This window comes from Canis lupus, chromosome 9, assembly GCF_011100685.1.
Source record: "Canis lupus familiaris isolate Mischka breed German Shepherd chromosome 9, alternate assembly UU_Cfam_GSD_1.0, whole genome shotgun sequence".
Lineage (NCBI taxonomy): Eukaryota > Metazoa > Chordata > Mammalia > Carnivora > Canidae > Canis > Canis lupus.
Window position 1 is genome coordinate 6,727,910 of NC_049230.1, and position 68,616 is coordinate 6,796,525.

Below are 68,616 nucleotides of genomic sequence, written 5' to 3' on the forward strand. Positions count from 1 at the left end.
GAAGTGCACAGCTCAATACATTTGCATAAAGAAAACACACCTATGAACCAGCACCTAGATCAAGAAAGAAACATTCCCATCCTCAGGGAGATTCTCTAACTTCATAAAATATGTGGGGAATCCAAGGCAGCTAGAGAGGATGCTGGGGGCCACCTTCAGTCCTCTTCATTCTGGAACATAGAAGACCTTTCTTTCCTCTACCAAGAAGGCACAGGCTGTAGGCCTAGAAGGCATGGGAGGCTCAAAGAACTTGGCACACTGCGACACCCCTGTTTCACACTCTGCGTTGTCCCCACATACTCAGAGCCCCAGTCAGCTATGTTCTGGCTCATTCTCCATCACGTTCAGGCGACCAACAATGATCAGTCATTTGAGGCACGGGGGGAGAAGGACCAGACCAGAGCAGACCAAACCAACACATGACCACAGAGTGAGGAGAGTTTCGAAGACTTCAGCAAGCAGAGAACAAAAAGGAGCTTTTGAACCAAAAATATCATTCCTATACTAAATATTTCCTCCAAATATTGAGAGAGAAAGTAGAATCAGAAAATGAAACTGTCCCAAAAGTTAGAACAAACTCACAAACATGAGAAACAAAAAAAAATTTTTTTCCCCATTCTCACTGGTGTGAGGTGGTATCTCATTGTGGTTTTGATTTGTATTTCCCTGATGGCAAGTGATGCAGAGGTGGGAATGTGAACTGGTGCAGCCACTCTGGAAAACTGTGTGGAGGTTCCTCAAACAGTTAAAAATATACCTGCCCTACGACCCAGCAATTGCACTGTTGGGGATTTACCCCAAAGATACAAATGCAATGAAACGCCGGGACACCTGCACCCCGATGTTTCTAGCAGCAATGGCCACGATAGCCAAACTGTGGAAGGAGCCTCGGTGTCCAACAAAAGATGAATGGATAAAGAAGATGTGGTTTATGTATACAATGGAATATTACTCAGCTATTAGAAATGACAAATACCCACCATTTGCTTCAACGTGGATGGAACTGGAGGGTATTATGCTGAGTGAAGTAAGTCAGTCGGAGAAGGACAAACATTATATGTTCTCATTCATTTGGAGAATATAAATAATAGTGAAAGGGAAAATAAGGGAAGGGAGAAGAAATGTGTGGGAAATATCAGAAAGGGAGACAGAACGTAAAGACTGCTAACTCTGGGAAATGAACTAGGGGTGGTAGAAGGGGAGGAGGGCGGGGGGTGGGAGTGAATGGGTGACGGGCACTGGGTGTTATTCTGTATGTTAGTAAATTGAACACCAATAAAAAAATAAATTAAAAAAATTTTTTTCCCATTCTCACTGGTGTGAGGTGGTATCTCATTGTGGTTTTGATTTGTATTTCCCTGATGGCAAGTGATGCAGAGCATTTTCTCATGTGCATGTTGGCCATGTCTATGTCTTCCTCTGTGAGATTTCTCTTCATGTCTTTTGTCCATTTCATGATTGGATTGTTTGTTTCTTTGGTGTTGAGTTTAATAAGTTCTTTATAGATCTTGGAAACTAGCCCTTTATCTGATATGTCATTTGCAAATATCTTCTCCCATTCTGTAGGTTGTCTTTGAGTTTTGTTGACTGTATCCTTTGCTGTGCAAAAGCTTCTTATCTTGATGAAGTCCCAATAGTTCATTTTTGCTTTTGTTTCTTTTGCCTTCGTGGATGTATCTTGCAAGAAGTTACTGTGGCCGAGTTCAAAAAGAGTGTTGCCTGTGTTCACCTCTAGGATTTTGATGGAATCTTGTCTCACATTTAGATCTTTCATCCATTTTGAGTTTATCTTTGTGTATGGTGAAAGAGAGTGGTCTAGTTTCATTCTTCTGCATGTGGATGTCCAATTTTCCCAGCACCATTTATTGAAGAGACTGTCTTTCTTCCAATGGATAGTCTTTCATCCTTTATTGAATATTAATTGACATAAAGTTGAGGGTCCACTTCTGGATTATCTATTCTGTTTCATTGATCTATGTGTCTGTTTTTGTGGGAAACCACAAGTGTTGGAGAGGATGCGGAGAAAAGGGAACCCTCTTACACTGTTGGTGGGAATGTGAAATGGTGCAGCCACTCTGGAAAACTGTGTGGAGGTTCCTCAAACAGTTAAAAATAGACCTGCCCTACGACCCAGCAATTGCACTGATGGGGATTTACCCCAAAGATACAGATGCAATGAAATGCCGGGACACTTGCACCCCGATGTTTATAGCAGCAATGTCCACAATAGCCAAACTGTGGAAGGAGCCTCGATGTCCATCGAAAGATGAATGGAATAAGAAGATGTGGTTTATGTATACAATGGAATATTACTCAGCCATTAGAAATGACAAATACCCACCATTTGCTTCAACGTGGATGGAACTGGAGGATATTATGCTGAGTGAAATAAGTCAATCAGAGAAGGACAAACATTATATGTTCTCATTCATTTGGAGAATATAAATAATAGTGAAAAGGAATAGAAGGGAAGGGAGAAGAAATGGGTAGGAAATATCAGAAAGGGAGACAGAACATAAAGACTCCTAACTCTGGGAAAGGATCTAGGGTTGGTGGAAGGGGAGGAAGGCGGGGGGTGGGGGTGAATGGGTGACGGGCACTGAAGGGGGCACTTGACGGGATGAGCACTGGGTGTTATTCTGTATGTTGGCAAATTGAACACCAATAAAAAATAAATTTATTATTTAAAAAATGGGGGACAGAAGAATTAACTCAGAGTAGAGAGGGAAAGGGAACAGAGGACAGAGGGGAGATGACATGTGAAGGAAGAGGAGAGCCCTGTGGGAAAGTCACTTAGGAAGGCATTTGCATAAACATTTTGAGCTGGGAAGCAGCATAGTCCACAGCCAGGGGAAACACTGCTAGAGGTGGCAGAGGAAGTGTCTAGGCCACAATGAAGCTGATGGGAAAAGGCTACTTCTCCTTCCTTTTAAAATCTCTCCTCTGTCTCAGAAGGGCAGAGAATCTCAGGGGGGAGCCTGAGATGAAGGGGCCTGCAGGTCAGGCTCAGGGCTGGTCCAGGGTCTAGGGCGGGAGGGGTGGTCTGGGATGCATCAAGGTGAGTTGCCCAGAAGGAGGGTTAGGATGGGGCTGTTTGCAGCAATGCTGGGGTATGAGCCCTAAGCACTGCATTCCTCCCCACGTGCAGACCCAACATGCCTCCATCACTTCCTTGGACCAACACTCTGAGGGTCTAGTGTCTCTGCCTTGCTGCACTGTGTGCCCTGGTTTGCTGGCAGCAGGCTTCCCAGCTCCCCAGGCACACTGGCAAGTGGCACCCTGGCCAGTGTGACACTTTGCTTCCCCAAAGCATCAAAGACACATCATCACATCAACCACAGGCTCCCAAAGGATGGCACTGCCTTTCTCCTAATTTTTGAAATTAGGAAGTAACTGAAGAAAAAAATTAAGGGAAGTAGAAGAGAGAAACTATAAAAGAATAATTTAGAGAAATAGAATGCATTTTGCCTCTGAGCTCAGTTCCAGTCCCTGGAGAGCAGTGGGCATTAGCTGAGCACCAGGGAGACAACCCAGGCAGGCAGGATATGTGGCTGCTCTTGATTCTCTTCCTTCCTGTCGTCAGAGGTGAGTAGGGTGGGGGCTTCAGAGCGGAGCACCTGCAGTTCAGATATGGGATGCGGATAGGGTATGTTGTGGGGGAAATGGTAGGGCCTTTCATTCATATAAAGATTACTTATTTTTAAAAAAAATCTTTAAAGTTTTTGCTACCAAACAGATACTAAGTTAGGTTTTGGAGAAAAAAATAAAAATAAATAACACAAACAGTGTCTGGTTTCTAGAGCTCTGTTTGTCATCCCTGGCACATAGGTGGATAGACAGATGATGAATGTATTGATGGGTCATGGATGGATAGATAGATAGATAGATAGATAGATAGATAGATAGATAGAAGGATTCATGCACAAGTATACACACATACATAAATGCATGAATTCTTAGGAACTCTGAAGCAGCCTAGAAACTCAGCTCCAACTCAGAACCATTCAGTGAACATGAGGTTCAGGCATCTGTATGATTTAAAACCCTGCACACCTGGTCTTGACTTGTAGCTAGAGCCAAGATTCTCTCTTCTGAAGAGCTCAGGGAGAGGGAGGAAGACAAGCAGCAAAAGCAGGGTGTGATGGGCTCTTTGGACAGTTGCTCAGCCCCACACATCAGGCTGCCTGAGTCCCTGCTCCAGATGAGCCAAAGACCAGACACTCATCCAGTGTCATTAACATAACCAGCGAGACTCATTGAGTGGCATCCCTGGGAAGGGAAGACCAGAGATTAGAAGGGCTGGATGGCAAATCTTTAGATGCAGCTGGTGTCTGATGCTCAGAGAAGACAAAAGCTAGTATGGCAGGACCATTTGGCTGCCCTAGCTCTGTTGCTTCTCAACCTCCAGAACCACAGGGCCTGGGGCAGGATCCAGACAGTGTCTCCTCTGGGAAGGAGGTCATCCTGGGACATAAAATGACCCCATTTACTCATCCATTGACTTCTCATCATAGAAGTGGAAGTAAACAACTCTGAATGAGAGATTTGCATGCAGAACATTTAATGGTAAAATGTCCATGTCAATATATTCTTTTTCTTTTTTCTATAAATTATTTTAAATTTTAGACACAGAGAGAAAGACAGAAAGACACACACACACACACACAGGGCGAGTGGGAGGAGGGGCAGAGGGAGAGGATCTCAAGCAGACTCCATGCTGAGTATGGAGCCCAGCATGGAGCTCAGTCTCAGGACCCTGATATCATGACCTGAGTGAAAATCAAGAATCAGCCACAGAATGCACTGAGCCACTCAGGTGCTCCACATACTACTATTTTCTTAATTTGGAGGTTCATGTGGATAAAAGATTACATATGCATATGAGTCATAAGAGCAAAAACCACAGGCTTAAAGCTTACCTAGAGAAATTTCTTTTCTCACAGTTCTCAATGCTGGGCCACCCAGATCAAAGTGCAAGCAGATTCAGTTTGTGATGAAAGCTCTCATTCTGGGTTTCAGGCAGCCACCTTCTCACAGTGACCTTCACCTTGTGCCCAGGCAAGGAGAGACAGGGAGATCAGGAGACAGAGACAGAGAGAAAGAAGGAGAGAGAAGCTCTCAGGTGACTTTTCTTACAAGAGCACCGATCCCATCTTGACGTCCCCGTCACAATCTCCTCTAGCCCGAATGACCTCCCAAAGGCCCCATCTTCCAATACCATCCCATTGGAGCTTACAACTTCAACATAGGAATTTAGGGATAACACAAACATTGTCCTCGACAATCTAGAGGCAGAATTGATCAAGGGGTGAACAGCGCTAGCTCATCTGTTGTCACTTTGACATCACTACCACCCCTTCTAAGTCCTCTTCTGCATCACTGCCCCAAACCTGGGAATCACCTTTCCTCCAGTCCCCTTCCTTCAATGGGCTGGAGTTTGTCCATGGAAGCAGGTGTCAGAGATTTAGAGGGCGGGAGAACAGCCTCACTCTCTGGAGGCAGCTAAAGTGGCTTGGGTAGATGACAGATTCAGAGTGGCTTCCTGTCACATACCCAGGAACACTTACTCTGCTGGTGGAGACTGAAGATAATTAGTGGCATTTTCTCAGAGAATTTTCAGAATCACAGCAGATTCTTATGGACTCTTGAGAAAACCCATCCTGGGACTTCGGCTGCAAACACAGCATCACTTTCCCTCACCATGAGTCAATACAGATGCTAGTATATGACTGCTCATAGCAAGATTTTCGCTGGCCAAAGAGTCAAACGACCCATGATTCATCAGCTGGTGAACAGATAAGCTAAATGTGGCCAGTCCCTGCCATGGACTGCAGTGCCCACATGTGCTACCACATGGATGAGCCTTAACACACATTACACTGAGTGAATGAAGCCAGACAAAAAGATCATAGATTGAAGGATTCCATGTATAAGAAGTGTCCAGAATAGAGAAATCTATAGACAAAACGTAGATCCGTGGTTGTGGAAGGCTTCAGGTAAGAGGGAAGTGGGGAACGACAAGGGGTACAGGGTTTCCTTCTGCAGTGACAAAATGTTCTGGAATTAGATGTGGTGGTGGCACAACTTTGTGAAAGTCCTAAAAACCACCAAAGGCTACACTTAAAATTCGTGATATGTGAATTATATCTCAACCTATAAAGTCAACAAAAGTAAATTCTGAGCCTTAAAATGCTTTAATTCGTTTTAGAAAGGGAGAAAGTCCTCATTGTCCTTAACACTTGGAAAAAGAGCACTAGTGGTATTCTTGAGAAAAGAAGATGAATAAAATTATACATATGAGAAAATAATGACAGGAAACAAAAACAGTAACACAAACTAATCTCAAAGCTGGTTTAATGGGGAAAAATCATGGGGGAGAGGAGGAGAAACAGGAGGCAGACATCCCGCAGCAGGTATAATCCACCCAAATCAGACGGTGCGTGGGGTTTGAATGTGTAATTAAAACAGAAACAAACATTTGAATTATTAAAGGATACTTTCTAACTGCAGGACTTTGTGCAAATACAAACTCCATGAACTAGGACTTCCTAGAAAAAACAAACCAGAACAACAGAATGGATTCAAGAACCATCAAAGAACTTGAATCATCAATATTCAGGGGAAAACAATTTCCAGGAACCAAAAAATTTGTCCCAGCAATTAATTTGTCATATAGTTTTGTAGATAGTTTCTTAGGATTCTAAAAGCACAGAATTTTTTTTGCTCTATTGATGTGATGATCTCAGGAAATGAAAAAGATGGAAGTCTGCCAGGATAATTTTGTGAAAGGAGAATCTCTGATATCAAACCTCAGAAGACAGCACAAAGAAAATTATAGAGAAGAGCCTTCCTTAGGACTCTTGAGCTGGAGCTGAGCACTAATGGCCAGGGTCAGCTGGCAGGCAGGGGTTCTGGGGTCATCCTCTACTGAGAAATTAATAACATAGGAAATAAAAAGTTTTCTAATGAAACCAGTGCTTTAAAATTCAGAGGTTCCATACAAAATCTGGATTTCTGTCTACTCTAGAAAAATGAAAATATCTGAAACCACAGAGCCTACATCTTGCATGAGGACAATGGGCTGAAGTGAACTGGAGCCATGCTTTCCCAATGGTCATTTGCTGTCCAGGTGACATTGGCCACGGGGAAAGGGGTGGATTATGGGAAGTTGCCACTGCTCAGTGTGGACATTTGTGTTTCTGTGAGATGGATAGTTGTGCTCTTAGGGGATTTTTGTGATGGCTTTGACCCAGTGGAGTTTTGAAGGACAAAGGTCTGCTTGTGGAAGGTGTATCGCCTCTTTGACTGTTACTCAACTCATCAGGCACTTGGGCTTATTGGAGTTATTTGTGATGCAGGAGGCTGTGGGTCTGCCTCCAGGGGGTGGGGTGGGGTGGTGACAGGCGCCTGGGTTTGTGTTTTTCAGGCTCACCTGCCCTCATGGCAGTGTCCGATGCAGTGAGTGGCCCAGTGCGGGGCTCACTGACCGTGCAGTGTCTCTATGAACCCGGATGGGAGACTTACAATAAGTGGTGGTGTCAAGGAGCTGAGTGGAAAAGCTGCCGTATCCTCGTTCAAACTGATGGATCAGAGAGGGAAGCAAGGGGTGACCGAGTGTCTATCAAGGACAATCAGAAACTGCGTGTGTTCACTGTGACCATGGAGGAGCTCAGGTGGAACAATGCAGACACCTACTGGTGTGGGATTGAGAGATCTGGACCTGACCTTGGGGTTAAAGTTAAAGTGACCATTGACCCAGGTAAGAGTATGTGTGTGGGTGGATGAGTCTCTTCAGAACCTGAAGGATCCTCTCCAGTGCCTTAAGTGTCACTCAGAGAGAACTGTCACACAGGATGGTTGAGTCCTGAGTTCTCCCAGAATCCCAGGTGACCTCATGGGTTGGGAGGGACAGAGCTTCTCTCAAATGCTCTCATGGCTGCTGTCCTGTCCTCGAGGAAAAGATCAAGCCGTTCTGGGCATGTGTTTCTCTGCACAGCGCAGTGCCTGAGTCTATTGCCCATAGAGATCAAGGTGATGGTCCCAGTTTCAGCCCATGGACCAAAGGGACCTTCTAGAAGATCCAGCGATCCCCAATTCCTGCTAATGTCTTCTTGGACCTCTGGTGTCCATGTGTCCCTGCTCTTTCTGGAGCATGGGGCCAGGACTTCATAGTGGCTCTTCCTGCCCCCTGTTCCATACCCAGTCTGAGAGGGAAGAATCCCAGGACAGTGTGGGAGCTGTGGTTGATTCCTGAGGTCCAGGAAGGCCTCCACAGTCAAAGGGCTGTTTAAATCCATCCAATAATTTTGTCTGCATCAATGAGATAATCATACGATCTTTCTCCTTGATTCTGTAAGTATGGCATATAATGCTTACTGATTTTCTTACATTCAAACAATTTTGCATCCTTGGGATAAACCCAACATGGTGAATATGTATTCTCTTGCCTTTATATCCTGGATTCAGCTTGCTGATTGTTTGTTACAGACTTTGGCATTTATGTTCATGGGTGATTTTGCCTATAAAATTTCTTTTTTGCACTGCCCTTCTGTCAGGTTTCGGCATTAAGAGTATGCTAGTCCCATTAAATGGACTTGAGATTGCATCCTCTTTTCCTATGTCCCGGAATTTTTTGTATAAGACAGACATTCTTCTTTAAATGATTAGTGGATATCTCATTCAAAGCTCTGCGGGTCTGGGATTTCTTTGGATAGGCTTAATTATACCTATTTATTCATTCATTCATATTAAGTAAACTCTACCCAAGATAAGGCTTGAACTCTTGACCTCCAGATCAAGAGTTGCAAGCTCTGCTGAGTCAATCAGGAGCTCCTTGAAGAGGTTTTTAATAATGGCTTGGGTTCTTTTTAATAGTTGTAAGATGATTCAGGTTTTCTTTTATAAAAAAGATTTTATTAATTTATTCATGAGAGATGCAGAGAGAGAGGTAGAGACATAGGCAGAGGGAGAAGCAGGCTCCCGGTGGAGAGCCTGATACGGGACTCGATCCCAGGACCCTGGGATCATGACTTGAGCCAACAGCAGATGCTCAACCACTGAGCCCCACAGGTGCCCATTTCTATTTCTTTTTGTTTCTCTTTTAGCATGTCACATTATTTTGCTAGAAATTTGTTTATTCCACCTAAAATTTCAGATTTATTGGCATAAATTTGTTTGGATACACTTGGATAGTCTTCATTATTCTATCCCCTTATTACCTCTCCTTTCCAATATGCTCAGGATATTGTGTGATGTGCCTGTTTTCATTCTTAGTATCGATTATGCAGACCTCTCCTTTTATCATGAATATCTTGCTAGGATTTTGTTTTGTTTAAAAACAAATTGTTGGGTTTATTGGTCTTCTCTATTTTATATATCCTTTCTACTTCACTAATTTTTTTCCTTATTAATTATTTTCTTCTTTCTACTTTCATGTGCAAGTGACCGAGCAGTGTCATTATAGCCCAGGGTGGGAGACCTTCATGAAGTCATGGTGTCCAGATGCTGATTTGGATACCTGTACCATCTTTGTTGAAACTACTGGATCAGAATTTAAGGTGAACATTTTGTCCATCAACAAGAAAAAGCACACATTCTCCATGATCACATTGGGAGAGTAAAAGAACTTATAAGAAAAATCAGCTGTTATTTTTCTGAGGTGTTCCCCAGGTGTTTTTACAGTATGGCAGTCCTGCTCACACCAGAACTCTAGAAATTTAGATAAGGCCTCACCTTAGATTTCCTCCGTAAGATCCTGCTTTGCTTTTCCTGGGGCACCTTTTAAAATAAGCACTTGGAGTTAAGCCCATGAAGAATCAGTGGCCTCTTCCCTGACCACCTTATAAGAAATAGGTACTGCCACTCTTCTCTTGGTCTCCTGTTTGCTCCTGGTCTGGGATGGAGGACTGCCCTTCCTCAGGCTTATTGGGTGCCTCTCCCCTAGATCTGTAAACAACAAACTTTGTGATTCTCTTTCCTTTGTGCGGGTGTATTGGAACTGTGCCTTCCATTAAAATGACCCTGGATGTTTAATGGTTCAGAGTGGGACCTTAGCTATTTAGGGAGCTACTTGCCTCCTCATTCAGCAGGCCGTGATGTGCATATTTTTAATTCAGCACACCAGCTCCAGCTTCTCAATACACCATGGAGGAACTCAGGCAAGTGGATCCAGACACATCCTTGTGTGGGATTAGGAGACCAGAGCTGACCCCGGGTCTCAGTTAACCTGACCATTGACTCAGGGAAGCACTCTTCTCTCATGTACCAATGTGGCATCTCCTCGGCAAGAGGGAGCCTGTGAAAAACTGAGCAGATTCTTCAACTTTTATATTTATTTGTGGATTTTTAGAAAAAGATATTTTAAAAGTACACAGAATATAAAGTAAAATATACTATAGTGTCTTCTACTCTAGTTGCTACCCAAAGGTGAGGAATGTAACCAGTGTGTGTGTGTGTGTGTGTGTGTAAGAGAGAGGCGGAGAAATTCTATGTCCCTGAAGCATATATATGTGTTTATATTCTTTCCCTCCCTCAAAGTAAAATATCATCTACTGTGCTACAGCTTGCCTAATTTCAAGAATGTATTTTGAAAATCATTCCCTATCAATATGTATAATATTTTTAATGGCTTCATACTATTCCGTGATAGCGGCATATCATGATTTGTTTAATTTTTTTCACTCCTGATGGGCATTTCAGTTGTTTTAAGTTTTTTGCAACTACATACAATTGTGTAACTAAACTCCTGCGTATGTGGCTTGATATCCATTTATGGCTACACCTGTTAAGGTACGTTCCTATAATAAAATAGCTGTGTTACTGATCAGTGCATCATTCCAGTTTTGATGAATATTATCAAAGAGGTTGTAAACATTTCTACCCTTGTCTGAATGTGTTAATAAACAGTCAGCCCTCAAACCCAGCATTGGATGTTGTCAATTTTTTGTCTTTACACTCTGATTGGCACACTTGACATGTTGACTGCACATGGCCTGGGCCCCCAGAATGCTGTAAGGGGATGAGGGTGAAGGACAGTTGGCAGAAGGAGTAGTGATAGGCACCAAGCAGAAAGTCACCAGGTAGGTGATGCTGAGTAGGCTGACAACCAGCGGACACCTGCCCTTGGGGTTGGGGGTGGGGTTCCAGGCCAAAGCCTGCTCCAGCTTGCAGAGCCTCCTAGTTATCTCCCTCACCACACTAGTCTTTGGCAAATACCAACTTTTATTCAAAGGGGGAGTAGCACCTTCAAAGGCTAATAGGTGAAAAGAAAAACAAAAGAATACTAGCACAAAGCAAATAAAGAGCATACACCATGAGAGGAAATGCCCAAAGAAACAGAGAAATCAGCTCATATGAATAGCTTTATTCAGTCTCAAGGAAACAATAGACAACGAGATGAATCTAGAAGTGTAAAGACAGTGCAGTACAAAATGGAGAAATGAAAATCAATCAGGCTGACCTGGGAAAGACAAGGAGCAGTGGAGAAAGACACATCATTGCCAGGAAGAAACAGGGGAATGAACCCAAAACCCAATGATAAATGTGCCTGCAATGCACCGATGTAGTTTCTTTTGGCAATTTCATAAAGGGACGTTTAAATAAACAGAATATACAAAGTGTGGAGAGGCAGATGTAGGTACAGGACACAAAGAGGTGATGGCACAAATGTTTGCTGGCTATTTCCTTAGAGGAGAAAAAGGAAGCCAAAAGTAAAACACAACTGATTTGGATTAGAAACTAGAGCTCTTTCAGGCTGTAACTGAGAGTTTACATGGTGAAAGGACTGTACAGATGATCCACACCCAGGATACTAAGAAGTTACAGAACCTCTAGGATAAAGACAGAATCGAATGGCTGGTATCAGGAATAATGACCCAATCAGAAGATCATACCAGAAGGAGCACGTTGTGTGAGACGGAAGTAGGCTAGCCTCAGACGTGATAACCACACCCCATCCCAGAAGACGGTGAAGGAAAATCTACATGCTCTGAGCAAATGAGAATATTCTGGGAATATTCTGACTAACAGTCTTAGGCATGCAAGGTCTTATGAAATACAGCACCCATGAGCAATTTAAAAATAGAAGATCCACATCATGATAAAATTTTGTCAACAGAGGGAAGTTAAATAGTGAAAAAAGAGAAGCTATGGTCAGCAGTGAATATGTTTTAAATTAGAAAAACCCCTAAGCAATGATGGGAAGTATTACAGAAAAGACTATAAATATCAATAGGTGCAAAGAACACTATGCTCACAAAATCAGGAATGGGATGAGGAGAGTAGACATAGGTGAGATGCAAAATCTTTATCTGTAGGGCACTGAGTCAATAGAGAATTTAAGTGTGTTGTTAAAAGGAAGATGGTAATGTAGGGGCTTGGTGTCCAGGCAAAGTGTGGATTAAGTCCCAGTGAGGGGTTGCTGGGGTTGGGGGTCAGGATCAGAGCAAGGTGTGGAAGTCCTTCCCACCAAGGCTCAGTCCAGGCTGGTGTGGAAAGACCCAAGAAGAGTGGCAAGGGCATCCACATGGGAGGTGGCTCAGTGTAGACATCAAAGCCCATGGAGGGTGACGCTGGGGGCAAGGCGGTGCTAGGGGCTTGGCATAGATGCCACTCACAGACCTCAGAATATATGAGGGCTCCCAGTACAGCAAAAATGAACAAGCAGACAATTTACTTACTGAAACATCCAGCTAAGAGATTCTTGACCACAAGACCCCAGAATTGTAGACTTTTCTGTTTACCTGAATCTGGGGTCTTGGATAAGACATTCCACATTTGCATCTGCCTTTTAAGTCCTCCCTGGCTGTTTCATGTCATTGGGCACATTTCTGGCCAAGTGCAACTGAGTTCTCATATGATATACTGAAAATTTGTAGCCTTGAGAATCTTGGGGCTCATTTAACCACACAGGTTAAAGGTAAGGATTGAGGCCTGGTCAGGAGCAGATTCAGGGCTGGGGGCTGAGAAGAGCAGAGCGTACCCCGAGGGGTACTCATCTTCACATTCTGCTCCAGCAACAGCCACAGACAGGGCTGGCTTCATGGGGGTGCACCTCTGCAGTCCCACTGGGGGCCTCTCAGAAGGGCTTGATTTAGTGCTCCTTTGTCAACATCTGGAAATCATTGGTAATTCTGGGACAAAGGTATTTTCATTTTGCACTGGACCCTGCAAATAGCAGCTGGTCTTGTCCAGAGAAGGTTTTGTCATGCCTGTTCTGCTCAGGACCACTCATGCCAGCCACGCCAGCCACAGGACATTTGCTATTCAGAGATGGGAGGCAGGGTGGAGGCTTGCTGGGAAAATCTAGCTGGAAGTCAGCTATGACCACCCAGCTGCATGGCAGGTGGGTGTCAGCTACAGGTGAAGTCACGATGAGGGCATCCTCTTCATGGGAAACAGAAAAAAGATCTGTGCATTGAGATGTGTTTCTGAGGATGAACTTTAGTGAATCCTCAGCTGACTACACGATGCCCTCAGCCCCTCACTTCCCCCATTTTCTGAGCAACTCTGAGAACAGAACCAAGAGGCTGAAGAAGGAAGCAGAGAAATGCCAAGAAAAGCAGAGGAGGGAGACAGACTGAGCGGCCCCTGGGTGAGGAGTGTTCCAGCTGCAGCTGGAGAGACAGCAGAGGGATGGGGCCATGTGGCTGCCATCGGCTCTGCTGCTCCTCTGCGTCCCAGGTGAGCGGGGCTGGGCAGGTCAGGGTGACAATGGTGTGGGGCAAGGCTGGTGATGGGAAGGGAAGAGATGAGGATACAAGCGAAGAGGGGAGGAGGTGAGCATGGAGAATCCTTGCCCAGACGAACAGGAGGAGGAGTTAATGGTAAGATGCTTCCCATAGGGGAGTGCGTTCTGAGCCCTACAGAACTCGACCACTTGGAATCATCATTGCCACCGTTGTTGAAACTCAGGAATACTGTCTTATGCACCAGCCCAAGGGGAGGGGGGCAGACAGCTGATCCTAATTGGGCTAACCACTGTACTACCCGGCTTTCCCTGTAATCTAATCCAATTCTTACCACAATCTTATAAAAACAAGAGACCAAGATGCAGAGAGATGCAAATTCTTTACTGTAGATCAGTTCATAAAAGGCAGCCAAGGTTCAAAGAGAAATACGTTTATTTCCAAGGTCATTGCTCTTCTTCTAATACCTCTTTCCAAGGTCATCATCTTTTTTTAATATAATACAACAGCCACTTATTACATAACCCCCCTTTGTGAATAGGTGTTTATGTATCCCAGGTGTTGACACATGTCCCCAGAAAAGATTTGGTTGGTTTTGAATGCTTGTCAATGGGTCGGTTCTGGAAGTGTGCCAGGCCCAAGCTTTTCCTGAGCTAGTGACGCCAGTTTCCAGAAAATACTCCGAGGTCCTGAGCGCTGCTTTCTCAGGCAGGCCTGCCATGTATGGGACCTGAGCCCTGGCGCAGCTTCTGCAAGGGCAGGGCCACTGATAGCACCTCGAAAAGAGCTGGGACTGACCCAGGACTCCCTTGAAGGAGAAATTCAACCAAAGACACACATACCGACCATGTAATAAAACACACACAGGCTAATGTCGGAAACACAATGGTGGGCAAGAGAGAAGCTTGTGATGCACTTTATTCTTTTCAAAATTATTTTTTTAAGTGTTCTAGTTTCTTCACCTTTCCCTACAAATTTTAAAGTAAGCTTGTCTTTATCTACCAAAATGATCTTGCTGGGATTTTAATAGGAATCATGTTAAACATATAGATCATTATTGGGGAAAATGACATCTTTGTGATGTCGATTCTTCCATTTTGTAGTCGTGGTACCTCCTGCAATTTATTTTAATATTCCTTAGCTTTGGTCACCGGTGTTTTGCAAATTGTAGTATATGGATGCTGCACAGGTTCTGTTAGATTTATACCTGGGTGTATCTTCTTGTTGAGCTAATGTGAATAGCACTGTGTGTTTCAATTCACTTTTTGCATGCTTGTTACTAGGATAGAAAAAGGATTGTGTGTGTGTGTTTATGTGTGTATATGTGTGTTTGTGTGTGTTGTCTTTTATCCTGTGACTTGTTAAACTCATTTATTAGTTCTAGCATTAGATTCCTTGGGATTTTCCATAGATTCCTTGGGATTTTCTAGACAAGTGTGTCATCTGCACAAAGAGATAATTTTATTTCTTCCTTTCTAATCTGTGTGCTTTAATGGTGTCCTGGAAGCTCTTAAGGTCTTAACTGGAGCTGCTGGAAGGTCTTAACTACTCTGGTGGCCATGTAAGACCTGCTGTTTTCTGGCATTTCTGCTTTGAAAAAGAGAAACCAGAAGTGAGATTGCTCATATTTACATGTAGGCAACAAACTCCATTTAAAAAATATTATGAACAAGGGGTAGTGGAAAGGGGAGGGGGGAGGGGGGATGGAGTGATTGGGTGATGGGCACTGAGGGGGGCATTTGACGAGATGAGCACTGGGTGTTATACTATATGTTGGCAAATCAAATTCTGATAAAAAATATGCAAAAAAAGAAAAAATATTGTGACTGAAACAAAGCATATTTGTAACTTCATGCAATTCATGCCTATAGTCTGTGATCTGTGAGTAAAGCAGAGAAATTGCAGAACTTCGTGTGTCCGTCTGGTATTTACACTTGGGGCCATATGGTGCCCCCAACAGGCCTGGGAACTGACCTTTCAAGCACACAGATGGATTTGCAGGGACGCCATGGGGGCCGGCCTCAGGCTGGCTCTAGGGCAGATCCATGTCTGTTCCCTGGCCTTCTGACTGGGGCTGGGGTCCTCAGCTCTCCCAGGCATCTTGTTCTTTAACATGAATGAAAGCACTAGATTAAGATTCTTCCAAGGGTGCCTGGATGACTCAGTGGGCTGTGTGTCTGATGCTTGGTTTCAGCTCAGGTCATGATCTCAGGGTCCTGGAATCCAGCCCCACATGGGGCTCCCCACTCAGTGGGGTCCGCTTCTCTTCTCCCTCCCCTACTGCCACTCAGCGGTGCTCATACGGGCTCTCTCTCTCTCTGTCTCAAATAAATAAATACATCTTTAAAAAAAAGTTTCTTCCACGTGGCAATTCTAACATGGGACTGCAAATTTCTTAACACTCCTTTCATTAAGATCTGGGGGTTAGGTCCCCTCCCCTTGAGTCTGGGTAGGCTGTGGCTGCTGCTATAATTATCCTCCTAAGGAGCCTATTTACTCATTTTCTTTCCCTAGAAGCACACCCTCCCACTTGCTGTGAAATTTTAATACTGAAGATATACTATATATGTCCACATTCTCTTGATTTATAAGTAAATTGATTGATTCATGTACTAATCGAACATCTATGTTTTGTATATGAAAAGAGTATCGTTTTTTTACCCTCCAAGAACCAACGTTTGTCTCCATTGGAAGGCACGGATAGAGCATGGTGACAGTGACTCTGTGTGACTTCCAAGGCCTGGCCAGAAGAAACCCTGTAGCTCCTTCTTCAGATTCTCTAAATGCTGGCCCTGGGGACTCTCCCAGTCAGAACCTGGAGGCCACATGGAGAGGCTACCTGGAGGATTTGGGATCAACGATCAAGACTGAGTTTAGTGTTGGGTCACCCGGGCTCATGTTCCAGGTGCATGGGCAAAGAAGCTTCCAGATGACAGCAGCACTCAGCCATTTGAGTCACCACCTCCCCAACTGATCTTCCAACTGAGGCCTCAGACGTGACAGAGCAGAGATAGGACATCTCTATCTCAATCCACTGGGATTCCTGACACAGAATCTGTGACATGACAAAGTGATCACTGTTTTATTCCATAAGGAAAATCTAAGCATAGATACCTGGACCATTTGGGCTCTATCTGTTCTAAGGTCAAGCAAGATGGTAAGAGGAACGTGCTGCCTCTGCCGTGGGCCTGGTGGGCTGTGAGGAGTTGCTGGCTGCTGCCAAGAGCCCCTGTGTGACTCAGCTCTGTGGTGGGGACAGCTGGGCAGGAGCTCCCATGTGGTAACACGCAGGCTGCTGGGCTTGAGGTCTTGCCCTTTCCTAACGGGCGACCCAGAACCATGTGGGCTGCAGGTGTCAGCATGTGGCGGAGGTGCTCCCCGCTGCAGCAGAAAGCTCCCCTGCCCCCGCAATCCACTTCCGCAATGCCCCCACCTCGTCAAAGAAAAGCTCTGGTCAAAAACCCACTAGCGCCTTTCCTAACAAATGGGCTCAAGGAGAGGAACAGAGCACCAGCAAAAGACAGCCGGGGAGTTTGCTTCAGATGAAATAGTCCAGGACACAGAGCAGGGGGTCAGAAAAGTCTACTCAGTTGCAGAGGAATTATAGACAACACGACCTCACTAAAAGAAGGAGCTCAGGAAAGAGATATAGTTCCTCAAAAATGGCTCAAAATAAAATGTGGATACAAAAAAAGAGCACCCAGAGTTCAGGAAGGATGTGAAGTGGAAGAGAAAAAACTCCATAGATCCCACAGTCTTATTGAGAGGAGATATGTTATATTTCTGAAAATTAAAAATGAAAAAGGCTTGTGTGGTTAGTGTTTAATGTGTGATTGGAGAGCCCCGCATCCCGGGCTGGCCTTTGCTCACCTGGGAGATGGGAGAATGGAAAGGCCAAAAGTTAGGTAAATCCCAGGAGTGGGTGATGCTGGGTCAGAGCTGGAGTGTGGACAGCATCACAGGTGTGAAGGGGACAGATCTGAGCCCCTCATTGGTCCCATCTGGTTGGAGAAGTCCAAAATGTCCCTGGAGCCCTGCGCCTGAAGGACCAGGGAGGCCAAGGGACCAAGGAGGGACAGAAATGAACTATTCTTGAGACCACTCTGTGCGTCCCTTGTCCTTGGAGACCACCGATGTAGATAAAAGGACACAGGGATACTTATATTGTCTCAAAGCTCCTCGCCACAGAACACTTATTCCTTACATGGGGAAAAAGTAACTTCAATGAGTTTTGACAAATTTATAGTCACATTGGGTTTAGAGTCACATGGGACTCGCTGCAATGGATGGGTTGTCCTCTCACATATAAAGCATTGAAATACTGTCCCAACAAAATAATCTCTAAAGAGCCCGGGTAAGTCATAGATTTAATAGGAAATGTATGGAGCAAACAGATGGGATGAGAGTCGGGGATGGTCCACCTGTCTGCAATCTTTAACATTCAGGCATTCTTTCTGCAGGAGGCACCGAATCAGCAGCAGGTGGAATGGGCAACCTCTGTACACCTGACCCATAAGGGGTCTCTGGCCATTGGAACACTCGGGGGCTTTGGGATTTAATTCCAGTTTTATGGTTCCTGGTTGGTCTGGTCCTGTAAAAGCCATCATTGGCCAGAGTCCTGAATGATGTAAGAGGCCGTTATCCTTGGCAGAGCCACTGCAGGGTCCCAAGGAAGAGTGGCACCAGGAGGATCCACGCCGGAGGATTCTGGGCTGCTACGGAAGAGACCAGGGTCCCCGACCTGTGCAGAGCAGAGAGGGACCCAGAGTTTATTCCTGGGGTCAGCACAAGAGAAGTCCCCACCTAACAGGGACCCTCATTTCTGCAACCACTGCCCGTTCCCTCCTCAGAAGTCAGAGGGTGTGGGAGTATCGTGAGTGGGAGCTGTGGTTCTCCTGCTCAGGCTGACTCTATTCTTCCTCTGGGTCCCCTGACGCCACATCACAGTACACAGCAGGAATCCAAGCAAAGACCCCTTCACAGAGGTCAAGAGCACAAAGCTGAGGTTGCAGAGCAGGACCCTGTGCAGGGAACACGGTGACAGGTGTGAGCTCCCTCTTCAGGGGCAGCCCAACCCCTTCCTCCCTGACCTGACTCCTGAGCTCAGAGCTGCAGGCAGGCAGCCTTGGTCCCTGCCAGGGAAGCCCCTCTGAGGGCACAGACGTGCTGCCCAAGGCTCAATCTATAGGGGCTTCCCTGCAGGCTTAGCCTGGGGTCCAGTACCCATGGCCCCTGATTTCATCCTGCTTTATGGCTGCTCCCCCACAATTCCCCTCCACCTCACCTGCAGGCCAGCCACGCCCAAGGCTTTTCTTGGTCTGTCTTTCTCATTCTACTTCTGTCCCACTTTGGGTCAGTTCTGCTCAACTTTGAAGCTCAAAACTAATATTCCCAATTTGAAGGGAAGAAATTTCCCGACCCTTGTTCATCTGGATATTTACCTTCTGGGTTCTCCTGGTAGGGGCCACTCTCAGCTCTGACCCCCATGTGGTAGCACATATGAGGTGTACTCTCTCTTACATCCTGTTTAGTGGACGTGGGATCTAGGAGGACAATGGCCCTTGCTTACATGAGTCCCCCTGGTGGTCCCTCTCAGTGTCCAAGAGTCTGACCCCCTCACCTCGGCCTCATCCCCTCCTCCCCCAGCAGGGTCAGGACCTGTGTAGGTCACCTTGCTCTGTCCTTCTACCTGCCTTGAGCGTGACGGGTCATGTGGATTTCACAGGTGGTGTTCTGGAGAGAGTGCATGCTGCTTTGCACTTCCTCAAAATATCCTTTAAGTCACTGTGCTCTTTTCACAAATTCCACTCCCTGTGGAGCTGCTGTCCCATCTCTCCACCCTACAGGCTTCTCCTATGTTCTTTGGTTTCCTAAAAGTTCTGCATCCTCCGCTCCCCACTCAACAGAACAACTGGTCTCCAAACATCACCAGTAGGACACAGTTGGTTTCATAGCATGAGCCAAGTGCCTCCCCTATTTAGAGGGATACTGAACACACTGCCTGAGGGGCCAGGCTCAAGGAATAGGGGACTTGAGACAGGAAGAAAGTAGGACTGGAACTGGATGCGAGCTGATGGAGGGAGATATGGATGGTGGGACCCAGGGAGGGGTGCACCTTCACCCAGTCTCTGATGGGGTGAAACTGGGGAAGTGTTTGCCCTTTGATGAATGAGTGAATTGATTGTTTATTGGGTGACTCTTGGTGGGGAGGGGTTCAGGTAGATGGCCCAGCCTCTTCCCATGTTGGGAATATGAGAAAGCAGGAATCCCAGCTTCCCACTCCTTCCCAGCATTTCCCTAGCACTTGGGGAGGGGAGGGCTGGAGCCATAGAGCAGATACCCACCCTTGACTGTGTGTGAGTGGAGTAACACCCCTCTCAGAGATGTCCTAATCCCCAGAGCTGTGAATGTGGTAGGTTACATGGCAAGGGGGAGTGCATGATGAGATGCAGTTAAGATTCCCAACCAGCTGACCTAGAGATGGGGAGATTATCCTGGGCTATCCAGGTGGACCTTATGTCATCAGCTGTGTGTGTATAAGTGATAGAACAGGGGAGAGCCAGTGTCACAATAATGCGGCATGAGGAGGACTTGACCACCACTGCTGGCTGTGAGGACAGAAGGGACCCCGAGCCTGGTGGCCCAGGGGTCTCTAGAAGCTGGAAAAGACAAGGAAGTGCTTCTCCCTCAGAGCCTCCAGAAGAGCCAGCCCTGCCAGCACCTTCACTTTAGCCCAGGGAGCCTCATGTCAGACCTCTGCTCTCTAAAGCCTTACATCATCAAACTGGTTTGTCTTTTGCCACCAGGTAGGTGGTGATTTGTCTCAGCAGCCACAGGAAAGGAACACAGAGCAGTTCCCTTCTGGTGTAGTTGAGGCTGGAACCACCTACACCTTTTTGGGGTCCTTGTGAGTTGGGAGGCAGGTCAGAAGGAGACCAGAGCCTTCTCTCCGGCCACCCAGCTGAAGAACTTTGTTAGGTTCTTCCTGGGGAGTGGGGAGCTCTTTAAGTACTCAGAGGCATAAATGAGGGGGCCCAGGGCAGACGATGCTGATTCTCCCCTGCCAGGAAACCTCAGAGTGTCCAAGGGGTCCCTGACAGAGTGCCCCGAGGGGAGTGGTCACAGGGCAACAGGGGGAAAGGTCTGCTGGGGTCCAGCTCTGCTCACCTGCTGCCAGGGTTGATCACGGGCTGACTGCTGGTGAGGCCCTGGGTAGATGGAAGCAAGGTATGACTTGCCATTGTGGGTCTTGGCACAGTTGTGGGAAAGTCTGTTGGATCTGGTGCTAAACGCACAGAGCAGAGCATGGTGTGAGAGTGATGCAGGTGGCTCCCCAGGGCCATCACCTCTCCCCACCCTCAGGGATAAAGCTTCTGCCTTAGCATCAGTGTTTACCCATGTTGGTCTGGTCTTGTGTCTTTTTGGTTTCTCATCCCAAGCATTCTATTACTTCACTTGCATAGAAACATCAGTTCACCACCATGGGAGGCATGGAGGGTGGGGAGCTCTGTGGCAATTGCACTCAGCTCAATCTCAGTGTCCTGTCTGGCACAGCTGAGCACGTCAGAACCATGTTCCCACGCCTGGAGTTTCCATCAGCCAGGCCAGCTCCTTTCTGAGTCTCAGCCTTACCTGAGGCAGGCTGTGTGCCACCTGCCCTGAAGTGATGTGACCCAGAGCGGCTGGCCCAGGGTTCCCCTGTTTCCTGCAGCCACCCAGTACCTGCAGCCCCTATGTCCCCTCGGGTCCTCCCTGCCTCCCCAGGGCCTGCTTCCTTATTTCAATAGGTCTGACAATAAAGTTTGTCCAGTTGGAGGGTCCAGGCTTAAATCTCTCGCACCAGGTCCTCCTGACTTTTTGCACGCATCCACCACCTTTGTTGTCTTTTTCAGTAAATCTCTGGAACATTCTACACCAGCGTATCTCTCCACTGCAGACATTTGCGCACCATATTTACATATACTAAGTTTGTAGAGACTTTTTTCTGCTTTATAAAGTAGATGTATTACCTACCTATTGTCTGCATGGCTGTGTGTCTGTATGTTGGAGAGAAGACTGAAGGGTCCAGAGGCAGAGCTGTGGGGTGGGAGCTACAGCATGACTCCCTTTCCAGGCCTGTCTCTGGGGGGCCCTTAGTGCCTCTGGGGCAGCTGGGGTGGAGTTCAACATACCCTCCAAGATTCAGAGGCAGCCGGAGAGGGGGTCCTCGCACCTGGTGGAGCCTGCCTTTCCTTCTCCCAGAAATGATATCAGAATCCCTCCCCTGCTGCTTTGCTTATGTGGCCAGAGGAGGGAGGGGAAGCAGGAGGGGACAGGGAGAAGGTCTTTTGTCCCATAGCTAAGACTGACAGGACCACAGCCTTCTAACACCCCACTCCTCACTGCTTGCCTCCACTCAGCTGGAGCTGCAAGGGGGTGGACAGACTGGGAGAAGAGAAGCTGCCTTCCCTGGACACGCCTGTCCTAGCTGAGTTTGTCCTTCACTACTGCTTCTGGGAGAGCAGATGGAGATGTGCAGATGTGGGAGTTCGCCCTTTCTTCCAGTCTTTCCCAGACTCATGGTGCCCCCTCATACACACTCGCACATGGACACACACACACACAGTTCAGGCAAGTTTAGAGACTCCTCTCCATCATCAGAGGAGAGAGAGGAACAGTCCTGGCTCCTCCGTGGGTGGGTACCAGGGCCCCAGAACACAGCAGGGAGTAGTGCCTACCTGGGTCGACAACCATGGAAAATTTGTACCCCAGGTCAGAGCCGGTTCTCTCAATCCCACACCAGTAGATGTCTGCATCATCATACCAGAGATTCTCCAAGGTCATGGTGATAGTGTGGCGACTGTGATTGTCCTGGATGGACGCACGGCCCTTCTTCACCAGTTGCTCTGACCCAGTGGTTTTAACAAGCATTCTGCAGGAATTCCAGTACTTTCCGCGGCACCACCACTTCTTGTAGGATTCCCATCCTGGACTATACTCACAGTATGCCGTCAATGTGCCCCCCTCTGTGCCTCTAACCGTCGCCTCCTGGGAGATGGAGAAGTGGCCTAGAAAACAGAAACCCAGCATTCATCTCCTCCTCCCTTGAGCCCAGGGTTGGTCCCAGGCATGGCTGGGGTACCTGGCACCGCCCTGAAGACCAGCCAGGAGCCTCTGCCCTCTGTGTAATCACCACATCCCACCTGTCCCTTCATCCCCTACAGTATGTCTTTTGCTGTCCCCTCTTTCTGATGTCCCCTTGGGCCTCCTAACTGCCCAACGCAGGGTCCTGTGCTCACTCCCCATCCTACTTACTGACCACCCACCCCCTCCCTTGCCCTCTGCTGACACCTCTTCCCAGCAAGCCAGAGCCCATACTGCAGTCGTAGGTGTACTTTTGATTCCCAGAGCTGTTGAGACAGCGGGATCTGCTCCCCAACCACTCCGACACTCTACCCCCAACCACCTAAAATACCTCACCCTCTGAATCCACACATGGCTCAGAACTAAACACACACTCACACATACAACAAACATGCATACACACTCACACAGTGATTACATTTTTTTTTTTTTTACTACACACCTTGCTCTTCTGTGTCTCCATATATTTGTACAAGCTGATGCCTCGGCCTGGAATGTTCTCTCCTCTGCTTGAAGAAACCAGGCCCTTATAGTCATGCACTCAAGGCTCAGATCAAACAATGTCTCTTCTACGGTGTCTCCGCTTCTGCAGCCAACTGGATCATCCCGGTGCCACCAAAGCACTTTGTCCCTGTCTCCGTTGCTGCACTTATGACACTGGATGAGGGTTTGGTCTTTGGCTCATCCAGAGCAGAGCTTCAGGCAGCCTGGTGCGTGGGGTTGAGCACCTCTCCAGAGAGCCTGTCTCCCCAGGTTTTGCTGCCTGTCTTCCTCCCTGTAACCGAGCTCTTCAGCAGAGAGGATCTCGGCTCTAGCTACAAGTCAAGAGCAGTTGTGCAGGCCTTTAAATGATCCAGGTGTCTGAACCTCATCTTAACTGAGTGGGTATCAGCTGGAGCTTGGGTTTCTGTGCTCCCTCAACATTTCTCAAGAATTCACACAGTTACATATGTGTGTATATATGTGCCCATGTATGCCTCTATCCACCATCTACCCATCCATCCACGCATCCATCCATGCATGCATGCATCCATCCATCATCTGTCTCTCCAAACATCTGCCAGGGTTGTCAAGCAGTGCCCTAGAAAACAGATACTGTTTGTGTTATTTATTTTTATTTTGTTTCCTCAATACCTAACTTAGTACCTGTCAAGTAACAAAACTTAAAAAAATTTCACAAATAAATGTCTGGATGTGTGAAAGGCCCTGCCATTTCCCCTGGGACAGACTCTGTCTGTGTCCCACCCCAGCCCTGCAGGTGCTCTGTCCTGAAGCCCCTGCCCTACTCACCTTGGATGACGAGAAGGAGCAGAATCCGGAGCAGCCTCATGTCCTGCCTGCCTGGGTTGTCTCCCTGGTGCTCAGCTAATGCCCCCTGCCCTCTGGGACTGGAACTGAGCTCAGAGGCAACCTACCTTGTACTTCTCTAAGTTAATCTTTTATAGTTTCTCTCATCTATGTTTTATTTTTTCTCTTCAGTTACTTCCTAATTTCATTAATTACGAGAAGAGGAGTGCCGTCTTTTGGGAGCGTATAGCTGATGTGATGAGGTGTCCCCTCTCTTTACTCTGGTTCTTCACCTCAGCATCTCCTGGAATCTGGCCCTGATGGCCTTCTCTCCGGGGAGGGCCCCTGCTCCCCTCTCTAGCACCACCTCCAGTCTCTGCACACCTACTTCCTGCCACCTCCATCCCCCAACTCAGTTCTGGACCTCCACTGGCTACTGGAACCTTTGTAGAGCTGTCTACCCTGTGAGCTCAGATGTGCTCAAAATGCAATTTCTGGTAATCTCCATTCCTCAAGTCAATCTGTCCCAACATCTGGTCCATGGGCCCAGGGCCACCCTCTCCACCAGCGCATACCAGACTAGCCTTCCTAAGATAAAGCCCATGGGGCCTTCTTCCTGCCACCTACCACTTCAGAAGGCCTTGTTGGGATAGTGGGGTAGGAGGTGGAGCGGCCAAGGGCTTTGCCAGCAGGAGGAGGAGAAGGTGCTGTGGGCCAGTCCCCAGAGTTCCTGTCCCCTTCAAGGTCCTTCTAGCTGCACCAAGAATCAAATTGACATGAGACAGATGAACAGGAGAAACTCAAAGTTAATAGCATACATGCAGGGAATCCACATAGACATGGCAGTCAGGCATAATGGGCTCTGAATGTCATCCTGAATTAAGAGAAGAGGGTGGGGAGTTCGAGACTTCAAAGGAAAGGAATACAATTTATCCCTGGTGGGATGCCTGGGTGGCTCAGCAGTTGAGTATGTGCCTTCAGCTCAGGCGATTCCGGGTCTGAGGATCGAGTCCTGCATCTGGCTCTCTGTGAGGAGCCCGCTTCTCCCTCTGCCTGTGTCTCTGCCTCTATCTGTGTGTCTCTCATGAATAAATGATAAAAAAAATCTTTTTAAAAATTTATCCCTGGCAATGACTCTTATTCTGCAAAGACCCTGCAACTGAGAATCCTCTATGTAGTTAAGGGAGGGGCAAGGGTTTCTCTGGAGCTGGCGGTGTCTTTGAAGGCCTTCAACTCAGAGTAATCTTCATGCAAAAGTGGCCCATTAGGGGGCCGCCTGCCTTCAGCCCCTGGACCTGTTTGTGTTCACGTGTGAGGGCTGAGCCTTCTGCGATTGAGGGTCTTAGCGAACCCTAGGTTTCCCACCTGAGACAAAGAATTTATGAAAGAGGGTGGGCAGGACATCCACCTCCCTTCAAACTTTTCCCTCCCACCCTTTCTCAGGTTCTACTGTGGTGTAATTTGGTAAAATAAACCGCACCCACTTAAAGCGCACAGTTTGAAACGTTTATCTTCTTGTCTTTAGTACTTCTCAAATTTTACACACGGTACGATTTTGAGGTGGATTTCAGTTCTACGTGTTGAACACACACACCGCAAACATTGCAAAGCAATGCTATCCCCTCGCCAGAAGGGTCTGTAACTAGGACTTCCGTTTCTCTGATGTCAGGCAGTCCAGCTGCTGAGGTTGGGACTTCAGGTGCTGAGGTGGCTTCCCTGGGCTGTGCTGCCACGTGCGCTGGCTCAGCTTTCTGGAGCCCTGCAGGTGCTCCTCCGAAGTGCCGTGCGTGCGCCCTCCAGGGGTCGGCCTGTGACTGGCGGCGGTCTTCCTCCAAAGCTCTCTAAGTGGGTGCTCCCTCAGGGGCTCTGGTCAGGTGCGCACAGCTGGGGTGTGAGTCTCGGTGGTCTAGGGTGCGTTTCTCCAGGGGCTTCCGCTTGTCCGTCCCCCCAAACATCGCCTCCCAGCTTTCAGAGCCTCCACCCCTTCCCTTCCTGGTCCTTTGGCTGGGAAGCTTTGCAAGCTGAAGCTTTTCTCTCCCCAGTCTGCCATTTATTTCCTGTGGTTGGGTTTGTTTCCAGGGCCAAGCAGAGAGAGGACAAAGAGAGAGAGAAGATGCAGTGATAGTCATCCGTTCCCCCGCCCACCTAACTCCCGAGGTCTGGGAACCCTGGAGGTTCCCCCAGGTCTGGGACCAGCTCTGGGACCCTAGCTCTTTAGGGCAGCAAGGACTCTCCTGAGTTGCCTGGCGGCTGCAGGTAAAAATGCAACTTCTGTCCAGAGGCTTGTGGAGACCTGGTGGGAGGGAAAGAAAACACAACCAATAAAAGTCCTGGAATCGGACCTCCCTCTTCCCTGAGGTCATCTTTTCTCTGTGCATCCTGAGCTCTTAGGGTCCCGGCTGAGCATATACTTTCAGGATATGAGCTGCATGGTTCACGCTCAGGCAGGAGGATAAGAAAGGAAACATAAACAGAGAACTCACAGCAGCGTTGCTCCTATACTTGGTCTGGTTCCTTTCTCCAGTCTCCTGCTGAGGTTCATTTTGCCGACTGCTCAGATGGTTGCTCCATGTACCCTGTCTGGGTTCTTAGCTGTAGTCGGGGGAGAGGTCTGTGGTGTGTGACACTCATCTCACCCGAACTGGAAGCCTGCAGCACAGATTTGCAAGAGCAGATCTGGGAACTGGGACAATGGCCAACAATACAGAAATAGTTACTTATGCTACATTCACATAATGAAACACCAAGGCTGCTAGTTAAAGGATTAAGTGAGCACAGGTGTAATAGCTTGGAGAGAATTCACAGTAAAATTTAAATCCTTGGTATTGGAGTATAAAATACACACAGAAAGTGCACACATCAGAAGTGCACAGCTCAATACATTTGCATAAAGAAAACACACCTATGAACCAGCACCTAGATCAAGAAAGAAACATTCCCATCCTCAGGGAGATTCTCTAACTTCATAAAATATGTGGGGAATCCAAGGCAGCTAGAGAGGATGCTGGGGGCCACCTTCAGTCCTCTTCATTCTGGAACGTAGAAGACCTTTCTTTCCTCTACCAAGAAGGCACAGGCTGTAGGCCTAGAAAGCATGGGAGGCTCAAAGAACTTGGCACACTGCGATACCCCTGTTTCACACTCTGCGTTGTCCCCACATACTCAGAGCCCCAGTCAGCTATGTTCTGGCTCATTCTCCATCACGTTCAGGCGACCAACAATGATCAGTCATTTGAGGCATGGGGGGAGGACCAGACCAGAGCAGACCAAACCAACACATGACCACAGAGTGAGGAGAGTTTCAAAAATTTCAGCAAGCAGAGAACAAAAAAAAAGGAGTTCTTGAGATGAAAATATAATTCCTAAACTAAATATTTCATGCAAATATTGGAAGAAAAGTAAAAACACAAAACCAAACCAAATCTTCTCAAGAGGTAGAACTAACCTCACACATGTAGATAACATAAAAGAAAAAAGGAGACAAAAAAAGGAGCTACTCAGGGGTGCTTGGGTGGCTCAGGTAATGATCCCGGGGTCCTGGGACAAACGCCTGCATTGGGCTCCCTGCTCGGCAGGGAGTCTACTTCTCCCTCTCCCTCTGCACCCCCCCCCCCGCTTGTTTTCTCTCTTTCTCTGTCAAATAAATAAAATGTTTTTTAAAAAGAGAATTGAGGGATGTCTGGGTCATTCAGCAGTGAGCGTCTGCATTCGGCTCAGGGGGTAATCCCAGGGTCTTGGGATCGAGTCCTGCATTGGGCTCTCCACGGAAAGCCTGCTTCTCCCTCCACCTGTGTCTCTGCCTCTCTCTCTGTGTCTCTCATGAATAAATAAATAAAATCTTAAAAAGAGAGAGAGAGAGAGAATTGACTCAGGGAGGAGAGGGAAAGGGAACAGAGGACAGAGGAGGAGAGGACATGTGAAGGAAGAGGGGAGCCCTGTGGGAACGTCACTTACGAGGGCATTTGCATAAGTGGTTTAGGGCTGGGAAATGGGGTTTGTCCACAGCCAGGGGAAATACACCAACACATGGCAAAGGAAGCATGGAGGGCACAATGAAGCTGATGGGAAATGGTCGCTTTTCCTTCCTTAAAATCTCCCCAAGGTACCTCTGCCCCCAGAGGGACTCAGGACCTCAAGGAGAAGCCTGAGTGGGTCAGGCTCAGGGCTGGCCCAGGATCCAGGGCAGGAGGGGTGGTCTGGGGTACACTGGGGTGAGCTGCCTGAAAAGAGGGTTAAGATGGGGCTGTTTGTCCAGCAAGGCTGGATGTGAACCCTGAGCACCGCATTCCTCCCCATGCGCAAACCCAATGTGTCTTCATTACTTCCTTGGACCAACACTCTGAGGGTCTAGTGTCTCTGCCTTGCAGCACTGTGTGCCTTGGTTTGCTGGCAGCAGGCTTCCCAGCTCCCCAGGCACACTGGCAAGTAGCACTCTGGCCAGTGTGACACTTTGCTTCCCCAAAGCATCAAAGACACATAATCACATCAGCCACAGGCTCCCAAGGATGGCACTGCCTTTCTCCTAATTGTTGAAATTAGGAACTAACTGAAGAAAAACTTAAGGGAAGTAGATGAGAGGAAGAAAAGACTAATTTAGAAAAACAGAATGCATTTTGCCTCTGAGCTCAGTTCCAGTCCCTGGAGAGCCGTGGGCATTAGCTGAGCACTGGGGACACAAGCTAGGCAAACAGGACATGTGGCTGTTCCCAGTTCTCCTACTTTTCCTTGTCCAAGGTGAGTTGGGCAGGGGCTTCAGGACAGAGCACCTTCAGGGCTGGGGTAAGACACAAACAGGGTCTGTCCCAGGGGAAATGGCAGACCTTTCACTCATCCAGACACTTCTATAAAAAAAAAATTTAATTATTGTTAACTGGCAGGTACTAAGTTAGGTGTTGAGGAAAGAAAATAAAAATGAATGACACAAACAGTGTCCAGTTTCTGGTGCTCTATTCATCAGCCCTGGCTGATTAATCACTAGACAGATGATGGATGGATGCAGGGATGGCTGGATGGCTGGATGGGTAGATGATAGGCAGGTGCATACAGGCACACATATATACACACATACACACATACACAAATGCATGAATTCCTAAGAAAATTTGAAGGAAACCAGAAGCTCAAGTTCCAGCTGATACCCACTCAGTTAAGATGAGGTTCAGACATCTGGATCATTTAAAAGCCTGCACAACTGCTCTTGACTTGTAGCTAGAGCCGAGATCCTCTCTGCTGAAGAGCTCGGTTACAGGGAGGAAGACAGGTAGCAAAACCTGGGGTGATAGGATCTCTGGAGAGGTGCTCAACCCCACACACCAGGCTGCCTGAAGCTCTGCTCTGGATGAGCCAAAGACCAAACCCTCATCCAGTGTCATAAGTGCAGCAACAGAGACAGGGACAAAGTGCTTTGATGGCACTGGGATGATCCAGTTGGCTGCAGAAGCGGAGACACCGTAGAAGAGACATTGTTTGATCTGAGCCTTGTGGGATGACTATAAGGGCCTGGTTTCTTCAAGCAGAGGAGAGAACATTCCAGGCGAGGCATCAGCTTGTGCAGAGGTATGGAGACAGAGAAGGGCAAAATGTGTAGGTAAAATAACAAGCAATCACCTGTGTGTATGTGCACATGTTTGTTGTGTGAATATGTATGTTTAGTTCTGTGCCGCACATGGATTCAGGGAGTGAGGTATTTTAGGTGAGTGGGGGTTAGTGTGTCGTGGATGAGTGGGGAGGGGACCCCATTGTCTCACCAGCTCTGGGATTCAGAAATACACCTGAGGCAGTGCCAGACATCCCAGCAGTGCTCAGGATAGCCCCGGGCTCAAGGGAGGAAATGAGTGTTGGGTTTCTGTTTTTTAGTCCAGTTCTCCATCAATGAGGAAAATTTAATGAGAGGCACAGAGGGGAAAGCACTGGTGGTGTACTGCAAGTACCCCTCAGGATTGGAATCCAATGTGAAGTTGTGGTGCCGCGGAAAGAACTGGGAATCATGCAGAACCCTTGTAAAAACCACTGGGTCAGAGCAACTGGTGAGGAAGGGTCGAATGTCCATCCAGGATGATCACAGCCAACGCACAATCACCATGACCATGGAGGAGCTGCAGAGGGATGACGCAGACACCTACTGGTGTGGGATTGAGAACACAGACGAAACAATAAGTTACCAATTAACTGTGATTGCCAAACCAGGTAGGTATTAATCCCCTCCTGTGCTCTGGGGCCCTGGTACCCAGTTGAGAAGGAGTCAGGAGTGTTCCTCTCTCTTCCCTGATGGATGGAGAGGAGTCTCTAAACTTGCCTGAGTTTGTGTGTGTCGTGTGTGTGTGTGTGTGTGCGCGCGCACTTGAGCGAGTGTGTATGAGGGGGCACTATGAGTCTAGGAAAGATGGATGAAAGAGCGAGCCCTCACATCTCTGCACATCTCCATCTGCTCTCCTAGAGGGAGCATTGAAGGACAGACTCGGCTAAGACAGGCTTGTCCAAGGAAGGCAGCTTCTCCTTTCCTGGTCACATCCAACCTCAGCCCAGCCCCAGGCTGAGCGGGGCCTTGTGAGGCAGACAGGGAGGAGTGGGGTACTAGAAAGCCATGATCCTCCATCTCTTAGATGCTCTTACGGCTGCTGTCCTGTCCTCCAGGACAACATCAAGCCTTTCTGGGCACGTGTTTCTCTGCACAGTGCAGTGCCTGAGTCTATTGCCCACAGAGATCAAGTGATGGTCCCAGTTTCAGCCCATGGACCAAAGAGACCTTCTATGGGACCCAGAGACCCCAATTCCTGCCAATGCCTTCCTGGACCTCTGATGCCCACGTGTCCCTGCTCTTTCTGTAGTTTGGGGCCAGGACTCATAGCAGCTCTTCCTACCCCCTGTTCCAAACCTAGTCTGAGAGGGAAGACGCCCAGCACAGTGGGGGAGCTGTGGCTGATTCCTGAAGAAGGCTTCTTCATCAAAGGGCTGTTTAAATCCATCCAATAATTTTGTCTGCGTCTATGAGATGATCATATGATTTTCCCCTTAACTCTGTTAATGTAGAATATTATACTGATTTTCTCACGTTCAAACAATTTTGCATTCTTGGGATAAACCCAACTTGGTGATGATGTATTTTCTTGCCTTTATATCCTTGGATCCAGCTTGCTGATTTTTTGTAGCATACTTTGGCATTTATGTTCATGGATGATTTTTGCCTATAGAATTTCTTTTTTGCACTGCCCCCCTGTCAGGTTTGGACATCAAGAGTATGCTAGTCTCATTAAATGGATTTGGGATTGCATCTCCTTTTCCTATGTCCTGGAATTTTTTGTGTAAGATAGACATTCTTTCTTTCTTAAATGTTCAGCAGGTATCTCTGTTAAAGTTCTATGGGTCTGGAGGTTTCTCTTGGAGAGGTTTTATTTTATTAATCAATTCATTCATTCATTTACCTTAAGTAAGCTCTACACTCAACGAGGGCTGGAACTCTTAATCCTAAGATCAAGAGTCTCGTGCTCTGCTGACTGAGCCAGCCAGGCACCCATTGGAGGGGTTTTTTTTTTTTTTTTTGGAGGGGTTTTTAATAATGGATTTGATTCTTATAAATATGTAAAGATGATTTTAAAATGTGAGATGATTCAAGTAGTCTATTTCTTTTTGTGCTAATTTTAGCACATTTATCATTTTTGCCAGAAATTTGTTTATTACATCTAAAGTTTCAAATTTATTGGCATAAACTTATTTAGCTATCCTTTTATTATTCTATCCTCTTCTTAGCTAACCTTCTTTTAATATGCTCCAGTATTGTGTGATTCCTGATATTGATTATTCAGATCACTCCTTTCAAATTATAAGTACTTTGCTAGGGCTTTGTTTTGTTTAAAAAACAATAGTACACTTTTTTGGTCTTCTCTATTTTATATTTCTTTTCTACTTCATTAATTTTTTTTCTTTTCTTTGTTCTTTCCTCTCTTCTACTTTCATCTGCAAGTGACTGTGCAGTGTCACTATGGTCCACAGTGGGAGACCTTCGTGAAGTCATGGTGTCAAGATGCTGGTTTGAATAGTTGCAACATCCTTGTTGAAACCACTAGACCACAGTTGAAGAACATTGTGTCATTCAACCAGGAAAAGCACAACTTCTCCATGACCATCTTGCGCGAGTATAAGAACTTATGAGAAAAATTAGCTGTTATTTTTCTGAAGTACTGCCCAGGTACTTCACAGTATGGCAGTCTTGCTCACGCTGCAAATCTGAAATGTTAGGTAAGGACCCAAGCTTAGAATTCCTTCATTATTTCCCGCTTTGCTCTTCCTGGGGCATGTTTCAAAATAACCACTTGAAGTTGAGCCCATGAAAAATTAGTGACGTCTGTTCCAACCATTCCAACCACCCTGTAAGTAACAAGTACTACCACCCTTCTCTTGGTCTCCTGTTTTCTCCTGGTCTGGGATGGAGCACTGCCCTTCCTCAGGCTTATTGGGTGCCTCTCCCCTAGATCTGTAAACAACAAACTTTGTGATTCTCTTTCCTTTGTGCGGGTGTATTGGAACTGTGCCTTCCATTAAAATGACCCTGGATGTTTAATGGTTCAGAGTGGGACCTTAGCTATTTAGGGAGCTACTTGCCTCCTCATTCAGCAGGCTGTGATGTGCATATTCTTAATTCAGCACACCAGCTCCAGCTTCTCAATACACAATGGAGGAACTCAGGCAAGTGAATGCAGACACATCCTTGTGTGGAATTAGGAGACCAGAGCTGGTCGTGGGTCCCAGTTAACCTGACCATTGACCCAGGGAAGCACTCTTCTCTTATGTACCATGTGGCATCTCCTCAGCAAGAGGGAGATAGTAAAAAACTGGGGAGATATACCAACTTTTATATTTATTTACAGATTTTTAGAGAGAGAAATTTTTAAAGTTTGCAAATTGTAGAGTAAAAAAATGTGTTCTGAATTCTACCCCAGGCCCCTACACAAAGGTAAGAACTGTAACCTCTGTGTGTGTGTGTGTGGGTGTGTGGGTGTGTCCTTTGGAGAAATTCTGTGCACCTGAAGTAGATATATGTGAATATATTTCCTTCCTCAATGAAAAATGTCACATATTGTTTTATAGCTTGCCTATTTTTACTGAATGTATTTTGAAAATCATTCATGTTAGTATCTATAGTATTTTGTTTTTAATGGTTTCACAACATATTGACATATCATGATTTGTTCAAATTTTTCACTCCTGATTGGTATGTCAGTTGTTTGGGTTTTTTTTGCAACTACATGCAGCTGTGTAACAAATCTGTTGTGTTTGTAGCTTGATACCCATTTATGGCTACACCTGTCTGGTACATCACTATAAAAAAATAGCTGTGTCACTGATCAGTGCACTGTTCCAGTTTTGATGGATATTATCAAAGAGGTTGTAAACATTTCTACCCTTGTCTGAATGTGTTAATAAACAGTCAGCCCTCAAACCCAGCATTGGATGTTGTCAATTTTTTGTCTTTACACTCTGATTGGCACACTTGACATGTTGACTGCACATGGCCTGGGCCCCCAGGAAGAGAAGAATGCTGTAGGGGATGAGGGTGAAGGACAGTTGGCAGAAGGAGTAGTGATAGTCACCAAGCAAAAAGCCACCAGTTAGGTGATGCTGGGTGGGCTGAGAACCAACAGGACACCCGTCCTCGGGGTTGGGGGTGAGATTCCAGGCCTAAGCCTGCTCCAGCTTGCAGAGCCTCCTAGCTACCTCTCTCCCCACACTAGTCTTTGGCAAATACCAACTTTTATTCAAAAGGGGAGTAGCACCTTCAAAAGCTTGCAGGTAAAAAAAAAAAAAAAAAGAATACTAGCATAAAGCAAATAAAGAGCATACCCCATGAGAGGAAATGTCTAAAGAACCATAGAAAAATCAGCTAATATGAATAGTTCTAGTCAATCTCAAGGAAATGATAGACAATGGGATGAATCTCTAGAAATGTAAAGACAGAGCAGTACAAAATAGAGAAATGAGAAGCAAGCAGGCTGACCTGAGAAAGACAAGGAGCAGAGGAGAAAGATACATCGTTGCCAGGAAGAAACAGTGAAGGGAATGAACCCAAAACCCAATGATAAATGTGCCTGCAAATGCACCTACATGGTTTCTTTTGGAAATTTCATGAAGAGACGTTTAAATAAACGGAATATACAAAGTGTGGAGAGGCAGATGTAGGTACAGGACACAAAGAGGTGATGGCACAAATGTTTGCTGGCTATTTCCTTAGAGGAGAAAAGAGAAGCCAAAAGTAAAACACAACTGAATTGGATTAGAAACTAGAGATAAGGAGATCTTTCAGGCTGAAATTGAGAGTTTACATAGTGAAAGGACTGTACAGATGATCCACACCCAGGATATTATGAAGTTACAGAACCTCTTGGATAAAGACAGAATCGAATGGCTGGTATCAGGAATAATGACCCAATCAGAAGATCATACCAGAAGGAGCATGTTGTGTGAGACAGAAGTAGGCTAGCCTCAGACGTGATAACCACACCCCATCCCAGAAGACGGTGAAGGAAAATCTACATGATCTACGGAATTGCTGAGCAATTCTCATCTAGGAGCAAATGAGAGAATACTCTGGGAATATTCTGACAACAAACAGTCTCAGGCATGCAAGGTCTTATGAAATACAGCACCCCATGAGCCTTTTAAAAATAGAAAATCCACATCATGATAAAATTTTGTCAACAGAGGGAAGTTAAATAGTGAAAAAAGAGAAGCTGTGGTCAGCAATTAATATATTTCAAATTAGAAAAACCCCTAAGGAAACACTGGGAGCCTTTCCCCTAAGATCAGGAACATGACAGGGATGTCCACTCTCACCATTGCTATTCAACATGGTACTAGAAGTCCTAGCCTCAGCAATCAGGCAACAAAAAGAAATAAAAGGCATTCAAATTGGCAAAGAAGTCAAACTCTTCCTCTTTGCAGATGACATGATACTGTACATAGGAAACCTAAAAAACTCCACCCCAAGATTGCTAGAACTCATACAGCAATGCAGTGTGGCAGGATACAAAATCAATGCCCAGAAATCAGTGGCATTTCTATACACAAACAATGAGACTGAAGAAAGAGAAATTAAGGAGTTAATCCCATTTACAATTTCACCCAAAAGCATAAGATACCTAGGAATAAACCTAACCAAAGAGGTAAAGGATCTATACCCTAAAAACTACAGAACACTTCTGAAAGAAATTGAAGAAGACACAAGGAGATGGAAAAATATTCCATGCTCATGGATTGGAAGAATTAATATTGTGAAAATGTCAATGCTACCCAGGGCAATTTACACGTTTAATGCAATCCATATCAAAATACCATGGACTTTCTTCAAAGAGTTAGAACAAATAATCTTAAGATTTGTGTGGAATCAGAAAAGATGCTGCATAGCCAGGGAAATATTGAAAAAGAAAACCAGAGCCAGGGGCATCACAATGCCGATTTCAGGTTGTACTACAAAGCTGTGATCATCAAGACAGTGTGGTACTGGCACAACAGACACATAGATCAATGGAACAGAATAGGGAACCCAGAAATGGGCCCTCAACTCTATGGACAACTAATAGTTGACAAAGCAGGAAGGACTATCCACTGGAAAAAGGACAGTCTCTTCAATAAATGGTGCTGGGAAAATTGGACAGCCACGTGCAGGAGAATGAAACTAGACCACTCTCTTTCACCATACACAAAGATAAACTCAAAATGGATGAAAGATCTAAATGTGAGAGAAGAATCCATCAAAATCCTAGAGGAGAACACAGGCAACACCCTTTTTAAAAATTTATTTATTTATTTATTTATTTATTTATTTATTTATTTATTTATTTTTGGCAACACCCTTTTCGAACTTGGCCACAGCAACTTCTTGCAAGATACATCCATGAAGGCAAGGGAAACAAAACCAAAAATGAATTGTTGGGACTTAATCAAGATAAAAAACTTCTGCATAGCAAAAGAAACAGTCAACAAAACTAAAAGACAACCTACAGAATGGGAGAGAAGATATGTGCAAATCACATGTCAGATAAAGGGCTAGTATCCAAGATCTATCAAGAACTTATTAAACTCAACAGCAAAGAAACAAACAATCCAATCACGAAATGGGCAAAAGACATGAACAGAAATCTCACAGAGGAAGACATAGACATGGCCAACATGCATATGAGAAAATGCTCTGCATCACTTGCCATCAGGGAAATACAAATCAAAACCACAATGAGATACCACCTCACACCAGTGAGAATGGGGAAAATTAACAAGACAGAAAACAACACATGTTGGAGAGGATGTGGAGAAAGGGGAACCCTCTTACACTGTTGGTGGGAATGGGAACTGGTGCAGCCACTCTGGAAAACTGTGTGGAGGTCCCTAAAAGAGTTAGAAATAGACCTGCCCTAGGACCTAGCAATTGCACCGCTGGGGATTTACCTCAAAGATACAGATTCAGTGAAATGCTGGGATACCTGCACCCCGATGTTTCTAGCAGCAATGTCCACAATAGCCAAACTGTGGAAGGAGCCTCGATGTCCTTCGAAAGACGAATGGATGAAGAAGCTGTTGTCTATGTATACAATGGAATATTCCTCAGCCATTAGAAACGACAAATACCCACCATTTGCTTCTACATGGATGGAACTGGAGAGTATTATACTCAGTGAAATAAGTCAATCAGAGGACAAACTTATGGTCTCAGCTATTTGGGGAATATTAAAAATAGTGAAAGGGAATAAAGGAGAAAGGAGAGAAAAAGAGTGAGAAATATCAGTGAGGGAGACAGAACATGAGAGACTCTTAACTCTGAGAAATGAACAAGGGGTGGTGGAAAGGGAGGTGGGCCGGGGGATGGGGTGACTGGGTGACGGGCACTAAGGGGGGCACTTGACGGGATGAGCACTGGGTGTTATGCTATATGTTGGCAAATTGAACTCCAATAAAGAAATATACAAAAAAAAAGGAACAACCCCTAAGCAATGATGGGAAATATTACAGAAGAGAGTATAAATATCGCAGGTGCAAAGAACACTATGCTGACAAAATCAAGACTGGGAAGAGAAAGGAGGGCAAAAGGTGAGATGCAAAATCTTTATCTTTTAGGGCATCGAGTCAATGGATAATTTAAATGTGTTATGAAACATAAGATGATAATATAGGGGCTTGGTGTCCAGGCAAAGTGTGGAGGGAGTCTCAGTGAGGGATAACTGGGCGTGGGGGTCAGAGTCCAAGCAGGGTGAGAAAGCCCTCGCCTCCAAGGCTCAGTCCACGCTGGGGTGGCAGGACCCAAGAAGGTTTGGAAGGGAATCCACATGGGAGATGGCTCAGGCCCCCCTCAGAAGGGCTTGATTTAGTGCTCCTTTGTCAACATCTGGAAATCATTGGTAATTCTGGGACAAAGGCATTTTCATTTTGTACTGGACCCTGCAAATAGCTGGTCTTGTCCAGAGAAGGCTTTGTCATGCCTGTTCTGCCCAGGACCGTTCATGCCAGCCACGCCAGCCACAGGACATTTGCTATTCAGAGATGGGAGGCAGGGTGGAGGCTTGCTGGGAAAATCTAGCTGGAAGTCAGCTGTGACCACTCAGCTGCATGGCAGATGGGTGTGTCAGCTGCGGGTGAAGTTACAGTGAGGGCATCCTCTTCATAGGAAACAGAAAAAAGAACTGTGCATTGAGATGTGTTTCTGAGGATGAACTTTAGCAAATCCTCAGTGAACCACATGATGCCCTGAGCCCCTCACTTCCCCCATTTTCTGAGCAACTCTGAGAACAGAACCAAGAGGCTGAAGAAGGAAGCAGAGAAATGCCAAGAAAAGCAGAGGAGGGAGACAGGCTGAGCGGCCCCTGGGTGAGGAGTGTTCCAGCTGCAGCTGGAGAGACAGCAGAGGGACGGGACCATGTGGCTGCCATCAGCTCTGCTGCTCCTCTGCGTCCCAGGTGAGCGGGGCTGGGCAGGTCAGGGTGACAATGGTGTGGGGCAAGGCTGGTGATGGGAAGGGAAGAGATGAGGATACAAGCGAAGAGGGGAGGAGGTGAGCATGGAGAATCCTTGCCCAGACGAACAGGAGGAGGAGTTAATGGTAAGATGCTTCCCACAGGGGAGTGCGTTCTGAGCCCTACAGAACTCGACCACTTGGAATCATCATGGCCACCGTTTTTGAAACTCAGGAATACTGTCTTATGCACCAGCATAACCAGGGGGAGGGGGGCAGACAGCTGATCCTAATTGGGGTAACCACTGTACTACCTGGCTTTCCCTGTAATCTAATCCAATTCTTATCACAATCTTATGAAAACAAGAGACCAAGATGCAGAGAGATGCAAATTCTTTACCGTAGATCAGTTCATAAAAGGCAGCCAAGGTTCAAGGAGAAATATGTTTATTTCCAAGGTCATTGCTCTTCTTCTAATACTTCTTCCCAAGGTCATCACTTTTTATTATTATTTTTTTAATAATACAATGGTCACTTACTAGAGAAGCCTCCTTGTGAATAAACATTTATATGTCCCAGGGGCTGACAACCACCCTGCCTCCATGGGGGCCCTTTGCCTCTGACAGGTCTAGGATGGCCCCAGGGGCCCTGTACTCCAAGTCCTTGTACACAGTGACAGTGACACTGCTGGAGACTTGTGGTCAGTCCTAGTCTGAGAATTCCCATAAACACGGCTTCTCTCTTTTTGGTTTTGGAACACTGGAGGGAAAATGATTTATTATAAAAGGGGGAAAAAATCAAGACAACTCACCAATTTGCTCTGGTCCAATAAAAGCACAAATGTAGCGATTAGAATATAAAGTAAGCTGATGTCAGAGCCAACCTTCAGAGCCCAAGCAGGAAAAAATAATTTCCCTCACCCCCAGCTACATTAATCAAGGTGCACCAAAACCCTTAAAATATCACTTCCAAAGAAGGACACTAAAATTCAGAACATAAAGATACTCTGCATGATAAAGATGACTGAATAGACAAACACATTAGACCTTTAAAGGTTGAGCAACTTGAAAGAAGAGGCCAGGTGGGAACCCTGCCCTGAAGGTCCCCATACCCCCACTCAGGTGCCTCCACAGCCTGAGCCTGGGGCCGCAGCAATTGCCCAGGGAAGGTTCAGTGTTGTCACCCCCACTCATCCCAGCCCCCAGCCTGGGTCTGGAGGGCCTCACCCTGGGGCATTTTGCCTCCTTGAGTGTAGTTCCTCAACCTCCCAACTGTTGACATTGGGGCTGGATCATTCTGTGTCAAGGGGCTCCCTTGTGCCCTGTAGCATGTTTAGCATCAACACCCATTGGATGCCAGGAGCAACTCCCCACCTCAAGACAACCAAAAATGTCTTAAAACATTGCCAAATGTTTCCTGGTGGGCAACATCACCCCTGGTTGAGAGCCACTGCTTTGTATATTATTGGTGGGAGAGGTAGACATCCTTGTGATGGAGAATATCGATCAGTGGGCCACTTGAGCTTGCTTGCTGGGAAATGCATTGAGAAAATGCAAGGTATTTAAAATGAAGAAGCAAAAAAAAAAAAAAATACAGAGTTTCTTCTAGTTGTAGAACAAAAATAGCAAAAGCTTCAGTATCTATGGATGAAGATCCATATACTGCCTGGATAGGTGGATGGAAGGAGAGAGGAACGGATGGATGGGTGGACAGACAAATGGAGGATAGGTTGGTAGAGTCCATGCACAATTCTTTTTCAGAAGTTTGCTCTTTTGCTCAAATTGTTTCCGAGTATCCATTTGCCCTCGGGGTTACCATCCTTCCTTGTTAAGAGCAGGTCAGACAAGAGCATGTCTTGGAGTAATAAGGACCCCTCAGGTGTCAGACCAGCATGGCTCCCCAGGCCAGAGTTTAGGGGACTAGGTCCTGATTATTTAAAACTGGAGCTTCCAGGGTGACTGGAGGAGGGAGGACAATGCTAAAACTTTGGAGATGACAGGAGAACTAGAGATGAGGCCTAGGGCAAGCCATGGTCCCTAAAGATGTTAAGTGATGGCAAGTGTTGCCACAGGATTCCGTCTCGGGAGGGAAATCCAAGTGTGGATGCCCTTAATCAAACCACAACGAACCCCTTCCTGATGGTTTCTTTTGTACCTCCTGGCCGATACCCAGGAGGGTGACCCAGACCTCTGAGCAGGTGGTTCCACCTATACAAGTGGGGGTTTATAAGCTTGGGGGCTACAGATAATCATTTGCGGAGGGGATGTAGCCAGAAGCTGAAGCCTTCATCTAGATTTCAGCACTTCATTTAGACTTCCTTGGTTCCCATGCTTGTTTCCTGTTTCCTGTTCCAACTGTCCATCCATACCTCCATCCATCCATCCATCCATCCATCCATCCATCCAGAGTATACTCAGTGGTGTTACTTAGTTCTTGATGATTGATGGGCACAGCTGTTTCCTCTCAGAACTGACACATCTTAAGACCCAGAACCTGTCTGAGGCCACCCAAAATCATCCTCTCCCCCCACATTCTGAGTTGGTTGAGCCCACATAGGCTGAGCATGACCTCTTGAGTCTCAGAATCCTATACCAGGCATCTCCTCAGGTCTTCCCCTTGTGTCTGCCAACACCCCATACATTCCTGGTTCCTGAATCCTCCATCCTTCAGCCTCAGGGTAACTTCTGGGTTCCCCTGGTTTCAGGACCAGGGGACCTGACTTCCCCAAGGTCCTTCCAGCTCATTCTCTTCAGGTGAAGAAAATATTGATGGTATCTTTCAGGCTGTTCATCTCTGAGTGGTCCCAGCACTGCGATGGGCACCATTGGGGGATCCCTGAGCGTGCAGTGTCGGTATGAGGAGAAATACAAGACATTTACTAAATACTGGTGCCGACAACCATGCTTGTTCCTTTGGAACCAGATTGTGGCCACCAGAGAGTCTGAGGAAGAAGTGAGGAGTGACCATGTGTCCATCGTGGACCATTCTGGGGACCTCACCTTCACTGTGACCTTGGAGAACCTCACTGCAGATGATGCAGGAAAATATAGGTGTGGGATTGCGACAATATTGCATGAAGAGGGACTCCTTGGCTTCCTGCCTGACCTCTTTTTCCAAGTTCAAGTGTTTGTTTCCCCCAGGTAAGATCCTCCCTTCTTTTCTTGGCTACCACTGAAAAAGGGATCTGAGCTAATCCCTCAGAGCATTTGGGGAAATCTCAACTCAGAAGAAAAGAACCAAGCCTAGGGTTTGGGCCTCAGAGACTCAGGACCAAGTGTGCTGTGTAGGTGTGACTGTGTGGGAAATGTGGGTGATGGGAGTGTGTGTGAGTATGAAAGAGCATGTGTGTGCATGCATGTGTGAGACAGTATGTGTGGGAGCCCAGGAGGGTAGAGGAGGGTGTGAGTATGACAAGTACTGGGGCCCAGGGGGTGAGATGATTGGCCATGAGCTGAGCTTGGGGACGTCTCTCCTGGGGGTCGATATTGTTGAGCAGCTTAAACAGAAGAGTTGCTCCCATGATCATATTGAAGGTGAGTCAAGACTAATTTGAGAGAGGAGTGCTTATAAGGGAGCATTTCATCCTCAAAGTTGGGGCCAGCAGGAGCTGAGTTCCCATGAGTGTTGAGGGCTACAGATTCAGAAAGCTGTTTCTGGGAGCCAGAGTCTACTGGGTCCCCTCATCACTCTTCCTCTCCATTCCTTACCACCTCATCTTCATGAGTCTGCTGTGTCCTGACACTCAAGATTGAGTCTTGAGCTGAAGGACAGGAGTCTGTGGCCCTCAGTGCAGGGCTGTCAAGCTCTGATACCAACCAGCATTGAAGTTGATGTTGACTTGTGAGACCACAGGACCTGAGTACAATGGCTGGGGGAGAGGCAGACCCTGGGCCTTCCTGTCAAGGAGGAAACTCCTGTCAATCACCGTGTCCTTCCTACAGGTCCCTGCCTGGCAGTGTCCACTTCCTGCTCCTCATACTCGTGAAGGTGCCCCTGTTTCTGACTATGCTAAGTGCTGTCCTCTGGGTGAACAGGCCTCAGTGGGCAGTTTGTGGGAAACAGAGTCGACCTGATGAAGACAACAATATCTTGTCCTGAAGATACCGCCACTCAGACTAAAGAAGGAGGAACTTCTGGCCTCAAACCTTCTATTTCTTCTCACCTTATTGCCAAAAACTGGTATTAAAAAAAAAGTAATGAAATATATCACACACACAAGTGCAAATAATGTAGATGTGCATGGTTCTTGGCTGGGGTGAACAGGGGAAGCACTTCATAGGACTCCTTACTTGCTAGCAGAGACCACCAAGAACAGCCTGGTTGGCTAGAGGGGTGCAAGGTGAGGGACTGCTTTTCAGTGACCTTGCCCTCCTGAGAACCCGCAGTGCATCCTCTCAATTCAACATCCTGTCCTTTCTCCATCCATTCACCAAATATTCATGAAAAACCTATGGAGTGCCAGGCTTATTTCTAGGTGCTGGGGATAAAGCAGTCAACAAAACACAGCCTTTATATTCTAACGGGTGGTTTCAGGAAATAAAGAAACAAATATCAATTTATAAGGAGAATGATGAAGAAGAGTGGATGAAAGTCCATAAGATGGGGTGACAGAAGACAGGGATGGCCTGTTGGGTGAGAGTCTCAGACAGGGGAGGGAGGGAGCATGGAAGGTCTGAGCAAAGGCAAAGCTCAGGGCACTGGCGAATGCCCTGACCCAGACCAGTGGGGCAGGAATCTGGGGAGTCAGGTAGATGTTGATAGGGAAGGCAAGCTTTGAGGGGGCGGGTCTTCTGAGTGGTGGAGATCTCCAGGAGAGGAGCTCCATAGGATCAGATGTGAAGATGAATCAAGGCATTCACTTGAGGATTGGTTCATAAATGAGATTTGACCTGTGAGAAATAAAAAACAGTCCCAACTTAAGCTGAGGTCCTGGGAGCATGGATGGCAGAAGGAAGGGCGGGGCTTAGGGTGAAGAATCTGTTTCTGGAAGCCAGGTCCTGCCTGGGCAAAACCTCTCTCTCCTCTCAGTATCAGCCCATCTAATGTCCAAAGTCAGCTGCTGAGCTGAGGGCTTGGGGGGGAATATATCCAGATATCCACATCTGGCCCAAATGTGAGTTATTATGTTCACAAGGTCTTGGATCAGAGAGACAAGGGGGCAGGAAGGAAGGACCTGGGTCCTCTTCTCAAAGAGGCAGCTCACTGTCTGTCACTGTGTCCCCTACAGGTCCCTAGCCAGCAAGGTCCACTTCCTTCTCCTGGCCTTTCTGGAAGTGCCCTTACTCCTGACCATGCTCAGTGCTGTCCTTGGGGTGTCCTTCCTCCTTGTGAGGACACTCACCAAGAGAAACTTCAGCCCTTCATGCTTTTTGATATGCTGCCCAGACACACAGACCTTCAGATTAGAGAAGATAAGGTATACCACATCTTATTTACTCATTTTTCTGTTGATTGTTGATGGCTTTGGGTTTTGCCCATCTGGGGCTATTCCTCAGCCAGTGCTGCCATGAAAATTTTTGTACAGGTCACCTAGTACATAGGTGAAATGACTTCACTAGGGTATATACTTAAGGATGGAATTGCTAGGTTTTAGGTTTGTGTGCACTCAACCACACTAGATAATACCAAATGACTTTCCAAACTCGTCATCTAGGATTGAGGGCTCCTATTGACCTGTCTCTCTGTGTGACTACTTGGTTTGTGACATTTTAATTTTTAGTTTTTGCCAATTTGAAATAGTTTCTTCATTTCACCATCCACAGAGTGGCGTTTGGCTCAGGGCATGATCCCGGGATCTGGGATCGGGTCCTGCATCAGTCAAGGTCAAAACATAGGTAGGTTCAAACAGGAAAGAGGCCAGTGCAGGATTTGAGGTCACTGAGAACAGACAACAGGCGCACAGGCTCAAGGGGTACAGCATTTACTTACAGCAGAGGAGAGAGAGAGGGATTCAGGTGGTACGTTGGTCCCCCATGGCCAGCGCATCCACTCTGCAGCCAGTGTGGGCCGTGTGGCTGCATGTACCCCACTGGTCCTGCAGAGGAACCCTGGCCCCTACTGGGATGAGGCTAAGGGTCACTGACTCATGCACTTCAGCAGAACAAAGGCGCTCTCAGTGAGCCTGAAAAATATTACCACAAAAGGTAATAAACCCAGCACAGTTTGTGTGGGTTGTTTTTCTCTCAGTGAGAAAATGTTCCAGGCCGCAGGCACATTCTATGTGCCCAAGTAAGAGTCAGACAGGAGGTGGCCTTTCCCAACCTTCTTGTGGTTTTAATTTGAGCATCTCTGGCTGCCATAATGTTGAGGACCTTTTTATTTGCTATTCTGTTCAAGTTTTGCCCATCTTGCTTGGGTTTCTCTTTTCCTTCCTGAATGATAGGACTCATACTCTTGCTGGTGAAATTTTATCAATTATGCCTTTCAGATATGTGCTCACATAATTTGTGGCTTATCTTTTCACTCTAGAATCTTTTCATAAATATACTGCTTAACTTTAGTGTATCTGAATTCTCAAAATGATTATTTTTTAATACTTTATTTATTCATGAGAGACACAGAGAGAGAGGCAGACATAGGCAGAGGAAGAAGAAGGCTCCCTGCAGGGACCCCGATGTGGGACTTGATCCCGGGACTTTGGGATCATGCCCTGAGTTGAAGGCAGATGCTCAACTACTGAGCCACTTGGGTTCCCAAATTCATCAAAATTATTATATTTGCTCTTTTATACCATATTTAAGAAAACCTTCTTATCACAAAGTTATAAAAATATCCTCCTATATTTTTTCTATGTAGTTTAAAATTTTGCAGTTCACATTAGGTCCTTGATCCATCTGGAATTGATTCTTTTTTGTGTGATGTGAGGTTGAAGCCACTTTCCTTTTCCCCATGTGAATAACCATATATTCCAACATATTTATTGCTTTTCCTTCTTTCCTCCTTTACCTGAGCTATATCAAGTATCCATGTAAAAACAGGTCTGTTTATGAGTGCTCTGTTCTATTTAATTAGGCTATATACTTTTTTTTTCATCATTAAACTTTTGTTTTAAGGGTCTCAAAATTCTGTGACAGATTTTTGGTCGTTTCCATTAAAAAGTACTAATTTTAAAAACTAATAACTTAAAATTGCCACACATGCACACACACACAAAAGCAAATCATCCACAAAACATTCTCCTTTCCTTCTGAAGGTTTTACGATGCATTGTTATCATTAACCGGTCTTTTACTATTAAACTTAAATGGCCAATTGACACAAACAGTTCTGAAACCATTTTTCCACCACTGATTAATACTGGGGTAGCAGGTATTGGGGATAATATTCATTTAGCTTTCTGAGCTTTCTGGGCAGACTTGGTGACTTTGCCAGCTCCAGCTGCCTTCTTGTCCACTGCTTTGATGACACCCAAAGCAATCATCTGTCTCACGTCAAGAACAGCAAAATGGCCCAAAGTAGGATAGTCAGAGAATCTCTCAACACATATAGGTTTGCCAGAAACCATATCAACAATGGCAGCATCCCCAGATTTCAAGAACTTGGGACCATCTTCCAGAATGACAATCTATCTTCTCCTTTAGCTCAGCAAACTTGCAAACAATGTGAGCTGTGTGACAATCCAGCACAGGTCCATATCCAGCACTGATTTGGCCTGGATGGCTCAGGAAATCAGCTGAGCCATGAAGCCAGCTGCTTCCATTGGTGGGTCATTTTTTCTGTCACCAGCCACATTGCCACGACGAACATCTTTGACAGATATGTTCTTGACATTGACGCCTACATTGTCCCCAGGAAGAGCCTCACTCAAAGCTTCATGGTGCATTTCAACAGACTTTACTTCAGTTGTAACATTGATTGGAGCAAAGGTGACCACAATGCCAGGTTTTAAAACACCAGTCTCCACTCAGCCCACTGGGACAATACAAATACCACCAATTTTGTAGATGTCCTGCAGAGGTAGATGCAAGAGCTTATCAGTTGGATGAGTTGGTGGCAGGATGCAATCCAGAGCTTCAAGCAGTGTGGTTCCACTGGCATTCCCATCTCTATGGGTGACTTTCCATCCCTTGAACCAAGGGATGTTAGCACTTGGCTCCAGCATGTTGTCACCATTCCAACCAGAAATTGGCACAAATGTTACTGTGTCGGGGTTGTAGCCAATTTTCTTAATGTAGGTGCTGACTTCCTTAACGATTTCCTTGTATCTCTTCTGACTGTAGGGTGGTTCAGTGGAATCCATTTTGTTAACACCAACAATTAGTTGTTTTACACCCAGTGTGTAAGCCAGAAGGGCATGCTCATGGGTCTGCTCATTCTTGGAGATACCTGCTTCAAATTCACCAACACCACCAGCAACAATCAGGACAGCACAGTCAGCCTGAGATATGCCTGTAATCATGTTTTTGATAAAGTCTGTGTCCTGGGGCATCAATGATGGTCACATAATACTTGCTGGTCTCGAATTTCCACAGGGAGATATCAATGGTGATACCATGTTCACGGTCAGTTTTCAGTTTATCCAAGACCCAGGCATACTTGAAGGAGCCTTTTCCCATCTCAACAGCCTCCTTCTCAATTTTTTTGATAGTTCTTTGTCTATCTCACCACATTTGTAGATCAGATGGCCAGTAGTGGTAGACTTACCTGAATCTATGTGTTCAATGACGACAATGTTGATATGAGTCTTTTCCTTTCCCATTTTGGTTTAGATTTAGCAGTGGTTTTCACGACACCTGTGTTCTGGCAGCAAACCCATTGTGAAAAAGCTAATTAGGCTACTTACTTATCTGTGTTCACTACCATAGTGTCCTAATAACTTTAGCCATATAAAGTAGTTCCATGTTGTTTCTCTCTTTAAAAACAAAACAAAACAAAAAACCTAGAAATAAGATTTTAAAAATACAAAGAGAGAGTAATAGGATTGAGAAACTCATAACATAATATCCAAAATGTCTAGGATCCAATAGAAATAACTCATTTTACCAAGAACCAGCCATCTATAGATTCAATGCAATCTCTATGAAGAAGATTCCAGTGGTGTTTTTTATAGTAGCAGGGGGAAAATTCTTAAAATTTATATGGAGCCACAATAGACCCCGAATACCCAAAACAATCCTGAGAAAAAAGAACAAAGCAAGAGGCATCATATTTCCTGATTTCAAGCTATATCATAAAGCCATAGCAATACAGTATGATACTGATACAAACAAACAAACAGACCAGTGGAACAGAATGGAGAGCCCAGAAATAAACCCAAGTCTATATCTTCAACTAATATTTGACAAAGGAACCAAGAATACACAATGGGGGAAAAGGCAGTCTCTTCAGCAAACGGTGCTGGGACAGACTGGATATTCACATGGAAAAGAATGAAACTGGGCTCCTTTTTTTACACCATTCACAAAAATTAACTCAAAATGGATTAAAGACTTCAGTATAAGACCTGAAACCATGAAGCTCCTGGAAGAAAACAGGAATGAAGCTCCTTGACATGGGTCTTGGTGAGGATATTTTGGATATGACACCAAAAGCATAAGCAACAAAAGGAAAGAGAAACAAGTAGGACTACATCAAACTAAAATGCTTCTGCGTAGCTAAAGAAACCATCAACAATGTGAGAAACAACCCATTGTTGGGAAAATATATTTGCAAACCATCTATCTCATAAGGGGTTAATATCGAAAATATACAAAGAACTCATACAGTTCAAGAGCCAAAATAATCTAACCTAATTAAACAATGGGTAAAAGATCCGAATAGACAATTCTCTAAAAAAGATATATGAAGGGTCAAGAGACATGAAAAGATGCTCAGGATCACTAGTCATTAGGAAAATGCAAATTAAAACCACAATGAAAGAACACCTCACACCTGTTAGATGGCCAACAGCCAAAAGGCAAGAGATAACCAATGCTGCCAATGGATGTGGAGAGAAAGGAACCCTTCCATGGTGGTTGGAAATGTAAATTGGTGCAGCCATTATAAAAAACAGTACAGATGAATCTCAAAAAATTAAAAATGGAAATACAAAATGATCCAGCAGTTCAACTTTGGGGAATATAGCCAAAGGAAACGAAAATACAAACTTGAAAAGACATTTGTACTGCTATGTTTACAGTACCATTATTTAGAAGAGCCAAGATATGGAAACAATTTAAATTTCAGTAGATAAAGGAGCTGTGGTATGGATATGCAGTGGAATATTGTTCAGGCATAAAAAATGATGAAATCCTACCATTTACAACAACATGGATGGACCCTGAAGGCATTACACTAAGCAAAATAAGTCAGAAAAAGGGAAATACATTGTGATCTCATATGTTGAATCTAAAAAACAAAAAGAAAAAACAACCAATCTCATAGCAAAAGATCAGACTTGTGGTTACCAGAGGCAGAAGGTGTAGGAGATAGAATTGGAGGAAGGTGGTCAGGAGGAAGATTTCAGGGGTGTCTGGGTGGCTCCGTCGGTTTAGTGTCCAACACTTGATCTCATCTCAGCTCTTGATATCAGGCTCTAGGCTCAAGTCTTTTTTTTTTTTTTTTTTTAAGATTTTACCCATTTATTCATGAGACACACACACACACACACACACACACAGAGGCAGAGACACAGGCAGAGGGAGAAGCAGGTTCCATGCAGGGAGCCCGATGCAAGACTCAATCCCGGGACCCCAGGATCACGCCCCAGGCTGAAGGCAGGCGCCAAACTGCCGAGCCACCCAGAGATCCCCTAGGCTCAAGTCTTGATCTCAGGGTTGTGAGTTCAAGCCCCACGTGGGGCTCCATAATGGGCAAAGAGTCTACTTAAAAAAAAAAAAAGCATAAGATTCCAGTTATAAGGTAAATAAGTATCAGGGATGTGATGTACAGCACAATGACAGAAATCAATAGTTTGAAAACAGGAAAACATAAGAGAAAATCAGTGAAACAAAACTCCAGTATTTAACAACAATAAAAATGATAAACCTCTGGCAAAACTGACAAAGAGCACTGGGTGATGGGCACTGAGGGGAGCACTTGGAGGGATGAGCACTGGGTGTTATGCTATATGTTGGCAAATTGAACTCCAATTAAAAAAAAAAGACTGACAAAGAGCAAAGAGGGAAAGTACCATTGTCACTATCAAATAATATTGGGGGTATCACTAAGATCCTGAAACCATTAAAAGATAAAAAGAAAATGGTGCAAACAAATTTATACCCATAAATTTGACAACTCAGAAGAAATGGACCAATGTCTTCAAAGTCGCAAGTTACACAAACTCAACCAACATGAAATAAACACCCTCAATAAGTCCAGTAACCATGACAGAAATGAAATATGTGATTTTAAAACATCAAAAAAGAAATATCCAGGTCCATATTCACTACAGGATTCTACTAAACATTTAAAGACAAATTAATCCTAATTTTGATCCAGCAGTTCCACTTTGGGGAATGGATATGACACCAAAAGCATATCTTGGATATGACACCAAAAGCAATCTTTCCTGCAAAAGAGAATAAGAACAAACACTTCCCAATTCACTGTATAGAGCAGGTATTATCCTGATACCAAACTTGACAAAAAGAGTACAAACAAACCAAAGGCCACTAGGTCTCATGAACATAGATAAACATCCCCCACAAAATATTACCAAATGGAATCCAGCAGTGTATAAAAAGAATTATACACGAGGGAGAGAGGTATGCAACGCTAGTTCAACATTGAAAAGCCAGTCATTGTAATCCACTATACCAAACTAAAGAAGAAAAATCATAAGATCATATCAAATGACATTGAAAAAGTCTGTGACAAATTCCAATACCCACTCATAAAAAAAAAAAAAACACATGAAAATAAGAATAGAGGGAATTTTCTCAACTTGATGAAAATGATCTAAAGGAAAAGTACAGGGATGCCTGGGTGGCTCAGTGGTTGAGCGTCTGCCTTTGCCCCAGGGCATGATCCTGGAGTCCTGGGATCGAATCCCACATCGGGCTCCCTGCATGGAGCCTGCTTCTCCTCTCTCTGCCTGTGTATCTGCCTTTCTCTCTGTGTCTCTCATAAATAAATAAATTAATTTAAAAAAATTAAAAAAATAAAGGAAAAGTACAGCTAACATTATACTTAATGATGAAAAACTAAATGCTTTTTTCCTCTAAGATCATGAGTAAGGCAGAGACGTCCATTCTTACCACTGTTATTCATCTTAGCCCTGGAAATTCTGGATATTGCAATAGGCCAGAAAAAGACATATAGGCATAGAGAATGGAAAAGAAGAATAAATCTGTCCCTCTTTGCAGATGACATAATTGTCTATGTAGAAAATCTCAAGCAATCCACAAAACTCTATAGAACTGAGAGGTGAGTTCATCAAGATGAACACACAAAAATCAATCACATTTCCATATGCTAACAAATGAACGTATGGAAACCAAAATTAAAAATTCCCTTCCATTTACATCTACTCCAGAGAAAATGAAATGCTTAAGTATAAACTTAGCAAAATATGTACTGGTTAGGCATTGCCAAAAATTACAAAATCCTGATGACAGAAATCAAAGAAAATTTAAATAAAGAGATGTCAATTCCCCCTAAACCTGAGCTCTAATCTATCTCACTGGAAAGCAAATATCTTTTTTCCAAGGGGCTGGAGACTTTCCTTGAGGCCTCCTCCTCTGTCTGGAAGGATCTGGGGGGATCATGACATGACCTGATACTCAAGGACAGAAAGGCCATTTCTATTTCCCAACCTCATGGATGAAAATGACTGTAACAACCAGAGCCCATTGTGGCAGTTCTTCAAGCCACCAAAAGATAATGATAGTGGCCATTTGCAGAACTTCCAACAGACCTTCTTCAAGGACTTGAAAATAATTCTACTCTAACAAGATTGCCTCCCAGCAGCTGAGTCCCTCCTAGCTGATTCAAAGACTCTACTGAACATGGTCAGCTGACTTAGAACTTGGTGTGGTGACTGATATGGGAAACAAAGGCAGAAGAGAAATTATTAAATGTCCTTAACACCTACAGTTCATGGACAAGTCCTTGAAACAGGCAGAGTGACCTTCCTCTAGGGACTCAGCTGCCTCGATGTTAATGCTTTGCTAAGGGCAAAAGGCAATCTTAGCCCAACTCCCAGTATAAGTCTACTTCAACATATAAAAATTCCTTTGGAAACTTCCTTTATCTCTACTTCCCAACATACATGTTGGCAATCATCCCCCAAGCGTACGACCCACTGATGTACATCTGAAGGGTCTCATGACTCAGATTTTATTAGACAGTAGTAAATGACCTTTCCCTAACAATAGCAACCGCCCCCCCATCAAGGTCCTGGAAGCCTTGCTTCCAAAATTCCTTAGAGACTTACCCTATCCCTACACCCCTCCCAGCTTGAAAGGATACAATGGGCCACTCCTCTTGATCCCAGTGCAGCTCTTTCTGCCCACAAGTCCTGTCCCTGAGCTTTAATAAAACCACCTTTTAGCACCAAAGACATCTCTTTACTCTGTGTGTCTCTGTTGCAGCCCCTTGAAACACCTACATTCCATCAACTCTGGGAGATGACATGGGAGGTCATACTGCAGGTGAAAGGAAGTGGTGAGGTTTTCCATCTTGCTGCTGAGTCCTTGCATGGATCTTCATGTTTTAGGTCCTCATGCACAGGGTTGGGGTTTGAAGAAGTAAATTGTCACAGGGTCAAATACACACGTGTATTGGTCAGGGTTCCCTGGAAATAGACTGATAGGAAAAATATGTATATGAAGAGCTTATTGTAAGGAATAGGATCCCACAGTGATGGGAGCTGAGGAGTAGCCAAGAAAACCAGTGGTGTAATTCATTCCAAGTTCAAAAGTCTGAAAGCCAGGAGTACAGAGGGTGGATCGGAGGAGTGTAGATTTCCCAAATGAAGCCACCAGGCAGCAAGGGGTGAATTCCTCCTTCCTCAGCTGATCATCCCATTCTACTCAGACCCTCAACAGATTAGATGAGGCCCACATACCCAGGAGAGAGCAACCTACCTCACTGAGTCCAGAAATTCAAATGCTAATCTCATCCAGAAACATCCTTTCAGACACACTCAGAGATAATGTTCCATCTGAGCAGCCCATGGCCAATTAACACATAACACTAACCGTCACAGCACGTACTCAAACCTAAGTCAAGTTTCTGTTGTAATTGCTCTGTTTGCCTGGTGGATCTTCCAATTTCATAGCTCAGCCAGGAGCCGCAGACACTGAAGTGTTTTCCGAAAAGAAAGATGCACTGGGGAAGTGAGAGAAGCAGAGATGGTGGTGGGCTGAGAAGACTCGGGAAACAGTGAGTCTCTGACAAGTTCTCAATTTGGGTTACAATGGCCACCAATTGCCTAACCCTTTCATTCCGCTTCATGGGTCTGAAGATGGTGCTTCTCCCTCTTGCTGGCTCTTGGCCACTGTCTCCCTGACAGGCATGGTATGAAGGGAAAGCACTTGAGCAGTCATGCCAGAGGAATCAGGGTTCAAGTCTTGACATCATCACTTATAATATGCTTCCGGTCACTTTGTTGACTCAGCTTTTGGCAAGGTAGCTGGGTCGGGGAGGGGGATTGTGCAAACTCTTTGCCCTGTGAATAAAGACCAACAAATAGCAAACCTCCCCCAAAGGCTCAAGCAAAGTTTGAGAGGTATACTTTCACGTTTCAGTTTTTGGTCTTTAATTTATTTTATTGATGGGCAGCCCCAGTAGCTCAGCAGTTTAGCGCCGCCTTCAGCCCAGGGCCTGATCCTGGAGATCCGGGATCGAGTCCCACGTTGGGCTCCTTGCATGGAGCCTGCTTCTCCCTCTGCCTGTGTCTCTGCCACTCTCTCTGTGTGTCTTTCATTAATAAATAAATAAAATATTTTTAAAAATAAATTCTTTTATTGCAGTGTTACACCAGAACAGGAAATTGCACAAATCATAAATACGCAGCTTACTGGTATTTTAGGAAGTGATATCCTTTCCAAGTCACCACTCAGATCAGATATCCACATCCTCAGGCAGGGCTCTTCTGCATTCTATCCAGGTGGGTGTGGGGTCCACAGAAGTAATGGCATATGACTTCCAAGGATAAATCATAAACATGTTGTGCCTTGCTCTTTCTTGGATCACTCCCTCTGGGAGAAGCTAGTTGCCATATTATGAAGACACTCCTGCAGTTTATAGAGCCAGGAGCTAAGGTCTCCTGCCAACCGGCATGTGAGCATGCCATCTTGGAAGCAGATCCTCCAGGTCAATCTAGCCCTCAGATGAGTATAGTTTGGTCAACATCTTGACTGCAACTTCGTGCAAGAGACACCCTGAGCCACAGCTACCCAGATAAGCCACTCTCAGATTTGTGACTCTCAGGAAGTGTGAGATAAGAAATGTTTGTCGTTTTCAGCTGCTAATGTGTTGGGGGAATTTGTTATGCTGTGACAGATATCGAATCTAGTTCGACCACACTTGCTTAGGGTCAATATCTGCTGCCAATTCACTCTTTATTCATTCACTGGATTCACTCGTTCACTCATTCAGTAAATATTTATCATAAGCTGACCATTTGTGATATACTGCAACTGGGCCCCAGGTCATTCTGTGATGAATGGAACAGATCCAGAACAGTGCTATGATATGAGCTCTGTCCTAGGGTGGAGATGGATAGAAACCACCAAAAGAAACTGTATTAATGAGGTTTGGTGAACTATGGAGGAACCAAACAGGGGTCGGTGATTGGGATAACAGAGTGACCCCTTGGAAGAGTGATCTGGAAGGACTTGCTGAAGAAGTGACATCCAAGGTGAAATCTAAAGAGTAAGAAGGAAAGAGCAGTGAGAAGAATTGGGCAAAGGGTCCAGAGAGAGGAACAAGCAGATGGTAAAGCCCTGGGGAAGGTCGGGCACTGTGGTTGGAGCACAGGCCGCTTGGGGTTGGGAGCAAGACGGAACTGCAAACATAGCCGTGGCCAGACCCACTCAGGCTGTGTAAGCCAAGCAAGGAGAGTGGGTTTCATTTGAATGGTGTGGGACAAAAGGTGTCCAGGGTATACTGACAAGTGTTCTCTTGCTGATGAATGGAAAAGAGGAAGGACCAGGCATGAGTGAACTGAGAAGAACAGGGATGTCACCATTGCACTGAGAAGATAAAGGACAGTTGTGATGTCAAGAGGAAGAGGGCATATGGGCAGATGGAAAGCTCCAGAATAAGCATTCGGGGGGAGTGGCAGAGAGAGGAAGCCCAGGTGACAGGGTCTGGTTACAATAACCCTGGGAGTATTGTTGCCTTTGATCTGGATAAGAGTGTGGAGGAAGAGAAGATCTGGGGAGAGAGTGTTTCGGGGGAATTGATGGATCTGGTTGTGCATGACAAGGTTCAGAAGCTGGCATAGCCCAGGCAAGATGTTGGGTGTGGCACCTTGACCTGCCTCCCTGCCATTTCTAGGGCAACCTCACCCCAAACCCATCAGGTCATGAGAATGAACCAATTTAAGTTAGGACAGACCCGCCTTCCCACCTCCTGGAGAGGACCATCCCCTATCTCTGCACCTGGAAGACACCCTCGTCACCTCTCTGAACCAAAAGGGATCCTGGCAGGCAGTGCTTTGGCAGACCACCCTCTCATTACACAACCACCCCCTTGGGCCATTGGATGGAGAGGAGGAGCCCAGTCTCACCGTCCCATGTCCCCACCGCCCCATCAGCACCTTCCATCTCTGGTCACTCTTGTCCATTCTCAATACTCTGCCCTGTGAGTCACAGTAGCGTGGACTTCCCAAAGAAGAAGAAATAAAAAAAAATTAAAAAAAAAGAAGAAGAAATCAAAAGGGAGGTGCTCATGGGGTTGGTGACATCACTCTACATCTGTGTCTGGAAAACAGAGAAACGCACAGGAGGGAAGCACAGCCTGAGGGATTTGTACCCTGCTTGGGAACCCAGAACCAAAATGGGACCTTTGAAAGCATCTGAGATCACAGTGTCAACTTGTGTGGCCAGAGGAGAACAGATGTCCCATGTGGATTATGGGTGCTTGGAGCTGCAGGCTGCGGGATCCTAATACCAATGTGATCACCACTGAGGGCGGAGAGGATGGGCTGCTCTGGGATCCACCCCGGACATGGTCCGTCTTGATAAAGGAAGTGATGTGTCACAAGGTACGGAAGTTCCAATGAGGAGGAAAGCCTCCACTGTGTGCAGTGAGTGTGGACCATGGGAGGAGCAGCTGTGGGCTGTGGAAGGTTCAGCAATCCCAGTCCAGTCCTGGACCTGGCTCTGGAGCCTTCCCGTCATTGGGATTGAGAGGTGCCTGAGTCACTAGGTCCAGGGCTCTTTCTCAGCCTGTGCTCCTCCCTCCCTGAACTTCATACACCCAAGCAGCTTGAGTCATCGTGGAAGAAGGTTGTGGAGAACAATGACAAGTTGGATGAGGAAGCAAAGAGGGCTGAGAAAGCAGAAGTGGGGTGTGGACACCAGATCCTCTGTTTTTGAGGCTTGAAATTGGTACCCCCCCAGGTGCCTGGCATTGCAGGGGTGACAGCTGTGCTGCAGACATGACCACGTGGGACTGGATGGTGTGGCTACCTGCAGCTCTGCTCCTTTTGCAGGTTCCAGGTGAGTGGGGCCAAGCCCTGGCAGGGAAGTCTGCCCCAAGTGGGAGTGAGGGAGGGAGGCAGGGGGAGTGTGGATGCAGGGCGGCCCAAAGGGAGGGAAGGTGGATGTAGGGGGAAGGCAGGAGAGCAGAGAAGATTCTAGGATCAGCCAACATGGCCTCAGCAGTGACAGGAAGATTCAGTGCCTAAGCAGGTGAGTCGTGTCCACTCTTCAGGACAGAGCAGCAGTGACGAGAGGACCACCCTTACCCATGGTGTCACGGTCAGAAATGACGTCTCAGTGCATCACACACACACCCATGCCACGGACACCCTGTCCTTGTGCCTCTCAGTGACGGGGGAGCTACTTCCCCTCCCTCTGGTCTCAGGAAAGGCCTCTGCCAGACCCTGAGGGCCCTCGAGGGACTCAAGGATCACCTTGTCCCCAGATCTCCCTAACCTAGGCCCGTCTGCTGAGGGGCCACACTCGGCTGTGTTTTCCAGGCTGTTCGTCTCTGCGTGGCCCCGACTCCGTGTCGGGCACCGTGGGGGGATCCCTGAGCGTGCGGTGTCAGTACAAGGAGGGATTCAGAGACCATGACAAATACTGGTGCAAAAGCCCCTGTGTGTGGAAGAAGATCGTGGAGACCACAGAGTCACAGAGAGAAGTGACGAAAGGCCGCGTGTCCATCAGGGACCATCCTGCAGACCTCACCTTCACAGTGACCTTGAAGAGCCTCACAGAAGGCGATGCAGGAACATACAAGTGTGGGATCGACACACTGTGGGTTGACCCCACCTTCTCCGTTGTGGTGTCTGTGACCCCAGGTGAGCTGCGCACACCCCCTCCCCCAGCACCAGCACCAGCACCTGGGCTACCTGAGACCGGGCTGATCGCCCTGCCTCTGTCAGGAGAGTAGTGGGATGTGGGAGAGAAAAGCGGGGTGAGGCTGGGGTCGGTGACGCAGGACACCCCGGACGTGCATGTATATGTCCTTATGTGTGTGTGTGTGTCCATGTGTGGAATCTGTTATATGTGCGTGTGCATGTCTAGGCATGGGTGCATTTGTGCATGTGCGCATTGTGTTGTCTGCACACTCAACATGCACATGCACATGTCTGGTTGTCCTTGGTGCCTCTGTACACTACGTCCCGACACACTCTCACCCCTAAAGCTCTCACGGGGGGATGAGTGGGAATGGCCCTGACTCTGGGGATGGCTGCCTTCCTGTCTTAACAAGGGTCCTGTCCTCACTCAAGAGGACCCGAGTCTCTCCCTGGACCTCACTCTGTCTTCCCTAGGACCCCTAGGGCATTTCCTCCCTTCCCTTACTGGCTGCCCCTGCACCTGGACATGACTGGGTCATGGATGGTTCATGAGGCTCCAGCCTCACAGCTCTGATCCTGGGGGGTCTGCTGCAGCCTCGAGAGAGGGCTACTGTGACCATTTGGGGACCACTCAGCCCCTCCAGCTTGACCCTTCCCTCCCCCTCTGGCCCCTTGTCCCCACAGGAGGGAGCCCAGAGATTCCCCTAAAATTCCCCCCGCAGACAAAGGAGAAGAAGGATGAGAAAAATGAGTTTTCAGGTCCTATGACCCCAAATATACTTCCATGTGCTGCAAATAGTTTCTTTTTTTTTTTTTTAATTCATGAGAGACACAAAGACCCAGGCAGAGGGAGTAGCAGGGTCCCTGTGGGGAGCCCGATGCAGGATTTGATCCCAGGATCCTGGGATCACAATCTGAGCCAAAGGCAGACACTCAGCCACTGAGCCACCCAGGTGTCCCAATAGTTCTTCTTTACTAGAACTCTGTTTTTGCTGCCTAAGACCTGCAGGGAGGTCATCCATCTAAGGCTGTAGATTTGTATCTTGTGCTCTTATTCTGAATTTCTCTCTGGTTCCTCTGGGGTCCTTTCTGTAGGTCTTTGTTTCTCTCACACGGGACATTTCCCTCCCATGCCTTCTGTGGATTCCTGTTTAACAGTGAGGAGCTGAGTGTCCACGGACACCACCTGCCCTTCGAGGGAAACACCTTTGTCCAGTTGGCTTCAAGACAGACTTCTTTCTATGGGGTCCACTGGGTGTATGTCTGTCCCTCTAGATCTTTCTTTCGGGTCATTCCCTACCCCAGAGAGGACTGTCCAGGGGCCACCCAGTTTCCCAGGCCTGGCTGACAATTCAGGGGCCTAGTCATTGAGTGCCAGGGTCGACTCATTCAGTGTAGACTCTGCTGAGTGCCTTGCTTTGTGACCCTCACTCCAGACATAGCCATGCCTGAGGACCCTGCCGCACCCTACCCCACCCCACACTCTGGATCCATCTCTACAGACTAAACCTCACCCCATCCTCTGCTGGGGTAAACAAGGTGTGGTGTGGCTGAGACCGGACCCAGGTGCTCTCTCCACACACTCTCATGTTCCCCAGGAAGCAGGATGACTCTGCATCTGAAAGTGTCCACCTGGCCAGGGTGCACCCCTGGAGGGTGGATCAAGGGAAGGGCCAAGTCCCAGTCAGGCCTGGGCATAGCTGTGGGGGGATGCCAAAGCCAGGACATCTGTCCAGGTGGCCTGAGTGACCAGAACTCTGTGAGTCAGAACCTCACAGCAGACAGAGGGGGAGCCTGGGGGAAGACAGCAGGCCTGACATGGGTTTCTCCCTCTCTCCCAGGAGACCCCAGTTCTGGGAGGCCCACCAGCTCCTCAGTTCTTTCTACGATCCTTCCAGCATCCACGTGGAGCACCACAACCCCACAGGAGACCTCCAACAGCAGGCAACGTCCTGGGTAAGGGGCCAGCAACTGGAGATTTCTGACACCAGGGTGCTCTCTAGGCAACTCGGAGGGGTGAAGAATGGGGGTGGGGCTCTCTTGACCTAGGTCCCTCACTTCTTTAGTAATTCCACGTCTAATTGTGGAAGTCCTACAAGTGCCTGCCGCTCTTCTGAGGACACGGCTCTGGGCCACCTAGACACAACCCTGCTCTGACAAAAGTTGGGAAATTCGCACAGTGAAGAAGTCAGCACATTCATCATTCGAAGTATGCCAGTTTGTGATGAATGCTTGGGGGAAATAGGACAGATGAGTCTGGAAGAGCATGTGTGGGAGGGTGACAGGTGGCAGGATCGTTATCTAATACACAATGATCAGAGAGGCCTTGCCAGGGAGAGGACATTTCCCTGGAGTCCTGCAGGATTGAGGAGCCAGCTCTCAGGTGCCTGCAGAAATCAGTCTCCAAGGACAGGAAAGAGCAAGTGTAAGTGTTTTCCAAAGGGGGCCTTCAGATCCTGGCCCAGGCCAGGTGCTCTGGGGCTCAGTGACCCCTGCACTCTCTCCCCTGCTTCCCCCACAGGCCCTGGATGGAGAGTCATCCTGTTGAAGACCAGGCCTCTGACGGAGGGGAGAGGTGAGTGAGGTCATTCCTTCCTTCCATCTCCACCCACTGAATTTTAAGGCTAACCTTTTAGAGGCACCGCACAGGCGCCAGATGCTCCCTGGGACTGAGGCAAACATTTCCAATCCCTCCTGGGAAATACAGTTTATGGAAGAGCAAACATCAAACAATAACCTTGACACTGATGTCTGTCCCCCACACAGAGTAACCCCCAAATGGGGAGGGCTTAGGTAGACCTCAATTCCCAGCCAAGGTCCCGCCCACTCCCTGGCGTGTCCCTCATGTCACTCCAGTGGCCGGGCCCTTTCCGCATCTACAGTCCTGTCTCAAGGGCAGTTCTTAGCCTGAGGGTCACGGGAGTGGTCTGTAGTGTGGGGTTGCCCTGCCCATGGACCCACCTGGGACTGATCTTCTGTGTGGACTGCTGTGGCCTCAGGACATGGGCCCAGGGACAGAAGAACAGTGGAGGGTACCAGGCCTCTCCCTGAGGATGTGTGGCTCACTGTCTGTCACCGTGTCCCCTACAGGTCCCTGCTCAGCAGGATCTACTTCCTGCTCCTGATCTTCCTGGAGGTGCCCTTGCTCCTGGGCTTCCTCAGTGCTGTTCTCTGGGTGAACAGACCTCAGAAGGGCTCTGGGGTGAGGCGGAGACCGCCTGATAATGAAAACCAGTAACACCAAGACCCACCCACTGCGACCCGCCCAGAACACAGTCCCTCTGATGGATGGGAATGGCCCTCTGAACAATTCATCCAGCCATTGTCTGTATTCCCATCAGAATACTCTGTAAACATTTTTGTGACTTTTCCTGCAATGTATCATAGACATGGAGAACGTTCCCAATAAATGCACACTCCTTAAATTCCAAATACACTTCAACCCTCGGGTGCCCACCTCACAGCTTAAGTAAAAAACACTAAAAAAAAAAAAAAAAAAAAAAAAAAAAGTAAAAAACACTGTTAATATTTCTGAAGCCCCAAGGTCCTCCTTGAGGAAACCACTACGAATTTTACATTCATTTTCTCCTAGTTTTCTTCATGAGGTTGCCACATATATGCATACATATTTTCAAACTATATACATGTATTTTTTAATGGTCCCCAAGTTTATTTTATTTTTTCCAGATTTATTTAGATACAACTGACATATTATGTGGTATGAAGGTTCAGCGTGTTGTTGATGCACACATATTGCAAATTGGTTACCACTGTGGGGTTAGCTAACATCTCCATCGTGCCACATCACTACCATTTCTTTTTTGTGGTGAGAATATTTAAGATCTGCTCTCTTAGCATCTTTTAAGTGTATAATAATTATTATTAACTGTAGTCACCATGTTATGCATTAGGTCTCCAGAATATATTCATCTTAAAATCAAAAGTTTATATCCTTTGGCCAATCCAATTATAACATGGGCAGAGAGAGGTGGCTTAGTGGATTAAGCATCTGACTCTTGATTTTTTAAAAACGATTTTATTTATTTATTCATGAAAGACACAGAGAAAGACAGAGACATAGGCAGAGGGAGAAGTAGGCTCCCCTCAGGGAGCCTGATGCGGGACTTGATCCCAGGACCCTGGGATCACGACCTGAGCCAAAGGCAGACACTCAACCCCCAAGCAACCCAGGTGTCCCTGACTCTTGATTTTGACTCAGGTCATGATCTCAGAGTCGTGAGATTAAGTGCCTCATCAAGTTCCATGTTGGACTTCACTGAGCATGGGGCGTAAGATTCTCTCTCCCTCTCTCTCCGTCCCTCTCTCTGCACTCATGCTCTCTCTCTCTCTCAAGAAATACAACAGGGGGAACCTGGGTGGGTGGCTCAGTCTGTTAAGCATCTGCCTTTAGCTCAGGTCATAATCCCACAGTCCTGGGATGGAGCCCACATCAGCTCCCTACTCAGTAGGGAGTCTGCTTCTCCCTCTCCCTCCACTGCTCCCCTTGCTTGTGCTTGCTCTCTCTCTCTCTCTCTCTCTGTCAAATAAATAAATAAAATCTTTTTATTAAACAAAAACATGGGCAGAGGAACCAAATAGACATTTTTCCAAAGAAGACATACAAATGGGCAACAGGTACATTAAAAGATGCTCAACATCACTTCTCGTCAGGGAGAGGCAAATCAAAACCATGATGAGACATCGCTTCCACCTGTCAGAATGGCTATCACCAGAAAAAACAGGAGAGAGCAAGCTTCAGCGAGAATGTGAAGGAGTGGAAACCTGTGTGCACTGTTAGGGGGACTCTAAACTTGTCTAGTGGAAGGGAAGGTGGGCAGGGGGTTGGGGTGACTGGGTGATGGGCACTGATGGGGGCACTTGGTGGGATGAACACTGGGTATTATGCTATATGTTGGAAAATTGAACTCCAATAAAAATAAAATTAAATTAAATTAAAATTAAAATAAATAAATAAATAAATAATAAACTTGTCGAAGGCATTGGTGAGTGGGTGCTCAGTAAGTGCTTGCAAGTAAAGACCTGTACCGGAAGAAATAGAAAACCTGAACAGGCCAATAACTAGGGAGGAAATTGAAGCAGTCATCAAAAACCTCCCAAGACACAAAAGTCCAGGGCCAGATGGCTTCCCAGGGGAATTCTATCAAACGTTTAAAGAAGAAACCATACCTATTTTACTAAAGCTGTTTGGAAAGATAGAAAGAGATGGAGTACTTCCAAATTCGTTCTATGAGGCCAGCATCACCTTAATTCCAAAACTAAACAAAGACCCCACCAAAAAGGAGAATTACAGACCAATATCCCTGATGAACATGGATGCAAAAATTCTCAACAAGATACTGGCCAATAGGATCCAACAGTACATTAAGAAAATTATTCACCCTGACCAAGTAGGATTTATCCCCGAGACACAGGCTGGTTCAACACTCGTAAAACGATCAATGTGATTCATCATATCAGCAAGAGAAAAACCAAGAACCATATGATCCTCTCATTAGAGGCAGAGAAAGCATTTGACAAAATACAGCATCCATTCCTGATCAAAACTCTTCAGAGTGTAGGGATAGAGGGAACATTCCTCGACATCTTAAAAGCCATCTACGAAAAGCCCACAGCAAATATCATTCTCAATGGGGAAGCACTGGGAGCCTTTCCCCTAAGATCAGGAACAAGACAGGGAGGTCCACTCTCACCACTGCTATTCAACATGGTACTGGAAGTCCTAGCCTCAACAGTCAGACAACAAAAAGACATTAAAGGCATTCAAATTGGCAAAGAAGTCAAACTCTCCCTCTTCGCCGATGACATGATACTCTACATAGAAAACCCAAAAGCCTCCACCCCAAGATTGCTAGAACTCATACAGCAATTTGGTAGCGTGGCAGGATACAAAATCGATGCCCAGAAATCAGTGGCATTTCTATACACTAACAATGAGACTGAAGAAAGAGAAATTAAGGAGTCAATCCCATTTACAATTGCACCCAAAAGCATAAGATACCTAGGAATAAACCTAACCAAAGATGTAAAGGATCTATACCCTAAAAACTATAGAACACTTCTGAAAGAAATTGAGGAAGACACAAAGAGATGGAAAAATATTCCATGCTCATGGATTGGAAGAATTAATATTGTGAAAATGTCAATGTTACCCAGGGCATTTTACACGTTTAATGCAATCCCTATCAAAATACCATGGACTTTCTTCAGAGAGTTAGAACAAATTATTTTAAGATTTGTGTGGAATCAGAAAAGACCCCGAATAGCCAGGGGAATTTTAAAAAAGAAAACCATATCTGGGGGCATCACAATGCCAGATTTCAGGTTGTACTACAAAGCTGTGGTCATCAAGACAGTGTGGTACTGGCACAAAAACAGACACATAGATCAGTGGAACAGAATAGAGAATCCAGAAGTGGACCCTCAACTTTATGGTCAACTAATATTCGATAAAGGAGGAAAGACTATCCATTGGAAGAAAGACAGTCTCTTCAAGAAATGGTGCTGGGAAAATTGGACATCCACATGCAGAAGAATGAAACTAGACCACTCTCTTTCACCATACACAAAGATAAACTCAAAATGGATGAAAGATCTAAATGTGAGACAAGATTCCTTCAGACCAACTCTTGACAAAACATTTAGACAGGATAAATAATTCCACTCATCACAGCCTGTGTTTATGAAAATTTTGCAATTTTTTTTTATTTTTTATTTATTTTCTTAAGATTGATTGATTGATTGATGAGAAAGACAGAGAGCAAAGGGAGAGGGAGAGAGAGAATCTCAAGCAGACTCCCCACCGAGTGCAGAGTGCAATGCAGGGCTCCATCCCAGGACCCTGAGATCATGACCTGAGCTGAAATCAAGAGTCGGCCACCCAACCAGTGGAGTCACTCAGACACTCCCCACCCACATATTTTTTAAAAACCCAGCCCAATCATATTATTAGGAGTTGTTATGTTGTTGTTGTTGTTAGTGAGTTGTATGAGCTTTTTATATATTTGGGATATATTCACCCCTTATCTGATATATGATTTGCAAATATTTCCTCCCATTCTGAGGGTTATCTTTTTATTTCATTGTTTCTATTGCTGGGCACAAGCTTTTATTTATTTATTTATTTTTTTAATGATTTTATTTATTTACTCATGAGAGACACAGAGAGAGAGAGAGAGAGAGAGAGCCAGAGACACGGGCAGAGGGAGAAACAGGCTCCATGCAGGGAGCCCGATGTGGGACTAGATCCCAGGTCTCCAGGATCACACCCTGGGCTGAAGGTGGCGCTAAACCCCTGAGCCACCCAGGCTGCCCCATAAGTTTTTAATCTGATGCAGTCCTACTTATTAATCTTTGCTTTTGTTTCTTGTGCTTTTGGTATCACATTCAAAAATTGTTGTCAAGACCAAGGTCATGGATTTTTTTTCCCGTTTTCTCCTGTGAATGTCACAGTTTTGGTTCTTAGGTTTATGTCTTAATCCATTTTAAGTTAATATTTGTGAGGGGTCCGGTTTCATTCTTCTGCAAATGGTTCTCCAGTTTTCCTATCACCATTTCTTGAGGAGATAATCCTTTTCTCCATTAGCTGTTCTTGCCTCCCTTGTCAAACATTAGTTGACTTTATATGTAGGGGTTTATTTTGTAGGCTTTCAATGCTGATCTACATCGTTTTTTAAAGTTCTACTTATTTAAGTAATCTCCACACCCAACATGAGGCTTGAACTCATGACCCCGAGATCAAAAGGCAGGTGGCCCTCAATTCTGATCGATATGCTTTTATGCTGATCCCATACTGTTTTGATTACTACGTATAATATGATTTGCATCACTACAGGTCTGAGCCTTCTTCCTCCTCTTAGCCCTTCTGATTGTGCCCCCAACTATAGGACCTCCAGGAAGACCTCCTCCCTCCATAGCCGGCCCTGGACACCAGGGAAGAAGTACCTTTATGTGCTTCCCAAAGGTTTTCTTCAAGAATTTTAGCTACTGGGTTATAAATCAGGATCTTAACTAAATTATATCAAGTTAAGGCCAGAATTTGTCTTATTACTAATGAGGAAACCCAGGCTATCTCAGTCTCCTGCCTTGGGCCTATTTTATGCAACTCTTCATCTAACATCTGAAGTTTTGTCCAGGGCACGAATACAAATGTAGGGTGTTAGCCCTATCCCAGGATTGTGTCCTCAGAGCTTCACATACTTTTTCTCATTTAATTCCCATGACAACTCTTATGAGTCCATTTTATAGAAACAAACCTGAGACTCAGAAAAGTTCAGTAAGTTGTCCATGATCATCGCTAGTAAGTGGTGCTTGGGGTTAGAGACCAGGCCTGTCCAGTCCTCCAACCTGTACTTTTATGCTGTTGGTTATAACACCTGAACAAATGCATCTCCAAGTATGCCAAGCTTGCTTATGTGACACCTGAGTGGGAAGGAGTTGCTGTTTCCTGCTGCTGGGACCCATTGTTGTGGTAGAGAAACATTTCTGGAGTTGATACCCAGACTACTATACCTCCTGACCCAAAGCGTGGTAGGCCAGATGCCCTTTGCTCTGCCCCATTTGCAGATACATCTCGTCCTGCCCCTCCCCACTCCTCACTCCACATATGTAGTCTCCTCTTTCCTTTGTAATGGAAAAGTGTAATAAGACACATATTCCCCCAGCCCTTCCAAGAAATGACACTCAATTTGCTGAATAACTAAAGACAGGAAATACTCTACAAGAGGAAGTAAATGGGTCAGAATATGCAAAGGCAGTCCAGACAAACAAAGTGCAAGCGTGGCCTCAGGCCGAGTTGTGAGAGTCCAGCTGGGATCTGAGTGTGCTCTCCAGTTGTCAGTCAGAGGGGCCAGGAGCCCGGGAGGCAGGACCATGCAGCTGCAGCCAGTTCTTCTCCTGCTCAGCCTCCCAGGTGAGCTTGGTGGGGGAGGCCCCAGGGACCTGGTACCCGTGGGGTGGGGCAGGGGGCCGAGAGCTAGTCCAGGCAGAGAGGGAGGTGCTGTACCTGGGAAAATAAGAGGTGGCTTTGTTAATTTATCCAGAAACGCTGAATGGGGTTTAAGGACTCCTTAAGAACACTGGGTTCTTACTTTATGCCAGACATGCACCAGGCCTTGAGGACTTGAAGGGAAAAAAGAAACAGAATTGGCCATTAAAAAGAAGACTCCAGACAGCTCAGTGGGTGAGACGTGCAAATAAACAGCAACCAGTGACAGGATATGATGAGGCATCGATGGAGGTGTGCTCAGAGGCCCAAGCAGGTCTGGCTAAAGGAGCTGCAGACAGCCACATAGACACCATCCATTTGATGAGCCTTGAAGAAAGGGATCAGCCCTTCAAGCAGAGAAGGGAGAAGAGCATTTCAGAGAGAGGGGACTGCTTGGCCAGGATATGGAGGCTTGAGAAAGGATGGTCCATTCATGCACCGGGGCCTCAGTGCTCAGGGGACCCTGGGGGAGACTGGTTGGCCATGAGGTTGGAAGCACACAAGACAAAATAAGAAGACCCTTGGATGGATGGCATGCCCAGGAACTGAGACTTTAAGAGAAGATTGCTCAGGAACCCAGGTGGGAGATGGGAAGGGGTCATGTATCTTTTCCTCTGTGGAAAGCCACTGCATACACTGAGAAGACATTGGGGTCAGTCCAAAAGTTTGCACGCTGCATGCCATATCTGTGGGCCACATACAGCCTCCTTTATGAGCCAGGAGGCGGACCATCTAGCAAAACAGACTGGTCCACAGGGATTCCCAAGAAAGGGCCTCGTCAGGGAGTTGGGAGACTGGAGTTCCAGTCCTGACAGCAGCACATGACATGGGCAAGTCCCTCATTGTTCTAAGACCTGGATTTCTAGTGTGAATGGAAGGTCTCTACACCCTTCCTGGTTATAATGTTGTGAGACCCTGCTATGCAGATCAGATGTAAATAGATGAGATCTGGGGTCATTCTAGAATTAACCTTGCCATTGCTGATTTTATCGGTGGCAGAGAAGCCCCGTGCTGATATCTATAGATGGATGGAGAGGGCAGCGGCTTCTCTGTGAACACTATGCTCCCTAGGCAGGACTCCAAATGGCCCAGAATTCCCAAAGACAGCAGTTCAGATTGTCTGCCTCTCCCCCTGGACTCTAGCTTTGCATTTGAGTTCAGAAACCCCCATCTGCCCCCTCTCTTAATCCCAATATCCAGCTCACCCAGAGGCCAAGGGGAAGGGTAAACTGCCCGGGTTCCCACACACAACACATCCACACAATGAAGTCAGATGCACACACTCACATGCAGTCATGCCCCCATTCACATCTGTGTGCTCATGCATTCACATGCATACACATACACACACAGTGGCCCTTATATGTACACACCCACCCAAAAGTCTTCTGCCCTAGTTGAAGGCTGAGACGACAGTGGCTGCTCTCTGGCTTTGGGCAGGGTGGGCTTGGCTGCAGAGATAGGGCAGGGTGTCTCTCCTCCTCCAACTCTGTAAGTTCAGGAGGGAAGGGAGTGAAATAGGTCAGTGATGCAAGAAAGCCACCCCACTAACAGACCACCATTAGGTGCTCTGGGTTACTTCTGTGAAATGAAAAGGAGAGAAAGTGGATGAGGTGAAGTCAGAATGACTCTACTTCCGGGAGGATGTTCCTGTCTGCTCCATTACACAGTCCTGCAGCACCCCTGAGAGGAAGGTAGGGCACTGGCATAGATGGGCACTTGGTAAGTGTTTGTAAGTGGAGGAACAGAAGAACAGACTTGTATCCCAGAAATTACTCTTCAGAGCTTGAGCTGGCACAGATGCATGGGGACACCAGCAGGGATGCCTGTCCCATCTGTGCAAAACAAGGTGGGCTCAAACCCCCTAATACGTCCCGCACCCCCATGAGCCCCTCTGCTCTGAACTTTCCACTTGATTGCCTTGCTATCAACCCAGATAGGGAGCTCAACTATTTTAGTGACTCTGACACAAGATTATTCACACAAGGATTGTGCATGTGTGGCAAACTTTCCCAAAGGATTGACAAGAAGGAGAGAGGTTACATCTCAGAGTCAGGGAAAGGAAAAATTGAGATTCAAACAGCTGTATGCTTTTATGCCCTGTTCCTGAGCCCTGCTTCCAGCCGACTGCTCTCCTAGCATCTCCATTTTCCTTCAGACCAACTCTCGACAAAACACTGATTACGGGGCAGCCCGGGGGGCTCAGCAGTTTAGCGCCGCCTTCAGTCCAGGGAGTGATCCTAGAGACCCAGGATCAAGTCCCACCTCGGGCTCCCTGCATGGAACCTGCTTCTTCCTCTGCCTGCGTCTCTGCCTCTCTCTCTTTCTGTGTCTCTCATGAATAAATAAATAAAATCTTAAAAAAAAAAAACACTGATTAGTAGTTCCATCTATCACAGTCTGTGTTTATGAAAACTTCCCACATATTTTTAAACAAACCTAATCACATTATGAATGCTTTATTGCCAGATTAAATTTGCAAAGTTGGAATTGATGAACTTCTATTTTGAGTCAACAATGTCTCTAATCCTGTTTATGATTATTGGCAAATACCATCTTCACTGACCCAACTTTGGATCATAGCTGTGTTGTCTGTATTGTCTTAAGAAGGAAAATGTTGACTCTTGTATTTGATTTTCATTGACACTGATTACTGTCTCTTAGCAACTTTTTTTCCTAATTGAGTCTTCAATTATTAAAATCTCTTCCTAGTTGTTTTTATCAGGTAATTATAAACATTTTTCACATACTAGAAATGTATGACTTAAACAGTGAAATTCCCCCCCCCAAACCCCAGTTTCAGCACAGAATGCTATTAAGAGTTTACAACACCTATTGCCCTATTTTTTTCTATGCATGCACTGCAGAAAAACCATAGAAGTGGAATCCAAACACTCTGTTATATTTTAAGAACCTAATAATAACGTATCTGGGACATCTTCCCTATTATTATTTGTGATGTGTCTTCTTCTTTTAACATGGTATGGGTAAACAGTTATTTATTAGCTTGATCTCCCAGTAGTGATATTTGAATTTGCTTCCAGAGTCTACCATGTATTACATTAGCCCTGCAATTGGCAGCCTTCCACTTTAGTGGCCCCTGGTATGGAAATTGTAATTCATGCCAGAATCAAAATGATTGTGTCCAAGATCATGACAGCCAGCTCCTTTGCAAAAACAATCATAAA

At 46.1% G+C, this 68,616-nt stretch overlaps 6 protein-coding genes, 1 long non-coding RNA gene and 1 pseudogene across 14 annotated transcripts in view; 5 read left to right on the forward strand and 3 right to left on the reverse strand.

Annotated features, from left to right (window-relative positions):
• Window positions 1-3,429: 3,429 nt before the first annotated feature.
• Window positions 3,430-10,921, forward strand: LOC119873404 (CMRF35-like molecule 7). 2 transcript variants are annotated; one of them, XM_038546087.1, is made up of 4 exons: window positions 3,430-3,585; window positions 7,427-7,759; window positions 9,442-9,557; window positions 10,116-10,921. In XM_038546087.1, the coding sequence occupies exons 1-4, from the start codon at window positions 3,546-3,548 to the stop codon at window positions 10,191-10,193; spliced, it is 567 nt and encodes a 188-aa protein (XP_038402015.1). In that variant the 5' UTR covers window positions 3,430-3,545; the 3' UTR covers window positions 10,194-10,921. The 2 variants fall into 2 exon arrangements, with proteins under 2 accessions (XP_038402015.1, XP_038402016.1); XM_038546088.1 differs by having other exon boundaries at window positions 9,442-10,921.
• Window positions 10,922-13,510: 2,589 nt separating this feature from the next.
• Window positions 13,511-42,256, forward strand: LOC100686047 (protein CD300H-like). Of its 2 annotated transcripts, none has more exons than XM_038546678.1 (3): window positions 13,511-13,680; window positions 40,811-41,168; window positions 41,970-42,256. In XM_038546678.1, exons 1-3 carry the CDS (start codon window positions 13,641-13,643, stop codon window positions 42,124-42,126), a joined length of 555 nt encoding a protein of 184 aa, XP_038402606.1. In that variant the 5' UTR covers window positions 13,511-13,640; the 3' UTR covers window positions 42,127-42,256. The 2 variants fall into 2 exon arrangements, with proteins under 2 accessions (XP_038402606.1, XP_038402605.1); XM_038546677.1 differs by lacking the exon at window positions 13,511-13,680 and adding an exon at window positions 37,703-38,032.
• Window positions 18,035-25,024, reverse strand: LOC106559220 (CMRF35-like molecule 1). 2 transcript variants are annotated; one of them, XM_038546675.1, is made up of 4 exons: window positions 24,099-25,024; window positions 22,489-22,732; window positions 20,853-20,970; window positions 18,035-18,426 (listed from the first exon to the last, which is right to left on the reverse strand). In XM_038546675.1, exons 1-4 carry the CDS (start codon window positions 24,136-24,138, stop codon window positions 18,289-18,291), a joined length of 540 nt encoding a protein of 179 aa, XP_038402603.1. In that variant the 5' UTR covers window positions 24,139-25,024; the 3' UTR covers window positions 18,035-18,288. The 2 variants fall into 2 exon arrangements, with proteins under 2 accessions (XP_038402603.1, XP_038402602.1); XM_038546674.1 differs by having other exon boundaries at window positions 22,403-22,732; window positions 24,099-25,018.
• Window positions 25,580-26,762, reverse strand: LOC119876624. Its single transcript, XR_005364220.1, has 2 exons — window positions 26,579-26,762; window positions 25,580-26,388 (listed from the first exon to the last, which is right to left on the reverse strand). It is a non-coding gene; the product is annotated as an uncharacterized LOC119876624 (long non-coding RNA).
• Window positions 28,672-33,536, forward strand: LOC100855449 (CMRF35-like molecule 5). Its single transcript, XM_038546676.1, has 3 exons — window positions 28,672-28,829; window positions 29,952-30,281; window positions 32,056-33,536. The coding sequence occupies exons 1-3, from the start codon at window positions 28,790-28,792 to the stop codon at window positions 32,241-32,243; spliced, it is 558 nt and encodes a 185-aa protein (XP_038402604.1). The 5' UTR covers window positions 28,672-28,789; the 3' UTR covers window positions 32,244-33,536.
• A 2,945-nt stretch (window positions 42,257-45,201) lies between the features above and the next one.
• On the reverse strand, window positions 45,202-46,740 carry LOC608824 (annotated as a pseudogene).
• Window positions 46,741-55,148: 8,408 nt separating this feature from the next.
• LOC609800 (CMRF35-like molecule 6) lies at window positions 55,149-59,858 on the forward strand. 3 transcript variants are annotated; one of them, XM_038546092.1, is made up of 6 exons: window positions 55,149-55,618; window positions 56,101-56,424; window positions 58,266-58,380; window positions 58,758-58,849; window positions 58,946-58,999; window positions 59,515-59,858. In XM_038546092.1, exons 1-6 carry the CDS (start codon window positions 55,558-55,560, stop codon window positions 59,547-59,549), a joined length of 681 nt encoding a protein of 226 aa, XP_038402020.1. In that variant the 5' UTR covers window positions 55,149-55,557; the 3' UTR covers window positions 59,550-59,858. The 3 variants fall into 3 exon arrangements, with proteins under 3 accessions (XP_038402020.1, XP_038402019.1, XP_038402018.1); XM_038546091.1 differs by lacking the exon at window positions 58,758-58,849 and having other exon boundaries at window positions 55,151-55,405; window positions 55,520-55,618; XM_038546090.1 differs by lacking the exon at window positions 58,758-58,849 and having other exon boundaries at window positions 55,151-55,618.
• A 5,326-nt stretch (window positions 59,859-65,184) lies between these two features.
• The window catches only part of LOC100686711 (CMRF35-like molecule 7), a 9,876-nt gene continuing 6,444 nt past the window's right edge, over window positions 65,185-68,616 (forward strand). For all 3 annotated transcript variants that reach the window (XM_038546679.1, XM_038546681.1, XM_038546680.1), the window contains exon 1: window positions 65,185-65,353. In XM_038546679.1, the coding sequence (XP_038402607.1) occupies window positions 65,314-65,353 (40 nt within the window). In that variant the 5' untranslated portion in view covers window positions 65,185-65,313. The remainder of the gene's footprint in view (window positions 65,354-68,616) is intronic.

Excerpts from the sequence above, each read along its gene's own strand:
- LOC106559220 (XM_038546674.1), bottom strand. The coding sequence starts at position 24,138 with ATGAGGCTGCTCCGGATTCTGCTCCTTCTCGTCATCCAAG. Across the intron at positions 22,733-24,098 it reads GCTCCTTCTCGTCATCCAAG|GCCACTTCTCCATCTCCCAG; the intron begins GTGAGTAGGGCA and ends TCTGTTTTCTAG. Across the intron at positions 20,971-22,402 it reads TTCCATGGTTGTCGACCCAG|CACCAGATCCAACAGACTTT; the intron begins GTAGGCACTACT and ends CTGTGCGTTTAG.
- LOC100686047 (XM_038546678.1), top strand. The coding sequence starts at position 13,641 with ATGTGGCTGCCATCGGCTCTGCTGCTCCTCTGCGTCCCAG. Across the intron at positions 13,681-40,810 it reads GCTGCTCCTCTGCGTCCCAG|GCTGTTCATCTCTGAGTGGT; the intron begins GTGAGCGGGGCT and ends GGTATCTTTCAG. Across the intron at positions 41,169-41,969 it reads CAAGTGTTTGTTTCCCCCAG|GTCCCTGCCTGGCAGTGTCC; the intron begins GTAAGATCCTCC and ends TCCTTCCTACAG.
- LOC119873404 (XM_038546087.1), top strand. The coding sequence starts at position 3,546 with ATGTGGCTGCTCTTGATTCTCTTCCTTCCTGTCGTCAGAG. Across the intron at positions 3,586-7,426 it reads CTTCCTTCCTGTCGTCAGAG|GCTCACCTGCCCTCATGGCA; the intron begins GTGAGTAGGGTG and ends TGTGTTTTTCAG. Across the intron at positions 9,558-10,115 it reads CTACTGGATCAGAATTTAAG|CACACCAGCTCCAGCTTCTC; the intron begins GTGAACATTTTG and ends TTTTTAATTCAG.
- LOC609800 (XM_038546090.1), top strand. The coding sequence starts at position 55,558 with ATGACCACGTGGGACTGGATGGTGTGGCTACCTGCAGCTCTGCTCCTT. Across the intron at positions 56,425-58,265 it reads TGTGGTGTCTGTGACCCCAG|GAGACCCCAGTTCTGGGAGG; the intron begins GTGAGCTGCGCA and ends CCTCTCTCCCAG. Across the intron at positions 59,000-59,514 it reads GCCTCTGACGGAGGGGAGAG|GTCCCTGCTCAGCAGGATCT; the intron begins GTGAGTGAGGTC and ends TGTCCCCTACAG.
- LOC100855449 (XM_038546676.1), top strand. The coding sequence starts at position 28,790 with ATGTGGCTGTTCCCAGTTCTCCTACTTTTCCTTGTCCAAG. Across the intron at positions 28,830-29,951 it reads CCTACTTTTCCTTGTCCAAG|TCCAGTTCTCCATCAATGAG; the intron begins GTGAGTTGGGCA and ends TCTGTTTTTTAG. Across the intron at positions 30,282-32,055 it reads AACTGTGATTGCCAAACCAG|TGACTGTGCAGTGTCACTAT; the intron begins GTAGGTATTAAT and ends TTCATCTGCAAG.